Genomic DNA, 72,089 nt, shown 5'->3' on the forward strand with positions numbered 1-72,089 from the left:
CTGTAGTACATTTTATCTTATCTCTAGGATCCAAATTTACATCCTTTACTCTGAAATATGAATTCTTATTGTGCTGGCTAAAGGAGATATTTTGGCACGATTATTTTACTTCAAGGAACAAGGTTTTATGAAAATAAGAAAACAACCATCAAGAGAAGCCTCTTAAGGAAAAAAGGAACATACTTTAGGCACTGAAAGATGTGTGGTGTTTTGTAAGCCCCACTGACTCTCACATGTTTTGTTTTGTTTTTCTAACTTATTATTTTAATGTATTTTTTGAAGATACATAGATCACAAAAAATGTTACATTAAAAAAATATAAGAGACTCCCATATACCCCACACCCCATTTCCCCACTTCTCCCACATCAACAACCTCTTTCGTCATAGTGGCACATTCATTGCATTTGGTGAATACGTTTTGGAGCACTGCTGCACTGCATGCATAATAGTTTACATTGACATTTACACTCTCCCCCAGTGCATTCAGTGGGTTGTGGCATGATATATAATGTCCAGCATCTGTCCCTGCAATATTGTTTAGGACAACTCGAAGACCCCAAAATGCCCTCACATCAATCTGTTCTTCCCTTTCCCTATCCTCAGCAACTACCTTGGCCACTTTTTCCACATCAATGTGACAGTTTCTTCCATTACTAGTCACAATAGTTCTATAGTAAAATACCAGTAAGTCCACTCTAATCCATATATTATTCTTCCATTCTGTGGACCCTGGGATGGTGATGTCCACTCTACCTCTAAATTGAGAGGGGAATTAGATCCCACATAGTTAATGGATGTGATTCTCCTGCTTGCAGTTGTAAGTACTCTCGATTACCTGGTGTGGTGGTTAACCATCTTCACCTCCCTGTTAGCTGACGTGGGTAAGTCCAATGAACAAGAGAATAGGAGTTGCAACTCTGCAGAAGCTCAGGGCCCAGCCCTGAGCTGGTGATGTGGACTGGCACATCACCAGTCCAGAGATTCAAGTCTCCTGAGTATACACCAATCCCAGTGTCAACCACAGGTTCATTAAAAGTGACAGATGAGGCATGTGTAGAAAGGTCACATCTGACTCCAACTCCATAAGAATTAGGAACACAAATTCCAACGTATGGCCCATTGACAAGGCACTGAACTCCAGAGCCATCTGCCATGACCATAGAACCTGTGTGTCACTGTAGCCCTCAGGAGCACCAATACCTGGGGTTGTATCTACTTTGGCTGTCTATGGGATCTTGCTGAGTCATGCATAAGAGTGACCCCTCTGATGACCTCCCAACTCTTTTTTGAAGACTCTTAGCCATATAAACTCATTTTTCTTTACCATTTTCCCTTTCTATTCAAGGCCTTTTCTAGTTGCATCACTAGTTAGTTATTGGTAGTAATCTCTCAGCACCAAGGAGGCTCATCCCCGGGAGTCATGCCCCATGCTGGGGGAAAGGTAATGCATTTACATGCTGAGTTTGGCTTAAAGAGTGACCACATTTGAGTAACATGGAGGCTCTCAGGTGGTAACTCTTAGGCACCCTGCAGCTCTAAGCCTAGTTGAAATTTCAGGCACACAGGCTCATAAGCATAGTCATCAGTATCAAGGGCTCATTGTTGGACCATCCTTCTTTGTTGGTCTTTGCCCTCACACTTGGGGGACTGATTCTGTTCCATTAGGGAATGTTACACAGTCCCCTGTCTAGGAACTCAGCACTCCCTCAGTTGTTGTTTATAACTGTGACTACTATGAAAATACCCAATGAATTTCTGAACATTTTTATATACCCTATATACATGCCCTGGAGAACTCCCATCCAATCATGTGTACCCCATCAATAACACCCCGCAGCAGTATTCCTCCCCTGCCGTAGTTGAACCCCTCTGTGGCCCAAAACTTCTTCAAAATAAAGCATAATGTATTGTCAATGATGGATATAGGCCATGTTAAATTTCACCAGAAATGTGTAAAAGTCTATAAGTTAAAATGTAAATCATAATGTAACTAAAAATTTTGAAAATTGTACAGTCTAATATATATATATATATATTTATATGGTTTATATAATCATAATGTGAACCAAAATGGAACCATCTTTGGTAACTATGTTTTAATATCTGTACATCAGCTACAGCAAATATAACATTAACATATAAAATGATCATTGCTAGGGAAGGGGGAAAAGGGTTTGATGTTGGATATATGGGTGTCCCTTATATTGTATATGTGACTTTACTGGGATCTAAAACTTTTTTGAAGACAAAATTAAAAATTAAAAGAAAAAAAAGGATCTCACATGGTTCTGACTCCTTTGTGGCTTTTGTTTCTTTCAAGCCTTTGACTGTCCCACAGTGTCTATGTTCAGCCTTCTCCCAAGATTTGTGTTGGTTTTCTCCTAACTGCTTAACACTCCTTATGTTACAGATTTAAAAATCTCTTAGAGGCAGTTTAATTGGTTTATTTAATCTCAAGTCTCTCTACCGCTTCTGGAGAAAAAAGAAAGAACATTTATCATTTATGATTTTAATATAAGGATGACATTGATTTATTACTTAAACCTCTGTTAATAGATTAATTGTAAAGAAAGGGATAGTATAAAATGAGCGAATCACCAAGACAGTGACTATGACTTGGTTGCTATGTATTTGAAAAATGCTGAAGGAGGCCAGTGGACTGATAAAGGGCATTCTACCCAGATGTTCACAGAACTTCTTCATCTCAATGCAATGGAAAATGGCCTTGAAGTTAATCAAGACATATACAATTTTTGGAACTTGATCTCATCTAAATTAAAGACCCTGGAGAAAATATAAGTTGTTAGCAAAGCAAAATTAGACTTACAAAAATGTAGTTTTCAAAGGATTTTCATTATAAGACAAAGAATACCAACTTTGTCATTAATTGCACAAGCAGGTATTTACATTGGAAGAACCAAAGCAAGCAGTTAAAGTCTTAAATCCCTGAGGAAATCAGGGTTATCATCTGCTTTTTGGAGCTTGATGTATTCACAACATTGAAAAACCCTGTGTATTCCCAGTGTAGTGTATGTATATTTCAATTATGGCACTGAAAATATTTATTTTCCTACTCATCTTTTAAACCTTACATTCTAACCAAACTGAATTCTTTAAGTGTATTTAATTTGTTCCCACCATGAATTTGACTAAGCTTGTTTTCTCTGCAATGAAAAAGCCCTCCTTCTCCTCAGTCCTTAACAAAAGGCTTTGCAGTTTCCCCACCATTCCTTTCTGCCCCCTTCCTCCTACTCTCCCTCTCGCCACTAGTGCTTTACCTGAGTGTCTCATGCATAATACCAACTTCTCTCCTCCCTTTCCCTCAGGAAGTTCATAGGATCAACTTCATCGGTGTTTTTCTACAGTTTGCAGCACAATGACTATCACACAGGAGGTATTCAATTAGTGTTAGTTAAGTAATAAGTGTCTTCTTTTTATGGTGTTATAGTTACTTGCTATGTTGTGGGTCTGCTATTTTGGAATTATCCAAATTAGGTTTGGCAATGTGGGCTTCATTCTTTTCTTTCTTTATTACCAATAGTTTCTAAGTAAAAAGGAAAAGGTTTTTAATCTGTATTTGGGTTGAGCATAGAGCCAAAGGACTAAAGGCCAAATAGCTTCCAATAGGTCTAGCAGCATACTTTTGTAAAAAATCCCAAGAAATCTAGAAAAAAACACTTAGAACTAATAAATGAGTTCAGCACAGTCTTAGGCTATAAGAGCAGCACACACAAATCAATCACATTTCTCTATAGTAACAACAATGGAAACTAAAGTAAAAAACACAGTGCCATGTACAATTATTCCAAAGGAAATGAAATATTTAGATTTAAATTTAACAGAAAGTGTACAGTATCTGTATGCTGAAAATCATAAAGTGCTGAAGAAAGAAATTAAAGAAGACCTAAATAAAGGGAGAGACGTACCACATTTATAGATTGGAAGATTCAACATATTAAAATATCATTCCAGAACAAAGATATCTATAGGTTTAATGCAGTACTATTAAAATCCTAGCAAAGATTTTTATTTCTTTCAACATGATTTTTTGTAGACATTGACAAGCTTTTCTAAAATTTATATGGGAAGGGATAAGTTGTGAAATGTCTAAAGCAATCTTGTAAAAGAAGATAAAGTGGAAAGAATCACATTACTTGATATTAAGGACTATTATAGAGCTACAATAATCAAGACTGCATGGTATTGGTGGACAGATGGATGCATAGACCTGTGGAACAGAATAGAGAATTCAGAAATAGACCCATAGAAATATACTCAACTGATTTTTGATGAAGGCACAAAGGCAATTCAATGGAGCAAGGTTAATTATTTCAATAAATAGTATTAAGGTAATTGTACAACCATAGGCAAAAAAAACAGAACAAAACAAAACAAAACAAACTTGAAGTAAGTGTCATACTTTATACAAAAATTAACTCTAAATGAATTATAGACTTAAATTTAAAAATACAAATTTTATTTTTAAAAATAGAAAGTCTTTAGTATTTAGGGGTAAGCAAAGAGTTCTTGGGCTTGCCACCAAAACATGATACATAAAAGGAAATATTGATAATGTAAATCTCAACAAAATTAAAATGTTTGCTCTGTGAAGGGGTTGAAAAGACAAGCTACAGACTGGAGAAAATATTTGCAAACTATATATCAATGGCAAAGGACTGATTTCTAGAATATAATTTTTAAAATCTTAAAACTCCAGAGGAAAAAAAGAAAAAAATTCAATTAGAAAATGGAAAAAGACATGAACAGACATTCCTGAAACCGAAATACAGCAAATAACTTATGAAAGGAGGTTGGTGAGGAAAATCAGATTAAAAAATTGAGATATCACTATGCAACTGTAGCAGTTTGATATTATTTATGAATTCCAAAAAAGATATTTAATTTTGTTTGTAAACTGATCTGTTCTTCTGGGTATGATAACCTTTGATTGTATTAAATTTAGCTGAGATCTCTTTGATTAAAATGTTAAGATTAGGGCTTTAATTCAACCATGTCATTAGGGTGTGCAGGGTTCAGTTCCCACCCCCCTTGGTAGGTTGATAAAACAGACTCTCACATGGAAGTAGATTCACAGAGAAATAGATACCTGAGGAAAGAGAGAAGGCTCCATTAGATAGAGGCCCCAGGAGGAGAGATGAGTCTGATAGTCTACTGCTGACCTCGTGAAGAGAACAGAGCAACTGAAACTGGAGAGAAATAAGCCCCAGGGAGAGAGATGAGCCTTCTGCCAGCCTACAGTTGAGATCGGAAGAAGCTGGGACCATGTAGTCTTAAGAAAAACAAGGAAGACTGAACCCTCATAGACATCACCTGCCATCTTGCTTCAACACGTGGCAAATGACTTTGGGTGAACAAGTACTTCTTATGGTACCTTGAGTTGGACTCTCTAGGACCTTGTAACTCTAAGCTTTTACCCCAAATAAATACCCTTTATAAAAGCCAACAGAGTTCTGGTACTTTGTTTCAGCACCCCTTTGGCTGAGTAATACAACAATTATCAGAATGGGAAAAAAAGCAAACAAGCAAAAAACTAGTGACAATACCAATTGCTGGTGAGGATGCAGAGACAATGGCTCACTAATTCCTCACTGGAGGAAACACTAAATGATATAATAACTGGAAATTAAGTTTGTCAGTTTCTTAAAAATCTGAACATTTGACACAGCAATTGTACTCCTGGGCATATATCCCAGAAAATAAAAATTAATTTCATGCAGAAATATGTACACAAATATTCCTAGTAACTTTATTCATAATAGTAAAAAACTGGAAATAATCCAGTTGTCCTTCAACAAGTGAATGGTTAAACAAACTGTGGTGCATCCACACCATAAAATATTACTCATCAATACAAAAGAAAGAACTGTTGATACATGAAACAACTTGGATGCATCTTGAGAAAATTATTCTGAGTGAAAAAAGAAAATCAAAAGAAAGCTTACACACTGTATGATTCCATTTATATAAGATTTTTATGGCAAAATTAGAGAAATGGAGGGAAGATCAATAGACTTGTGTATCTTGAATGTATCAATGTCAGTATTCTAGCTGAGTTATCATACTATAACTTTTGCAAGATATTACCATTTGAGGAAGCTTCATAAAAGATACACAGAATCTCTCTGCATTATTTATTACAATAACATTATAAATCCACAAATATCTAAAATTTAAAGTTTAATTTACTAAATCCATTTATATTAACCATCCGGACAGAGCAGAGGTTAAATGAGGATTTCACAACCTGATACTTGAAAATTCATCCAGAGCTCTGCTCTCCTCCAGCATGCTTGATGTTAGATATTTTACCCTATATGGTGATTTGTATTAGTGAGGTTCTCCCAACAGCCATGGAATCTAACTTGATAAACTTAAAGCAAACTGGAGACAGATCTACTCATGTCATCAGACTAAAAGAAGGACAGAGAGGAAACTTGCCTCAAGGATGACTTGAGTTTGAAACTCCTAGATTCAGGAATTTGAATTTTAGCAGGATTCTCTCTCCCCTGGTCTCTGATAACTGCTTACGTTATACCTCCTCTCACTGCATTCCACTGCATGGCAGGATATAAGACAAGGATTCTAGTATACACTGTAAAAGTCACATAATCAGGGAGGTTGAAACAGCTGTTCCCATAGACAGAACTGGGAAAAAGTCTGGGAAATGATTGTGATTAACCTACATTAGGTCTGCCCATATTTGGACAAATCCTCTGACTAGAGAATTGAGTTAAAGGATTCATCCAGCCTTGGTCACATGTCTATAATATGACTAGGACAGAGAGGAGCTACGATTAGCATCTTTTGGTAGAACAAATCATTGAGGTAGGAGAAGATTAATTCCTCAAAATAAGGAGGATATTTTTCTTATATACTACTTAATGAACAAAATATTCCTCACAATTTTATTAACATATATTAATTACATAACCATCTCTATATTTCCAACACACAATTAGACTAAATTAGACTAAACTAGACTAAATTATCTCTAAGAAGCTTTCTAACTCTAATATCATATTATACATAAAGGTCTTATTATTATTATTTTTTTTGCAATTTTGTTTGGGATGCCTTGTGTTTCACTTATTAAATAAAATTATATACATATATAACTCATGCTGTAAATGTTTCCATGAAATTGGTATATATATATATATATGTGCTGGTTGTAATTTTTACAACGCTTTGGGGAACAGTTCTGTGCAGTGAATCCATTGCTAAGTACCATTGGGAATATACATTTTGGTAATGTATTTGAAGAAAAGAGTCCATTGGTTAAAATTTACATGTACTGAAAGATGTTTATTGTGTCATTGTTTACAATAAAAGAAATTTTAAAATGGTATAAGTGTCTCCTAAATGAAGAATTATTGATTAACTTATGAACATTAATGAAATGTGATGTGTTGCTAAAGAAATAGAATTTAAAAATCTACCTTGCCATCGGGAATATGTATGCCTAATCATAATATTGTAAGTACATAAATTGCAAGTTGCTAAAAATGTAACATTGCATATTAATTTTGGAAGAGTATATATAAAAATTGAACATTGTTATGAAATTTTAGATGTTTGTTCCTTATTTATATATTTGCTGAAACTTTGTATGTACCTATACAGATAGAACTATGTTAATGCCCTTTAGGAAGTATATCTTCCTTTTAAAAAAATCTTTTACACTCCATTTTCAAAAGTGTTTTTTCACATTAAATGAAACCCACTGTCAGAAGTCAATTAGTACAATTAAGGCCCTCTTAGCATGAAAATTTTGATACAAGATGATGAGAAGATAATGAGTTTTTTAGTGCTACAATGTCTCCCAGAAAAATTCTTCTGGGACCAATTTGAGATGATACCTTGCTGATGTTTCTAGCTTTCTGATTTTTGCTACAGTACCTTCTGTTCAAGTTAGATCCACATTTCTTTCACTTACAGCTTCTGCATGCCCCTCAAAGCACCTATGGCATCTAGATCGTTGGTTCAGCATTTATCCACAATCTTCCTTTAGTTTCTGTCTTGGGCTTGCTCTTCCTGGAATCTAACAGACTGAGGTACCTCCAATCACCTACTTCCAGTTGTAGCCCTTTAGTAATGTAGGACTTTCTCTACTGATCTTAAAAATCAGACTGTATTTGAAGTGCATAAAGATGACAGTCTAGAAATTTGCCGAATTATGGGATGATAACCAGTATGTGAGCCAAGGTCAAGTTTCCAGAGATGAGAGCTAAAAGTTAGTAGAAGCGATTAACTGGTTAGCTACCAGAATTTAAGAAACTAAAAGAGAGAGTAATGGAGGCATTAGCAAAGAGTCCACAGCTAGGAATAAAATGATAAAAAGAGAAGATAGTTTTGAACTAAGGCACTGAGTGTTTATTCTTCTCCAGAGAATTCACATTCTTGATCTATAAGTCCTAACACAAATTACAAAGCTGGAGGGAGTATTCTAAAATGTCTTAAAGCAGGCAAATGATGCCACTGCAATGAAGCCTGGTACCCTAGGAAGTAGACTCTCTGCCAACATTATGAGATAGTAAAAGACATACAGACCTCCCATAATTTCCATGGCTAAACACAATCATCCATGTAACATTGTATCTCAAATCAAATTCATTCTCCAGAAAACAAAGCTTAACAGATTGAAAATGTATTAGCATCTGCTATGTTGTGATTATGGCTTTTACAATGATTCACATCACATGTGTAAAATGCACAAATACATTTTACCATTGCAAAATGCATGGCATTTTGGCCGTACATAATGAAAGATTTTATCGAACACAGGACGCTGCCTTTTTTATTGCTCCCTGCCAAGAGAATGCTTGGAATGCTTTTATTGGTTTAATATAATAATAAAATGATATTGTACCCAATACGAAAGCCAGAAGGACACCCATATTGAAGAAGGTGGCTTAATTGATTTCTCCGGGGACATAAACTACCCTTTTGTCAATTTAACTTTGAGAAAGAACGTTGTTTGAGTAATTGCATTTTGACGTGTCTGCTCTCCAAATACAGTTTTATTGTTATAAATAAAAAATACTCTTTTTCCCCAAGAAACTTTCCATTGAGCCTACAGGACTTCCAAGGCCAAGCACCTCAATAGAGAGGCTACGAGACCTATGAGTAGAAGATTAGAAGATTTCCCATGGGTTTCAATAAATATATGGTTTTCATAAAAGCTAATTCACATTTGTCAGTAAGTCAACTCATAAACGATGCATGTCCAAAGTGATTTAAACAGTTTAATGTTTTGTGTTTCTCTTAGGAAATTATAACATTAAGAATCAATGGCTTTCATTGAAATTAAATTGCTTTTATTTTTTAAAGAGATATCAAGAAGTGAGGAAAGGAATGCAAGTGATGTTGCAGTACATGGTAAGTCTTCAACACATTGTTGCCAAGGAAATAGATGAATAAATGAATGATGTGCAAAATAGGGATAAAAGTGAATGAGGATTGATTCTGCTGCTGTACAGGACAAATTTCCTACTCCTTAAGTAGAGATTCAAAGCAAGATAACATAATGACTAAAAGCATGATCTCTGAAGGCAGTTGGCAGGGATTCAGATAACAGCTCTGCTTCTTAATAATTGCATGTCCTTAAGCAAGATATTTAATGTCTCTGTGCCTCTCTTATTTGTAAAATAGGACATATTAATAATTTCTACTATATATTACTTGTGATCTTTATATCAGTTTATATGCTAGGTGCTTTAAATAATGTTTGGGTAAAGTAAGCGCCATACCAATGCTAGTTATTATTGTATGGAAATGTTAGAACTGCCACTTCAAGTTGGATCTATTTCTTGAATGCTTTCTCAATCACCAATCACATAAACTATACCTAAAGATTTATAGTAGGTGTCTTCACAAGCTTGAATGTGTTGATTTCTACCATTTTTCAGTTATTTTTCTTTAACTGGAGACGTTGTAGGTGTACAGAAAAATCAAGACAGCTTTCTCATATACACCCCTCATTATTAACACTTTGCATCAGTGTGGTACCTTTGTTACAGTAGATGAAAATATATTATAGTTGTACTATTAAATATAGACAATAGTTTACAATAAGAGTGTATTTTTTCCTATAACACCCTATTATTAATACTTTGCATTAGTGTGGTACATTTGTTATAACTCATGTAAAAACATTTTTGTAATTATGCTATTAACTGTAATCCATGTTTACAGTAGGATGCACGGTGTTGTACATCCTATGTTTTTTAAAATTTTTATTCTGGTAACATATAACCAAATAAAATCTACCCTTTTTACCACATTCATATATATATTTCAGTGCTATTAATTACACTCACAATGTTGTGCTACCATCACCACCATACATTTCCAAACTTTTACCATCAGCCTAATAAAAACTCCAAAAACTCAAGCATTGACTCCTCATTCCCTACCCTCAATATAGCCCCTGGTAAATTATATTCTAGATTCTAACTCTATGAGTTTGTTTATTCTAGTTATTTCATATGAGTAAGATAAAAAATATTTGACCTTTTGTGTTTGGTTCATTTCACTCAATATAATGTCTTCAGGGTTCATCCATGTTGTCCTTTGAACCAGCATTCCTTTTTAATACTGAATAATATTCCACTGTATGTATTTTCCACATTTTGTTTCCAGTTCATCAGCTGATGGACACTTGGGTTGGTTCCATTGTTTGGTAATTGTGAATAATGCCACTATGAACATTACTATGCAAATATCTGTTCAAATTCCTAGTAAAGGAGTTGCTGCATCATACGGTGACTTCTGAGGAACTGCCAAACTGTCTTCCATAGCTACTGGACCATTTTACATTCCCACCATCAAAGAATGAGTGTTCCTATTTCTCCACATCCTTTCCAACACTTGCAATTTTATGTTTGTTCTTTTTAATAGTAGACATTCTAGTGGGTGTGAAATGGTATCTCATTCTGGTTTTGATTTGCATCTCCCTAATAGTTAATTATGTTGATCATCTTTTCATGTGTTTTTTATACATTTATATACCTTTTTTGGAGAAATGGCCATTCAAGTATTTTGCCCATTTTAAGTTGGGTTGTTTTTCCTTTTATTGTTGAATTGGAGAATTTATTTATTCTGGATATTAAATCCTTATCAAATATGGGGTTTCCAAATATTTTTTCTGACTGAATAGGTTTCTTTTCACTTTCATGATAAAGTCCTTTGAAACCAAAGTTTTAAATTTTGATGAGGTCCTATTTATCTGTTTTCTCTTTTGTTGCTTGTGCTTTAGCAGTGAAGTCTAAGAAACCATTGCCTAACACAAGGTCCTGAAGATACATTTTTTCTAGGAGGTTTATAGTGCTGTTCTTGTATTTATATCTTTGATCCATTTTGAGTTAATTTTTCTATGCGCTGTGAGCTAAAGATCCTCCTTTATTCTTTTACCTATGGATATCTAGTTCTCCCAGAATGATTTGATGAAGAGACTATTCTTTCCTAATTGAGTGAACTTGGCAGTCTTGTCAAAAATCAATTGGCCATAGATGTGAGGGTCAATTTCTGAATTCTCAATTCAATTCCATCGGTCAATATATGAATCTTTGTGCCAGTATCATGATGTTTTGACCACTGTAATGTAAAAAGTTTTAAAGTCAGGAAGTTTGGGTCCTCCAACTTTGTTCTACTTTTTCAAGATGATTTTGGCCATTTGGAAACTCTAACCCTTCCAAATAAAAGTGATAATTGGCTTTTCCATTTATGCAAAGTAAGGTAGTGGAATTTTGATTAGGATTGCATTAATTCTGTAAATCATTTTGGGTAGAATTGACATCTTAAACATATTCATTCTTCTAATCCATGAGCATGGAACATCCTTCCATTGATTTTTTTTTTTTTTTTGAAGAGAAACTACCAGAGATTGGAACTGGGGCCTCCTACATGGGAAGCAGGTGCTTAACCACTGAGCTACACCTGCTTCCCTTCCATTGATTTAGATCTTCTTTGATTTTCTTTAACAAAATTTTCTAGTTTTCCATGTATAACTCCTTTACATTTTTGACTAAATATATTGCTATATATTTGATTCATTTAGTTGCTATTTTAAGTGGAATTATTTTTCTCGATTTCCTCTTCAGATTACTCATTACTAGTGCATAGAAAAACTACTGATTTTTACATGTTTATCTTGTTCCCTGCCATGTCGCTGAATTTTATATATAGGATCATGTCATCTGCAAATAGAGAACGTTTTACTTCCTCCTTTCCAATTTGGATGTCTTCTATTTCTTGCCTAACTTCTCTGGCTAGAACTTCCAGAATTTTCTCATCACTCCAATGATTTGTTTAAATTGTCTCCCCTACCCAGTGCCTCCTATCCCTACAATTTTCAGTTCTGGGACTCATCCAGTCTTACAGAAGTTCAGTTCTCCTTTGTGTGTGTGTTTGTGTGTGTGTGTGTGTGTGTGTGAGAGAGAGAGAGAGAGAGAGAGAGAGAAAGGCTTTTCTGTATCTGGTTTCTTCACCATGAGGATGTCCTGTCCCAGGGATACAGATGGGGCCATCCAGAAGTTGGGTTAATCCAGAAAGGTCCATTTTGCATTTAGGTGGTTCAGCGAAGAGAGGCTGGACTGAGTGTGTGCACCTCTTGACAAGAATTCTGCTGGTCTTGCTCTCTCTATTTTACCCCTGGAGCTCTTTCTTATGTGGCACTTCTGAGGGCTTGATGCCCTTTGCCTGGATATGCATGGGTCCTAACTTACTGCCATGAGTGGCTCAATAGTCTGCATCTGCAGTAGAAGGGATATGGGTGGTTCTGCCTATGTCGGACTCCCAAGCTACATGGGACTGAGTGTGGAGGAAGAGTCCAGATTGGTAGGTTCAGGAAAGAAATCTTGTACCTGATCTTAGAGATTTTTTTTTTCAATTCAGAGTTTGTGGAGTCTTTCTCCAGTCTCTGTCATCCTCTGGGGTTCCAAGGAAGTGGGATTTGTCTTTTTTTTAAATATAGTTCAAAAAAAATTTTTTAAAAGATACTTGGATCAGATAAATGTTACATAAAATATATAAGGAATTCCCATATGCCCTGCTCCCAACCCCTTCCACATTTTTGCATATTAACAACATCCTTCATTATTGTGTTATATTTGTTACAATTGGTGAGCACATTTTGTTTACACTCTTTCCCACACAATTTTGTAAGTTATGACCAGATATATAATCGCTTGTATCTGTCATTGTAATGTCATTCAGGACAATTTCCAAGTCGCAAAAATGTCCCCGTATTACACCTGTTTTTCCTTCTCTCTTCCCTCAGAACCTCCAGTGGCCACCATTGATTTTGAAGGAAGACCTTTTCCAGGGGATTCCTTACATGCATGTTTTTGACATCACCCTGATTTCCACCTTTTTAAAAGTGGTGTCTTAGTAGGAAGGGAGCACTGAATAATTCAGTGATTTCCAAACTTCCAAAAGTAGCACACACAAAAAAAGATTTTTGATGAAGTTTTATGTAGAAACTAATATTAAGCACATTAAAGTTGGACCATCCTACATTAAGTGGAAGTAAAGTAAAGGGCAAGGAGTTCTATTGCGATTGCTCTCCTCTTTGTTCATTGGTAAACTTGAGGCATCTTCTATAGAAACTTGCATGGGCCTTTCCAGCTATAAAATTAGCAAAACACCCTAATTGTTCCACTGAGGATCTTGATGTAAATGGAAAAACAAAGTCTTATCCCAAACTGAGAACTACAAAATGAAAAATTAATGAAAAACTATGGCTCACAATTTAATACCATTGTACTCAGATGTGCTTTACATATGAAATTTGTGGACTATGTTAAAAGTAGTGATTCATAGTAGGAATTAAAAGTATTTTCCTGATGTATAGAAGTAGTATTTTATTTTTTAAGTTAAAAAATAAACCAATATCCTAATTACATTGGATATTTGCACAGACATTCATCTTCTACTTATCTTCTTGAATTAGCACCCTGCCTGACCCTTATCAGCTTCTCCACCTTTTGTTCACCAAACTAGAGGTTTCTTTGGGTTCTTTAATCTACTAATTTATGTCCCTGAAATTACATATGTAGGTGCCTTCTTGGTTATATGGTTTTTTTCCTATGAGACACCTCTTCTTTATGTTCTGTCAGCACATGGAATCTGCTGTAGTCAACCTAGAGTGACAACCATTTAGAACCTTTCTTATACTTGTCTCCCTAGATACTTTGTTAACTGGAAATATTGGCCCCCTGCTGCCCTATGAAGTCATGTTTATTCCCTCACAGACTGCCTTCCACATTAGCTCAGTCCAATCCCAGGTCAGATTTTTTGCCTAATGGTCCCTGCTGCTAGATATGAAAGGTCTAAGCCATACCTGAAATGTTCAGAAACCAGAAGAGCTGGAGCCATATCCTGAAAATCTTTTCTCATTGCCCAATGAGGCCAAAGCTCATTGAGTAATTAACCTTCAGTTTTTTAATAATTAAATATTCATAGGTGAACTTTCAGTACATTTAAAGGGTATCATTCTGAGTGATACCTTAGTGTCATTTCAGTCTCTGGAGTAGTCCAGGTAGAGGGCTCATTGGGAAAACAAGCTAGGCTTGTTTCTATATCTCAGTCTGTTCAGCCTGTGCCTAGGAATTTAATCTTCTCAACATTTCATCAGAGCCAGCAAAGTAAGTTCAGTGATGGAGAAATATAAAGGACCACCCCAGACAGATGGAGAATCAAATTGTATTGAACAAAACTACTTTTCATTGCACTGCACACAGTTCAGTTGGCAGTACAGCATTTGCACTGTGTTTCCTGTTTTTTTTGGTCTCATTTAAGGGAAATGTGCGATTGCCCCCAGAGACCTGTGGAGGGTATCTGTTGCCACTGCCCAAAGAGTCTGATTAAACAGACACATACTCACACAATTTTTGCCCATTTTACTTTACAAATTCAGAGTAGAGCTCCAAATTATAAAATTTAAACTCTTACAGCTCAACTGTTAACTTATTATTTATTATTCATAGGGGACTAAAGGATATCAAAATAGAATCGAGTGGGTCAGACAAGATGAACAAGGATGGCAGTGAATTCCTTTTCTTTCTTGTTCAATGCAGTCCTTTGAGAATAAGGTAGGTCTGTGAATGCCTATTTGCATGAGCTCAAAACACATACTTGAATGTATTCTTTCCAATAACAGATATTTACTGAGCACCTTTTACATGCCAGTCACTATGCGTGACATTAGACATACAATAAAGGAGAAATCCTGCTTTCATAAGGCTTGCAATCCGTGAAGTCCCTAAGTATTAGCTACTCAGTTATGTTTTTGTGGTAATCTTTCAAATTTGGATGCAGGCATCAACCTCCTAGGACTTCTGAGACTTAGGGAAATAGGAAGGGCAGAGAGAGTAGGAATAGTCTACTCTACTCCAGTACATGTTTTATTTTAAGAAATAATTGGATGGAGATATACAAGTGTCTCATTAAACCCTATGTGTCTTCTATCATAGCCCTTAGCACACTCCATTACAATTACTTATTTAATTGCATTCTTCCCCACTAAACTGCGAGGGTCATGATTGTAGGAATAATGTCTATTACATTCACTGCTTTGGCAGATGCAGTGTCTGGCATAGTATCTAGCAAGAAGCAGATAATAAATATTTAAATTTCAATTTTTAATAAATTTTGATTGTACAGTTGAAAGAATAAGAGCATAAAATGAAGGTGAGCTCTGGATTTTATATGTAATAGGAAGCTATGAGAATCATCAAGTGAATTGGGCAACAGTAAAAAACAAATAATAAATAGCACCATTTCTAGAATTCTTACAATGTCCGAGACTCTGTAGTAAGTACTTCAGGAATTTTATATCCTAACAATGCTAAAGGACAGATTTTCACCCCTACATTTTAGAGGCAAAAGAAAGAAACAAAAAACACAGCTCAGGGAAGCAGCTGTGGCTCAATCAATTGGACTCCCGTCTACCATATGGGAGGCCCTGGGTTTGCATCCCTGGGCCTCCTTGTGAAGGCAGGCTCACCCACACACTGTGGAGCGCTGCCCAGTCCTCAAAGTGCCGCAGAATGCAGCCTGCCTGCAGATGCTGAGGAGAGCTGACTCAGCAAAGTGACACAACAACAACCAAAAAGAGACAAGCAAAAACACAGAAGAGCACACAGCAAATGGACATGGAGAGCAGACAGCAAGCAAAAAGCCACAAGGTGTGTGTGTGGGGGGGATAAAAAAATAAAAAAAAAACAAAGCTCAAAGATTTCAGGTAGCTTTCCATGGTCATACAACTACAATAGCTACTATTTAAAAGTCAGGATTCAAACTCAGATTTACTTTACTCCAAATTCTGTGTGTTTTATAACTACACTGAATATTCTTAACTATATAGAAAGACCTACTGTAACAAGATTAAAGAGAAAAAGTAGTTTGGGTGCATGTTTTAATCCTACAAAAATTAAAAACAGAAAAAAAGTGTTGACAGCAAATCCTATAGGAAAAAAGAAAATGAATTTTGTCAAAAGTAAGCTGAATTTGAATCATCCAGCACAATATACCTGCAAAAAAGTCCTGCAGTAATCAAAATAATTAACTAACTGATTAATTAACTGAGAACATTAGCAATTTTATTCTTTTTTAAAACAAATCAATTTTACTGATACATATTAATAAGGCATACAGTTCATCCAAATTGTACAATCAATGATATTTGGTATAATCACATAGCTGTGTAGTCATCACTTCAATCATTAATTAGCGCATTTTCATTATTTCAATAATAATAATAAACAAAAAAACAGACAAAGAAACAAGGAAATTCCTCACCTATTCTTTTTTTTTAATTATTTATTTATTTTTAAAATTACATTAAAAAAATATGAGGTCCCATTCAATCCCACCGCCCCCAACCCCCACTCCCCCCACAGCAACACTCTCTCCCATCATCGTGACACATCCATTTCACCTGGTAAGTACATCTCTGAGCATCACTGCACCCCATAGTCAATGGTCCACATCATAGCCCACACTCTCCCACGTTCCATCCAGGGCCCTGGGGGGATCTACAATGTCCTGTAATTGTCCGTGAAGCACCACCCAGGACAACTCCACGTCCCGAAAACGCCTCCACATCTCATCTCTTCCTCCCATTCCCCAAACCCAGCAGCCACCATGGCTACCCTTCCCACACCCATTCCACATTTTCTCTGTGGACATTGGATTGGTTGTGTCCATTGCACATCTATGTCAAGAGGGGGCTTAGATTCCACATGGATACTGGATGCACTCCTCCTACTTTCAGTTGTAGGCACTCTCGGCTCCATGGTGTGGTGGTTGACCTTCTTCAACTCCATGTTAGCTGAGTGGGGTAAGTCCAATAAATCAAAGTGTAGGAGCTGAAGTCTGTTGAGGCTCTGGGCCTGGGTGTCATATTATCAGTCCAGAGATTCAAATCCCCTAAATAGATCTTAAACCCCAGCACCAACTACAATTCCAATAAAGTAGCATGCAAGTCTTGTGAAAAGAGATCCCCTCTGAGTCCAATTCCATCACGCAGAAACACCAGCTCCAAAGAAGGGCCATCTGCCAAGGCAGTGAACCCCATCTGCCATGACCATAGAACCCGTGGGTCTCTTTATCCCTCAAAAGAACCAATACCTGGGGTTGTATCTACTTTATCTGTCTCTTAGACTCTGCTCAGTTGTGCATAAGGGCATTCCTTCTGACAGCCTCCAGACTCTTTTTTAGAGACTCATAGTCTTATAATCTCATTTCTCCTTTCCATTTCCCCCTTACTTGAGGTCAAACAGCATTTTGAAGTCATGTTATTATATGTAGACAGGGATATTCTGCTGATCCATATTGAACCTTTAATTCAAGGTCATTTTCTAGTTGCATCTTCAGCTGGTATGTGGTAGTGATCCCTCGGTGCCAGGGAGGCTCATCCCCGGGTGTCATGTCCCACGCTGGGGGGAATGCACTGCATCTACATGCTGAGTTTGGCTGTGAGAGTGGCCACATTTGAGTAACATGAAGGCTGTCAGGAGGAAACTCCCAGGCACAGTGCTACTCTAGGCCTTGTTCTTATTGCAGGTGTATAGGCTCAAAAGCATAGCCATTAGTATCAGGAGCCCACTGTTGGGCCCTCCTTCCTTCCTGGTTCTTGCCGTTGTACCTGGGGGACTGCCACTGCTCCCCCAGGGTCCACGACAGTGACCCCCCGGCCAGGAGCCCAGTACCCCCCCAGCTGTTATTTTTAATTGTTTCCACTATGAGTATATCTAGACATTACTATATACCCTGGGCATATGCCTTGTATAACTCCCTGTCAACCATATATATCCTGTCAATAACATCCTATATCAGTATTTCTCCGCTGCCATTGTTGAACCACTCTGTGATCCAAAACTTCCTGTAAAGTGAATCCCAACATAATGTCAGCTTCACAAGAGTCTTAGATCACCGAAATTCATATATAAAATATACAGTACTTCCCCAGATCCACCATAAAACCTTTTCCCTTCCACAGCGATAATCTTTTAACTTATTCATATCATATTTCCTGAAACTGATGTACAGATTCCGAAACAATAGCTTTCAAACAAAGTGACATCTGTGCTTACTATGTGGTCCATACTTTAGGTTGTACAGTTTTCTAAATTTTTTAGTTATCCTATGTTTTGCCTTATGGTTTACATTATTAGTCTGTCATCCCCTATATGTTTTTGGTGTAATATTACATGTTTTATATTCATCCTCGTGTACTCTCACAAAACTCCTCTCTTGCCCCATATTTACTTTGGTTCCATCCATTCCACATCCATTCCCCCCCGCCCCTTGGGGCCCACAACGCCAGCCAATCTCCATTTCCCAAGAAGCCATGTCCAGAGATACTTGCAGCAGTATTCAGGGCCTGACTTTCTCAACTGCCCTAATGCCCTGGGAGCCATCCTTTCTCACAAGAGATACAGTTCTCTCTATTTGACGGCATTAGTCCTCCCCAGGATGTGGGTCCACCCCAACTCTCACTTCTTGGGTCTCTTCCCAATGGTACAACCCACCTTGGCAAAATGAGCCTTCAGCTATTCCCCCGGAGTCTGTCCCGCATCAGACCATACCCCCTGAGCATCCTAAACAGGTAACCCTCCTACTTATACTTTGATACAATTTTCTCAACATTTTGTTCTCAATGAACACCTGACACTCTCCCATGTTCGTATGTTCCCCTCCCTCCCCCCAATTTTTGGACAATATTACCCCTCTGCCCATCCCCAGCCCCCCTCAAACCCACAAAGCCCCACCCGAAGGCAACCCCTTGCCCCCATTTTGTCCCTTCTTTGTGCTCATACTTACCGCCATCTCATCACAGATTCCACCCCTGCAGACGTTAACTCACATCCTTCCTCCACCCCCCGATTTCCTGTAAGCCTCTTTTCCAGACTCTAGCTCTCCGAGCAGTTTAATTATTTCATATCATTGACGTCATGTAGTATTTGTCCTTCAATGCCTGGGTTGCTTCACTCAACATAAGATTCTCAAGGTTCATCCATGTTATCACGTGTGATTGTAGTGTATTTGTTCTTACAGCCGACTAGTATTCCATTGTGTGTATATACCACATTTTATTGATCCACTCGTCTGTTGATGGACATTTGGATTGATTCCAACTTTTGGCGATAGTGAACAATGCTGCTATGAACATTGGTGTACATATTTCGGTTTGTGTCCTTGTTTTCAGTTCTGGTGGGTATATACCCAGCAGTGGTATTGCTGGGTCATATGGCAATCTATGGCTAGTTTTTTGAGAAACCGCCAAACTGTCCTCCAGAATGGTTGGATCCTTCTGCATTCCCACCAGCAGTGGATGAGTGTTCCCCTTTCTTCACATCCTCTCCAGCATTTGTATTCTTCTCTTTTTTTCATTGCTGCCAATCTTGTGGGAGTAAGATGGTATCTCATTGTAGTTTTGATTTTCATTTCCCTGATAGCTAGAGATTTGGAGCATTTTTTCATGTGCTTTTTAGCCATTTGTATTTCTTCTTTGGAGAAGTGTCTGTTTAAGTCTTTTTCCCATTTTTTAAATGGGTTGTTTATCTTTTTGTTTTCAAGATATATGAGTTCTTTATATATGCAAGTTATAAGTCTCTTATCAGATATATGGTTGCCAAATATTTTCTCCCATTGTGTGGGTTCCCTTTTTACTTTCTTGACAAACTCCTTTGAGGTGCAGAAGGCTTTAATATTGAGGAAGTCCAATTTATCAATTTGTTCTTTTGCTGCTCGTGCTTTTGGTGTGATATTCATGAAGCCATTTCCTATTACAAGGTCCTGTAGATGTTTCCCTACACTGCTTTCCAAGATCTTTATGGTCTTGGCTCTTATATTTAGGTCTTTGATCCATCTTGAGTTGATCTTTGTATAAGGTGTGAAATGGTAATCCTCTTTCATTCTTCTACATATGGCTATCCAGTTCTCCAGGCACCATTTGTTGAATAGGCCATTCTCTCCCAGTTGAGAGGGTTTGGTGGCTTTACCGAATATTATATGGCTATATACATGTGGTTCTATATCTGAACTTTCAATTCGATTCCATTGGTCTGTGTGTCTCTCCTTATGCCAATAACATGCTGTTTTCACTACTGTAGCTTTGTAGTATGTTTTGAAGTCAGGAAGTGTGATTCCTCCTATTTCGTTTTTCTTTTTCAATATGTCTTTGGCTATTCAGGGCCTCTTTTCTTTCCAAATAAATTTCATAGTTAGTTTTTCTAGTTCCTTAAAGAAGGCTGTGCTGATTTTTATTGGGATTGCATTGAATGTGTAGATCAGTTTTGGTAGGATAGACATCTTAATAATATTCAGTCTTCCTATCCATGAACAAGGAATATTCTTCCATTTATTTAGGTCTTCTTTGATTTCCTTGAACAGTCTTGTATAGTTCTCAGTGTATAAGTTTTTTACCTCTTTAGTTAAATTTATTCCTAATTTTTTTATTTACTATTTTTTATTTACTATTTGATTTTTTTATTTACTATTGTGAATGGTATTTGTTTCTTGATTTCCTCCTGATCTTGCTCATTATTGGTGTACAGAAATGCTACTGATTTTTGCGCATTGATCTTATAACCTGCGACTTTGCTGAACTCATTTATGAGTTCTAGAAGCTTTGTTGTAGATCTCTCAGGGTTTTCTATGTATAGGATCATGTCATCTGCAAATAATGAAATTTTGACTTCTTCCCTTTCAATTTGAATGCCTTTTTTATCTGGTTCTTGCCTCAGTGCTTGCGCAAGTACTTCCAAGACAATGTTAAATAGGAGCAGAGACAACAGACATCCTTGTCTTGTTCCTGAGTTTAGAGGGAAGGATTTCAGGATTTTGCCATTGTAAACAATGTTGGCTGTAGGTGTTTCATATATACTCTTTATCATGTTCAAAAAGTTTCCCTGTATTCTGATCTTTTGGAGTGTTTTTATCAAGAAGGTGTGCTGTATTTTGTCAAATGCCTTTTCTGCATCTATAGATATAATCATGTGATTTTTTTCCTTCAATCTGTTTATATGGTGTATCACATTGATTGATTTTCTTATCTTGAACCATCCTTGCATACCTGGAATAAATCCCACTTGGTCATGGTGTATAATTCATTTAATGTGTTGTTGAATACGATTAGCAAGTATTTTGTTAAGTATTTTTGTGTCTGGGTTCATTAGAGAAATTGTTCTGTAATTTTCCTTTCTTGTGGTGTTTTTGTTTGGCTTTGGTACTAGGATAATGTTGGCATCATAGAAGGAGATTGGCAATGTTCCTTCTGTTTTGATTTTTTGGAATAGTTTCAACAAGATTGTTGTTAGTTCTTTCCGGAATGTTTTGTAGAATTCACCTGTGAAGCCGTCTGGCCCTGGGCTCTTCTTAGTTGGGAGATTTTTAATGACTGATTCTATCTCTTTGCTTGTGATTGGTTTGTTAAGATCATCAATTTCTTCTTTTGTCAATATGGGTTGCTTATGTGTTTCTAGGAATTTGTCCATTTCTGCTAAATTGTCATTTTTTTTAAATATAGTTTTTCAAAGTATCTTCTTATGATAGTCTTTATTTCTGTGGGGTCAGTGGTGATATCACCTTTCTCATTTCTTATTTTGTGTATTTGCATCTTTTCTCTTTTTTTCTTTGTTTGTCTCGCTAAAAGTTTGTCAATTTTGTTGATCTTCTCAAAAAACCAGCTCTTGGTCTTGTTTATTTTTTCAAGTGCTTTCTTATTTTCTATTTCATTTAGTTCTGCTCTTATCTTTGTTATTTCCTTCCTTCTTCTTCCTGTTGGGTTACTTTGTTGTTGTTTTTCTAATTCCGTCAAAAGTGCCGTTAGTTCTTCAATTTTTGCTCTTTCTTCTTTTTTGATATGTGAATTTATGGCTATAAATTTCCCTCTCAGTACTGCTTTTGCTGCATCCCATAAATTTTGGTATGTTGTGTTATCATTATCATTTGTTTCAAGGTAGTCATTGGTTTCTTTTGAGATTTCCTCTTTGACCCACTGTTTTTCTAAGAGTGTGCTGTTTAATTTCCAAATTGTGGTGTGAAGTCTGGGCCTCCGTCCCTTGCAAATTTCCAGCTTCACTCCACTGTGGTCAGAGATATTGTTTTGTATGATTTCGATCTTTCTGAATTCATTAAGCCTTTCTTTGTGGCCTAGCATATGGTCTATCTTGGAGAATGTTCCATGTGCGCTTGAGAAAAATGTATATCCTGCTGTGTTTGCGTGTAATGATCTATATATGTCTATTAGATCCAGCTCTTCTAATATACTGTTCAAATGTTTTGTTTCTTTAGTGGTTCTCTTTTGAGATGTTCTGTCCAAAGTTGATAGTGGTGTATTAAAATCCCCCACTATAATTGTAGATGCATCTATTTTTTCACTTAGTTTTTCCAGCGTTTGTCTCATGTATTTAGAGGCACCCTTGTTAGGAGCATAAATATTTATGATCATTCGATCTTCTTGACAGATTGTCCCTTTCACTAAAATATAGTATCCTTCTTTGTCTCTCACAATTGTTTCACATTTAAAGTCTATTTCATCTGATATTAATATAGCTACTCCTGCCTTTTTTTGGTTGTTGTTTGCTTGTATGATTGTTTTCCAGCCATTCACTTTCAACCTCCATGAGTCTCTGGGTCTAAGATGTGTCCCTTGTAGACAGCATATAGATGGGTCATATTTCCTTATCCAGTGTCCCAGTCTGAATCTTTTGATAGGTGAGTTTAATCCGTTGATATTCAGTGTTATTACGTTCAGAGAATTATTTTTGGTAGCCATATTTTGGTTGGATTTGTGTTTGTTATATTTTGTTTGTATTATTTTATTTTCCCCTTCTATTTTTGTCTTTTTTGTTGCTCTTACACTCTCCTCCATCTCTGACTGTTCTGTTTTTTCCTTTCTTCCTGCAGAACTCCCTTAAGAATTTCTTGAAGGGGAGGTTTCTTGTTGATATACTCTTTCAGTTTCTGTTTATCTGTGAATATTTTGAACTCTCCATCATTTTTGAATGCTATTTTAGCTGGATAGAGTATTCTTGGTTGGAAATTTTTTTCCTTTAGTACCTTGACTATATCATACCACTGCCTTCTTGCCTCCATCATTTCAGATGAGAAATCAGCACTTAATCTTATGGAGCTTCCCTTGTATGTGATGGTTTTCTTTTCTCTTGCTGCTTTTAGAATTTTCTCTTTGTCTTGAGCATTGGATAATTTGACAAGTATATGTCTTGGGGTGGGCCTCTTGGGGTTTATGACCAGTGGAGTGTGCTGTGCTTCTTGGATATGTACATCTGTCTCTTTCAGTAGATTTGGGAAGTTTTCAGTCATTATTTCCTGCAGCACTCCTTCTGACCCCTTTCTCTTCTCTTCTCCTTCTGGATTGCCTATAATACGTATGTTTGCACGTTTTGCATTATCATTCAGGTCCCTAAGTCCTATCTGGATTTTTTCTACCTTTTTATTGACCACTTCTAGTATCTGTTTGATTTCCAATGCACTGTCTTCCACATCACTAATTCTCTGCTCTGCCTCTTCTAGTCTGCTGATATTTGCTGCAAGTGTATTTTTGATTTCTTGAATTGTGGTGTTCATTTCCATTATATCTGTTATTTTTTTGTGCATGTCTGATATTTCCCCTCCAAGTGTTGTCTTCATGTTGTAACCTCTTTCATTACTTCATCAAATTTGTCGGTGATAAATGTTCTGAGATCTTTCATTGCTTGTGCGAAGTTCTGCTCCCCTTCCTGATTTTTAGTTTGTTGATTAGATTCAGCCATGTTTTCCTGATTACTGGTTTGGTTTGTAGATTTTTGTTGCTGTCTGGTCATCATTTTTTCTTGACGGGTTTAATCAGTTCCTTAGCTTCTTTGTCTAGTCTTGGAGATTAATGTTGTTTTTGCATAAGTGTTATATCTTCTCTTTGTCACTTTGTTCTTCTTATTCCAATTTCTTATTGCTGGTTAAGTTCACTTTAAAGGAAAGTATTAGTGCTGGGGAAAGGCAATTGTGTAAGGAAGGAAAAAGTGTAAAGTAGTATTGGTGATATATGTTAACAAAGCAACAATATGAGTTCTGGGAGGATGGAGGTTAGATCATGTAAATTGTGTAGAGTTATAGTAGTAGGAAAGTACCTATAATGAGGTAGACGACTGAATATGGGAGGAATATGGTACATACTAAGAAGCTATTGTTTTCGTGAGAGAGGGAAAGAGAAAAGAAAGGTAATAGTTTCAAGGGCGGATACCAGATGGAAAACTAAACAAAGGTATTAGAAATTAAGAGTTAGACACTTTGTGGACCAAAGAAAGGGAGGTAGAATATAGGAGAGATAGCAGATGGAGGAGGATATCAAGTTGTAGGGGAAAGGGGATAGTGTAGATAGCCTAAATCTATTCACAGAAAAATGAGGCAGTGGAGGTTGAGGAAACCCAGCAAATATGAGGTGTTTCCTGCAGGACCTATTGTATTGTTAAGATAAAATAGAATAAGAAGAAGATCGGGGACAAGAAAGAGAGGATTAAAAAAAAAAAAAAAGAAAAGAAAAGAAAAAGAGACTTTGGGGGATACGGTGGGGAAAAGACTAGGGGATAATGCAATGCCAGGAATCAGAACATTAAAAAACTAGAATAAAAAATAGAAATAGAATAAAAATAAAAACAAAACAGAATAAAACAAAGAAGAAAAAATGCAAATGTTGAGGGCAGGACATTCAAGGGCCTCAGATGAACCTCAGGGCATGGTGGATTCAGGGATGGACAGTCTGAGGTATTGAGGCCTCAAGAGGTGTGAGTCTCTGGCGTGTGGGCCGCCAGAGTCCAGGGAACTCAGACCTGGCAACCTCGAGTCCAGTTAACAGGAAGCCTGGGAGCACTACAGTGCATCACAGGCTTCAGGGATCCCCGCAGCTGGGTGCCAGCCCTATGGGTGAGGTCTCATCCACAAGCTCTATCCTGTGTTCTGTGTCCTACAATTCACTCACTTACCAGGGTCTATTGTGTGGATATATCACCAATTGACTTCAGGAACCCTCCCACCCTGTGGTCGCCGGGAACATCCACCTGGGGGCTCCTCTAGGCTGCAGCCAATTTAATGACTCAGATCAATATCCAGGTCCAGGGGAGGGGCTCCAGCCAGAAACGCTAATAACAGAGTCCAAACCCGAAATTCCCACGCTTCGCAAAATATTCCCCTAATCAGCTTCCAAATGTCTGCCACCCCGTGAGACCCTGGTAGCGTCTCTTTGTTGCTATCACTTTGAGACTGCTGTATGTCAGCAGCCGGGCTTGGGGGCGGGCGCATGGCTCTAGGCGGAAATGCTATTGTTTGTGTCCGCAATCAAAAATTCCCCCTGCTTTGCCCTAAAACCCCCGTCTGTCTGCCCAAATGGGTCTGCAAGCACCTCCCTTCCCACCAACCCCCCAATAGGCCGCCCAGGGCCCACGAACTCCCCAGTACTGCAGAGCCTCCAAAAAAAAAACAAAGAACAGAAACCCCATCACCGGGCTCGGCTTGGCTCCCCCTGCCGCTGTGGTGCTAGATGCCTCGGTTCCGCCTACCCAAGGAGGGAATCCTTCACACGTAGCTGGGATCTCCGTGTATATTTCACAGACGGATCCTCTCTGTTACCTTCCCTCCAAATCGATGTCCAGACACCTCCGGACCAGCAAAAATCCCGAAACAGCCCAGTCCCAAAGAGTCTCCAACGCTACCCAGCCGACTCCCTGCAGGAGATACTAACAGGGAAGTTCACTCAGCCACCATCTTGCCCCTCGCCGACCTATTCCTTTTTAAGGTGTTTAGACCAGAGTTGAAGAATTATGTTTAGTTTTGGGCTGATCACTTGTAAAGGAATGTCACCAAATTGAAGCAGGTCTAGAGGAAAATGACCACCATTGGGAAGGGGTCAATGACTTGCCATTAAAAGAATGGGACCGTTTATCCTGTAGTAGAGAAAACACGGGGTGGGGAGGAATTATCACAGCCTTAAAATAGCTGGAGGGCCACCATGGGCACAACGTGCAGACATGTTTTGCCTGGTCCTTCAGAGGAAAAATAGTTTGACTGCATGGAATCCTCAGAAAGGTAGTTTTAGTTCAAATAAGAAAGAACTTTAGGAAGATGGAAGTGCTCCTAGAACACTGGGAGAACCCTATATAGGGACATTTATAAAGGGAATTGAAGTTATATAGTTGGACCACTGTGGGGTCATCAGATACATGGTATATACTGATCGGAGTTAGCCTATGAAGTGGAAACACCATTACTCTGCCCAGTTTAGGTATTTATTGTATAAAAAAAAAAAAGGGCTCAACACTGGGTGCCTATCAGAATCAGCTGTGGATATTTTGGGGCTTTTAAAAATTGCAGATCCCCAGGTGCCATCTCCAGCTCTCCTGAGAAAGAATACTAGATTCTGAACCCAGGAATCTGTACGTAAAAGCTATACCCATATGACTCAGATGCACCAAACATAGTACAGATTTGAGTAACCACTAATGAACGATTTGTTCAAAACTTTTGGGTCTGTGTTTTTGTATGAAATCAAATCATTAAGAAGAAAATTGTTTGTGTGCCCATGAACACATAAGCTAAGTTTATTTTTGTTTATGAGTGCATTTATTATCTCTACATGCAATAGTCATGTCTTCCATGTTTATCTCTATGTATGAAATTTTTGTGTATGCTATCTCAAAATACAGATTTATTTTTATGTCATTCTCCTGACTTATATGAACTGGATGAATCACACTACCTGTTAAAGTATAAAAGAGCAAACATTAGTAAAACTGATAATATGCCTTGTGGTGGTGACTCAACCAAAACAAGCACATCTGTCACAGAGGAGCAGCCTGCCAGCTTTACACCAGGGGAAATGAGATTGAATAATAATGCACCAGACATAAAGCTACTTCGATAATGTTTTCTGCCAAGTCAAATCCCCTTAAGTTGGTAATGTTTGCATTTACTGGGTAAATGCACAGTTACATAGTATCAGCAGGCCGAAGATTTGCATTTAGAATATAGCATCTTAAACACATAGACTTATTCAACCAGTGTCAAGCAGTATGCTCAGAACTGGGAACACAATGGTGATGTACTTCTTGTACTGTTGGGTCTTCAAGCCGAGTAGTGAGAGCACTTAGTAGTATGCTTGAAAGTAAGAGTTAAAGCTAGGAAGGAGGTAATGGTGAACTCATGTAGAAACTTGTAAGACAAGACATATTAAAGAGTTTGAGACCTTTTACATAGGGGTCGGAAGAGTGGCAATCCCGGAAGGGTTTTATTTATTTATTTTTAGTAACACTTTTTAAATTAAAGTTAATAGATCACATAGAACATTACATTAAAAAAACATAAGAGGTTCCCATATAACCCACACCCCACATCCCACATCATTTTTGTGAATTATATTTTTGAAGATACATACATCACAGAAAAGGTTACATTATAAAAAACATAAAAGGTTCCGGTATACCCCTTATTTCCCCACCCTACTCCTCCCCCACCAACAACCTCCTCCATCATTGTGGCACACTCATCGCCCTCGGTGAACATATTTTGGGGCACTGCTGCACCACGTGGATAATAGTTTACTCTGTAGTTGTCTCCATGAAGGGTTTTAAACCAAATTATGATAATAAGAGCACTTGGACTCAGTTTGGAGCCAAGACTGGAGAAAGTTACATCCATTAGAAGACTGTATGGCAGTGGTGTATTGGGGCCAGCTTCCTGGCTCAAATATGATGCTTGTGAGCTACTATATTGAATTGCAAGTTCAGTGGCTTCAAGTTGTTACATTGAAATGGGAGTATTTACACCATGGAAACTGGAAAATATTACAAATAGGGAAAAGCTTCACTACCCACCTCCCTGAGAGTTGGTTGTTAAACATTTACTAGCATGCTGTGTCCATGTCAGGCATATGTTTTGCATTTATATACAGTATGAATTTAAGAATAAACACTTTAAGAATAAAGTCTTAAGTCCAAGGACATTCACTGTGAATATTCTACAGGGGGAGAGAGTTTGTTGATGAGAATACCTATGACTCATAAGGGCTTTACCATTAGCAGAGTACTCTTACATTTATTCATCTATTTACCTTTCTTCTTTTGTGAAATGAAGAAAAATGTTAGCCTTATATTACCAATAAAAATAAAATAAAATAAAAACTTAACAGAGATAATAGAATTTTTAAAGGTTTAGATAAAAACATTCATGCAAAATACTAAATAGAAAGTCAGGCAAATAATAAGTGTTTGATAAATTCCAGTTATTGTTGTTATTATTAGCAACAGTTCTTTTGGGATCAAAACAATCCTGTACCTAGGTTGTGGTATATAGGATTAGCCTTATTTTCAGAATGATGATGGGATTTGGACTCAGAGAACTGAAATAAAGTGATTGAAATCTAGATTAGAAGTGACAAAAAAGTGACTTAGAAATATAAGTCCTTTTGACTCCTGGTCAAATATTATACCCCTAGTGCATGTTACATTCATTCACTTATTTCTTTAATTCATTAATCCATTCTTTCTTTCAACAGCTATATACTGGATAACGAGTAAATGCAAGTATAGTTGTAGAGTAGCAAATATATAACGCCAAAATACCTTCACTCTTATGGAGCAAGCCTTCTAGTGGTGAATGACAGAATTAGTGCATTACAAATAAACAACCAAATAAAATAAATGCCAGGTGGCAATAAGCACTGTGAAGAATAATAAATTACCTTTGTGAAAGAGAAAATGAAGAGGAATGGTGTTTTAGGTAGGTGGTCTCTGAAAGTCTCTCTTTGGAGGTGCCATCAGAACAGCTATGACTGTGACTCAATGAAGGGAGAGGGTATCTTGAGAAAAGCATTTCAGAGAGAAGGCACGGTAAATACAAAGATCCTAAGGTGGAAAATTGCTTGAAATGCTTGGGAAAAGCAAAGAGATCCTAGTAATTGGAGAAAGTAAGCTTGGGAGGGGAGAGTGAGGGTAAATAAAACTGGAGAAAGAGAAGCCAGATCATAAAAGACTTTATAGATCAAGGCAAGGTCTTTGGTGTCCTCTGTTGAATTGTGTCCATTGGGATGACTGTAGGTTATTTAGAGTGGAAGGTGGAAGATCTTAAGTAAACCTTCTAGAAACCGAATCTTCCCTGAGAAGGTAAAAGCTAGTTCTCTCTGGACACCTTCAGCTCTAATTTATGCTGGGTACATGTGTCATTCATTTATTTTGTCATTTATGATTTATGACACCACTACTATGCACCATACATTGTGCTAGACCCTAGAACAAAGCAGCAGCTTTCCTTGCTCCCAAGATGATGGCATTTCAATAGGACATGAAAACATATTACAGGAATCAAAGTGCAGAGTGACAAGAATTATATACACAAAAATATTCAGAGATGCATGTGCCCCTATACCCGCACAATCCACATTCATAGGTTGCCTGTTATAGGATGCTTTGAATGCAGTTCTGATCTCTGCAAGGATGATAGAACCAGTGAATACAGAGCACAGTCTTCTTTGCCAAGCCTGGAGAAATTAGCAATAAATGCAGGAAAACATTATTTTGTTGTTTTTAACTAAACTGTGTAACTGGAATAATATTACCTTGTAATGAGGCTGGGGAACTTCCTCTGAGGAGTCTAAAGCCCTTTACTGATGCTATTCCATTAATTCTCCTTGTGCCTGGAAGTTGGCACCTGAAGCACAATGTATTATGCAAAACCAAGCACACTTTGCATAGAGAAAAGATTGTGTTTAGATGTTTCCCTAGTGCTCAACTACAAAATGCTGGAAGATCTGCCATCAGGATATGTGTCTTATATCCATGCTCTTGATGCTAAAATCACCCCAGATGTCAGATATTATACACATAGAGAAAGAAAGAGAGGGAGGGAGAAAGAGACAAATTTAGGGAGTGGGGGTAAGCAGGTAAATGGCACATGTGGGCAAAATTCTACCTCAAATTCTTTAGTGGATTAAGGATAGGATTGTTAGAAGCAGCCAATGAGATAGCATAATTTGTGAAAATCTTTTTAAGTGTCATGCAAATTTTGAGTGCTAAAATGTTAGATAGATAAATGCATGATCAAGTATGTTGGTATACTGTCCATGTGCACAGTCTGGTGTTAGACAATTTGGAAAAGGAAATCAAGAGCAAAAGAAGAACTCTGTTTCAGGCTGTGAGAAATGACTGTCTTATAAAAAGCAGTTAATTTACAATGCAAAATTATAAGAAGTGCTAGATTGGGCGGGTTCTTCACTAAGTGCTTCTTGGAGTTCAAAGAAGGAAGAAATCAATGTCAACTGGAAGAGCAAATCTTTATGATGAGCAAGAGATTTGAACTGACCTTTGAAAACTAGAGACAATTCAGAAAGGCGCTTTTGCAATGCAGTTCCAGGGATGGAGTGGCAACCTGTCATCCAAATATTCCCAAATCTAACAGCAATCTAAGATCACCCATTCTTTACTGGTGGATGGTGTATATGTGTGGGGTAGCACCACATGAGATAATTTCTGGGAGCTCAGCATTCTTCTCACACTTTTAAGTATTTCCTGAATGGTGGTGGTGGTGATGTTTAAATGATCAGGTTGGCTGCTTATCACCTTCCCATCCAAACTCCTTTTCCTAGCTTTTCCTTGGTCTGCTCTGGACCCTCCACCACTTCCAACTCACCATCATGCTTATAACAGTTTTCTTTCCTCACTCAGCTTCTTTTCTCTTCTCTTTTGACCCAGCTTCAGTCCAAGCATAGGCTTCAATCACCAATGCCTCATGCCAAACACCTCGAACCCAATGCTTTTGGAGGCAGTATACTTTTTGTTTTCCTGAAAGATTAGGAACAATGGAGGGAAAGGAAGCACCAAGAAAACAGTACTGGACATCAGAAATTACCCTACTGCTGAAAGTCATTGCTTATTCCCCTTCCTCTCCATAAGGAATTCATGTTTGGTTTCTGGTTCTGTAAGTCCTGGCCTTTGACCCATCCTTACAGTCTGTAACACATAAGGTATTTGCCACTGCCTGGAGCCAGGCTACTTGGATTGTATCTCAGGGCCAACACTTTAACTATGAAACTTGAGTAGGTTTCTTCATCTGTAAAATGGGGTAATCATGGCTACCACAAGAATTAAATGATTTCATATACTTAAAACACTCAGTGCCTGAGACATTTTGAAAATTGTCAGAAGTCTATTAGCTATTGCCACTATATCACCTTCACCTAATTTCTGATTCCTGATATATATTTCCTAGGAAACCAAGAGTAACCAAAACTCCCTGTTGTTTTGGTACTCAGAGTAATTTAGCTCCCTCAATTTCAACATCTCCAGATCAGCTGGTATCAGTCCTTCCTTTTTTATTACCTTTGATAAGATCTACTTAAGCATTTCTGAAAAGAAAGCATTTTGTTCCTTAAAAAAATGAAAACAGCAACAACAGTTATCTTCAGTGCTTTTTTCCTTGCAGTGTTTTTCTTCCTGCCAGAGTTGCATAGTGACATATAATCATAGATCCGAAATGGTCCTTAGAGATCCATGAATGCCACGTGCTTTGTTTTACAGATGAGGAAACTGAGACCCAGAAAGGTGAACTGAATTTTCCAAGGTTACCCACATCGTTAATAGCAAAGGTAGAGCTATAAACTAGATTTCTTCCTTTTTAGTCCTGCTTAATGTCTCTAATGTCCTTACTAAACCCTTCTATAAGATGAAAATAACATGTCTCTACTTCTTTTGAAACCAAAGCCAGCAAGAATCTGAGCATGTGTCCAATGCCTTGAATTATTATTATTTTTTAACATTTTTGAAGTCCAAGGAGTCCAGAACAAAGGGTTGCTTCAGCTCAGCTTCCTCTTTTGTTTGGGAAAGCACATGCAAGTTAATTGGAAGCAGCCCAAATATTGCTGGATCATTTGCATTTAAATTGCCCAAATAGCATTTGGTAAGAGCTATTTGATGTCCAAGGAGGCTTTGGAGGCTTTTAAACTTCAAAACAGAAGGTCAGAATTGATCAGCAGGAAAAGAAACTCAGGGCTAAGTGGTAGGGTTGAGGTCCAAGCTTCTGACATGGGAAACTGGTTTCAGCTTGATGTCTGGAGGGGGGACTGTGACCCTGCCGGCTCACTCCAGGAAAGATGGGCAGGATTGGACTGGGTGGGGATGTTTTGGGGTCTGACTTTATAGTATGTTATAGTGCAGTCTCCTCTGCTACATGATCTTCTGGGAAAAATCAAAAAACAAAGGATTACACAGAGATCCTCTAACTCTCCCTTTTCTAGAAAATTATGCAACTAAAACTGCTCATATTTACCAACCTCAAACACATCATGTGCTTTCAGAAAGATTTCATGTAATTTAATTATCATTTTTCTTTTGATTTATAAAATACAGATACTAATTTTTCTTATCTCATAAGCTTTCCTAAAGAATAACAACAATGATGATGATAATAATGTAATGATGGTGATGATGTCCATAATGATGTAAAATGCCAGGCACTCTTCTTAGTATTTTGCATCTAGCAATTAAATTAATCTTCCCAGCAACCACATGCATTACAGTTTATCATTCCCATTTTACTAAGAACAGAAATACAGGGAGGTTACGTAACTTGACAAGGTCACACAGCACACATTGGCTCCAGAGAATTAACAATACATGTAAAACATTTATCTAGCTATTTTGCCCATAAGAGGCACTCAGGAAATAGTAATGTCATTATCATTAAAAATTAAAAATTTCCACTGCACTCTTATCAGTACAACTTTCCAAACCAAACTCTGTCTTCAACTTCTAACTTCCTACCCAGCTTTTGGTCATGTTAACTCTCCTGCTACCATTCTCTATTAATGATCTCTAATCAAGTCTAGATCTAGGTAAGACTTTTCTATTGTCACTATTCTATTGTCACAAGTTTGACCCTGCTCTCCAGTTCAAATCATGCCTTTGTTTCTGACCAACCTATATGGGAGAAAATCAAACAAACAAAATAAACGAAAGTAACAAATTGGGGAAGTGGTAATCAAGAGGAAATAGGAAATGAATAAAATGTTCACCCTTGGTGCTTGATGACATGGAAGATGTTAGAGGCAGAAGGAATGGCATGAGGAAGGTTTGGGGACATGGCAAAACTGAGGTTTAATTGGTATGTGAGGCACTGCAGACTAAAGACTGCAGAATATTCAGGCATTGGTCTCTCAAATACAAGACACTACATAGATCACCATCACTGATGGTGGGCGGGGGGGAGGGTTTGAATTCCCAGGTTCCATTCTAACCTGGCACATCATTAACTTCCCTAAGCTTCTGAGATACACAGTGAATTTATTTGCATTTACAATTTATCTTGCCTTGTTTCATAGAATAACAGTGCTAAAGCAGTCCTTAGAAATCATCCAATTCAGTTTCTTCATTTAACTAGTAAACACAAGTTGGTTTAAAGAAGGAAAGTGAGGAATTTCACCAAGGTCACATAGTTCAGTAATAGTGGATCAGGGCTATTAACAGGTTTAAGTTCCTTGAGGAATGGGGATAATGAACACCATGAAATTGTTTGGATTGCATTTTAGGAACATGCTTTATTATTATTTTTCAATGAAAGCCATGTATCGAAAATTGTAAGAACTGAAGCTCTGAGGTTTTTCTAAGAAAAGCTCAAGAAGTACAAATAAATTACATTTAGATATCATTGCTTTTCATTGGCTCCTTTAAAAGTCATAATAAGATAAAAAAATTGGGAAACAAACAAACTAAAATCAAATAAATAACCCTTCTATACTTCCTTCAGCTTACTGACTAAGAAGAATATATTTCCCAGAAATACTACAATAAGGCCAAAAGCTACATAGACAAATCCACAGAAAATAGAAGGATTGTTACTGATGCTGTGGTTAATTGCAAATGATCCCACATCTCCTCCTCTGAGGCTTAAACAGCTGGAAAGACTGGTATCAGACCTGTCACACACTGGTTTGCATGTGTCACAGAAAACAAAGGCTTTACCTTTTCCAAAAAGTATTTCAACATTAACACAAAAGAAAATGGCACCTGCAAAAAACGATGGCCATAACAATGACGGTGCAAATGATTGCTGAATGCTTTTCAAACCCTACTCCCAAAGGGAAGGAGATGAGGAAAACTTATCTCAAGTTTAGTCAGAAAACAGACATAATAATAATAATGAAATGCCTACAGGTAGATCCCCTGCAAGGATGTAAAGAAATGAAAGAAGAAACTGCTCATTGATTTACATATGAAAATGCAAAGATGAGAATTATGGTATAGGAAACTAATTTCAAAGTTTTTTAACGTACTTTATATATGGATGTATTTGTATTCATTCATTTCCTTAATCAAGAAAAAAAATTCTAGAATCCTAACTTCCTATCAAGTGGATCTTTGACATATGTTAACTTTGTAGATGATCCTAAATCCACATATGGACAGGAGGCACTTAATGTCAGAGTTCAGGGAAAGAAAGCCCTTAGAATATTTAGCTATGCTAATGGAGTAACAATGGGCAAAATGAATACTAATACAGGTATTTTCTAGGTAAGTTTTGATTGCTTCCGTTTTACAGATGAAGAAATAGAGATTCTGAGAGACGTTAAACCTGAAGTCACATGACCAGTACCCTCAGAGTCAGGATTTGAAGCCATGTTTCCACAAAATCCAAGTATATCCATTGTCACATAATAACCTCTTAACATCAAAAAAATAAATAAACAAAAATACCTACATTTTTGATTGTCTGCTTGCTTTTGTTTATATATTTCCCTCTGTCTAAAATACATTTCCCCATCCATTTTAATTTCCTAACCACTTTTCATCCTTTGAGAATTAGTTCGAAGTGCTTCCTTTCTGTCGAGATTTACCCAAATATCCCTGGTTAGAAGCAGTGTCTTCTAACTTTGATGCCTAATGTAATTTTATACCTACATTTCTTAAAATTGTTCTTGCTTTCTACTTAGTACCACAGCTAATTAAATAAATGTCAATCTCTTCCTGGGGAATGAAAATTCTTATTTTTCTCACCAACCTCACTGTATCTTAATCTGAAACTTTACAGAGCCGATTGTGTGGTGCATAAGCAAGACTTTTGTGCTTTGTGTCAAGTACCACACCTTTCAGATGTAGCAGTGTGTAAGTCAATTAATATCTATGAACCTCTTATTTCTAATCCTTATAACAAAGATAAAACAAAAAATGTCTTCTCTAATCATTTGTATGAGAATCAAACCAGTTATGAATAGGGAAATACTATATATTTATTAGATGTGAATGAGTGCATTAGCTAACCTAAATGCTGGCTGAAGGAAAGAGAGACACTAAAATAAATGGAGGATAGGCAAGTTTATTTCTCTCTCACATAATTTTTTGGGGTGATCATTTCATGGTGAGAGTGGCTCTATCCCATGCAGTCGTGCAGCAATCCAGATTCCTTCCATCTTCTTGGTCCTCCACTATTGCCACCCTTTTCTCTATCAACAACTACCTCTGTCCTTGTCCTGTGAACTAGGTCACAGGCTCATCCACGTCCCAGCTTGCATGAAAGGGAAGAAACGATGCTAGGATAAAATATTTTCTTTCAAGTTAAGTGAGCCAGGAGTTGTACACATCACTTCTGTCCACATACCATTAGCCATAGCTTAGTTTCCACGGCCACACCCAGCTACAAGTCACTAGAAAATGGTGCCTCTAGCTGCGTGGCCATGGGCCTAATTTGAACTCCATTATTATAATGAAGGAGAGAAAGGATTTTGATGAACAACTAGCAGTTTCTACCATAGGAAGTAATGGAAAATTAAAATATCATTGTGAGCATATTAATCATCAAGGCATAAAGACTAAGTATGGGTCTGACTGAAAGGTTTGATATAGGCAAAAGGATGTGGCAAACTCTTGTCAGTACCATTCAATATTCATAATGAAGTTAAATTATTTGGAGAGATGATCAGGTTATTTGGATATGAAAGTTGTGGGTACCCATGAATGGACTTTAGCTATATTCTCAGCAAACAAGAAGAACTGTGGCTTACAGTATAAAATCAATGCAAATGATGTCGAACAATTTTAAATAGTCTTTTCTATTGTTGTCGTTAATCTTTAGTAATCGCAATGGGTAAAGCACTTCCAATATCGTATGATTCCATACCTAAGTGACCAGTGCTACCCACCTACCACATGAAATTGCAGTTCAAATAGGAAGAAAAATTAAAAAGCATTTCAGCTAGAGATTAAGAAGAGATTTCTAATTAAAAGGGAATGAGAGGTACTATCACTTCCTTATTGAAAGGTATATAATGTCCTCCAGTTAGAAAAAGGAAGTTTGATGAGGCAACTTCATGATAACCTCATATATAAAAAGAGTTCAAAATAATAAGGATGGAAATGGGGCTGATAGGATGGAAGCATGGATGTCTCTTCTAATAAGTCTTATAAGCATGATGAGATAGACATGGAGATGACAGCAATTCTCTATCCTACAGTGGTAAAAATATTGTTATTTCTTGTTTATTTCTAATTAAAGAAATTCTTTTTGGAAACTGCTTGATAAATTTTAATTATTAACAGAAGTCATAAAAATATTTATAAGAAAAAAACTGTAAAGTAAATGAAGGAATGCAGAGATGAATTCATATTTAATTACCAAACATTAGAAGAGGCAGCTTAACACAGTACTGAGATTGAACAAGTGGGTGGCGGCAGAATCCCAGGACCTGATATGATTATATCCATGGATGGGTGTTTCCCACATGGGGCTGTCTTGGGATTCACTCCTATAAATAATAAAGAAGGACATACTATTAATTTTCAGGCAAATTTGGTGTCTAAGCTATGGTTTATCAATTAGGATCACCTTTATCTCATGGTGTCTTTTGTGAAAAAGTTTAATAACCTTCCAATCACTTATTCCATGATTTTGGGTAAGTCTCTGAGTTTTCATAGTGTAAAATGGGTAGAAGGTGGTAGTGTAGGAGGTAAGGGAAGGAATAAACCTAGATACTTTCAAATATATTGAGTTCCTAGTACTCTGAGTCTACAATCTGTTCATTCTTGAATGTTCATCATGAGTAAATCAACTGGCTTTTAAAGACTGATCGAAAAGAGCTGATAAAACCACTGATGTTCTGGGCTCTCAGGGCAGTTCAGATTGAGATAATTAGAAGAACTTGTCTACCAGTGGGATGTGGTCAGATTTCCTTGGAGGCAGCTCTGAGGAGGTAGCATTTGTTTCCATGGCACCATGGCAGTTAACAGCCATGACTCTGCAGTCAGTTGCCTTCTTCAAAACTTGGCACCACAAATTAGTTGAGGGTCTTTGGGTAGGTCATTAACCTCTCTCTGACTCAGCTTTCTCATCCATAAAATGGATATAATGATAGTAATTCACGGTAATTTTGTAATGGCTATTTAAATTGTTTAGTATATCACCTTGTTCCTAATAAGTACTGTGTAATGTTTCTTAAGATCATTCCAATTTTCATTGACCATGACTCAAATCTAAAGACAACTTAGAAAACATATGGAGCCCAGGGAAGTCCTTTTTTAAGAAGTCAGGAATGCAGTCAACATCACTATAATTTCATGGCCTTAGCACAGGCCCTGTATAAAAATGTACACTTTTGCTGGGTGTCTGACCAGCTCACAATAAGCATACCATCTCTGGCATTTGGCTTTTTCTCCAACTCATGGGGCTGGGCAAGTAATAGCTCTATTTGTACAATTACCCTACTGACAATCTCAGAGTTTGTCTCTGGAATAACTATTAGATCTATGAGAGGCCAATGCAATCTCTTGTCATTGGAATGTAAAATTGGGACTCAGAGTGTCCTTGTAGTTGAACTTATGACATGAAAAGTTGGGAGCTTTGATGTGGCTGTATTTTCTACCATGTGGACCAAGATGCTGATAAGTCTTTTCAGAAACAGAAAGAAATGAAGCATAAATCTGCTGATGAAATAAGAAATAAGAGTCCTGAAGATTTCAGTTTCTACTTGTAACCCAGAGGTTTCCAAATGTATGCGCTAGAGAATCACCAAGGGTCCCTTTCAAAACTCCAAAGTGTGGCCCCATAGATTGTGTCTATGGGGGTGTGGTAAAGGTATCTATATGTATATTTTTTGTATCTCTAGGCGTTTACAAAGTACAATTATATTTCTGAGCCACTATTCTAATATATTCTGAGAATCCATCAATAGAACTACCTAAAGTAGGACTTGAGAATTACATGTTTACCAAGACCCTTTATACAAATTAGAATACAAAGTGGAGATTTATTTATTCAGTTCTTCTTTTATACCCTATAACTGGAATAAAACCTTAAGGTTGCATTAAAAGATATATAAGCATTACAATATAGTATTTACAATTAAATGAGTCAAAAATGACAATAAGAATTAGACTGTAATAAACCATGCATTTCTTAATAATGATCCATGAATTTCCTTCTAAGTTTTCTGTAACCAACTATTTCAGACATCTAATTCAATTTTCCATGTGACAAAAACCAACCAATTACCTAGAAGCACAAAGGCTTTTAGCATAAAAGACAGATATGAATTTCTTCCTTGGGTCCTTGTGATGAAAAGACAATGATGTTGGGATGTGGTAAGGGAAACATAACAGAAGACCAAATATGATAGCTGAGATGCAACTATTAGGCCCCAATAGTTCCAGAAGGAGGAATATGCTGAATCAAATCATATGGGTATGGAGTCTCTTTAAATTACCCCCTTTTCACAGGGCACACGTAGGACAGACTTCTAAGGAGTGTACAAGTGATCATTTTGTCATAGTATATGGTATCAGAAGGTAAAGAACTACATACTGAGCAAGAATATGTTGGACTCCCATCTTGGGGAGGCCCACTATGTTCTCAAACAGAGGGGCAGGAGTCTCACAAGAGAATGGGTGGTGCATAATAGGGGAGGAGAGATTAGTGTGTTAAACCCTCAGTGTTGTTGCAAGTAACTATGAATCTTGTCCTTCAGGTAGTGAAGTGTGATGGTCATCTTGGGCCCAAAGGGGGCAAAGAAAGAAGGAGCAAAATAGAAGGAACAGGGAGGATTTGGGAGCAATGGAAGTGTTCTACATGAACTTGCAATGATGGATACAGGCCATGTTAAATATCATTAAAAATTTATAAAAGTGTATGGTCCAAAATGTAAACCATAATGTAAACCATTGGCCATGGTTAGTAGCTATGTTTCAATATTTGTACATCAGTTGTAACAAATGTATCATCCACAAATAAAAAGGTTATTAATATGGGAAGGGGAAAAAGGGAAGGATGTTGGGTATATGGGGGGTATATGGGAGTCCCCTGTATTCTGATGTGACTTTACTGTGACCTCAAACTTGTTTGAAGACAAAAATGGAAGAGTAAGACGTGGAGGAATAAATGGGAGAAAATAATGTTACTGTACATACAGAACAATGGATCTTACATTGAAAGGCAAAATGTCAAAAAATTTTTAAAGATTTTTTCATTATCTTTAAATATCCAAACTTTTAAATTTAATTTAATTTTTAGTTTTTAAAAAATATTTCTGAATTTTATTTCTTATGCTTAAAGCTATCATTATTAATTCATTTTCCTATTAATTGTATTTGGCTATTTTATTGGCTTCATTTTTTAAGATGTTTTGGATCACACAAGGGTTACAACTGTGGCAGGGAAGGATCATTAGTTTAGGGTGTCAGTAATGGGGAATACATGGAAGGAAGTTCACCTGGGCTTACATATAAGGCATATGTATGTGTTAAAATGTTCATGGGGTATTAGCCCTGTGGATGAATATTCTCACAATAACCAAAAGAATATCAAATTCCCATCCTGGGGAGCTCTGCCACATCCTTGAATAGAACAACAAGAATCCCCCAATTATAGGAGCAATGACTAGTGAAGGAGGAGGGTCCATTGATGGGCCCTTGATATTGATGCCTATGCTTATTAACCTTTGCTCTTGAAATTGAAACTTAGCCTAGTGTTGTAGGGTGCCTAAGAGTTACCTAATGGGAACTTCCCTGTTGCTCACATGTGGCCTGAATTCAGCATATAAATGCCATAACTTTTCCCCAGAGTGGGAAATGACTACCAGGGATGAGCCTCCCTGGCAGCGAGGGATAGCTACCAAGTATCAACAAGTGATGCAACTTGAAAAAAAAAGAAAAGACCTTGACCAAAATGGGGAAAAGGAAAAGACAAATGAGTTTATATGGCTAAGAGACTTCAAAGTGAGTTGGGAGGTCATTCCAGAGGTAATGTTCATGCACATGAGATCAGTAGGATCTCATTGACAACCAAAGTAGATACTAGCCCAAATAGAGGGTCTCTTGAGAGCTATGGAGACAATCAAACATTATAGTCAGGGCAGATGGCTCAGAAGTTTTGTCACTTGCCGGTGGGCCCTACTTAGGAATTTATGCTTCCCAGTGTGACAGAGTTGGATTCAGCTATGGTTTCCCTACCCATGGCTCTTTTGTCCTTCTATATAAACATATAATTGGTACTAGAGTTGGTAGGTGTATGTCCAAGAGACTTAAATCTTGATGCTGTCCATGTGCCAGATAGGTCCTGAATCTCAACTGAGTTGTAACACCTACTCTCCAGTTTGTTGGACTCACCCAGGGCAACTAACAAGGAGGAGATGATGTACAAACAACATACCAAGGAACCAAGAGTGTCTACAGCTTCAAGCAAGGGAGTCCCATCCATTGGTTGCATGGGGTTAAAGGCCCCCCTCAATTAAAGGTGGAGTGGGCATCACCATCACAGAGTCCTCAGGACTGATGAATGAACTATGGACTAAAGTAGACTTACTAGTATTCTACTATAGACTTATTGTGATTCTAGCAATGGAAGAAAGGTCATTGATGTGAAGGCAGTGGCCATTGGAGATTCTGGGGATAGGGAAAAGGGAAAAACAGGTGTAATAAGGGAGCACTTTTGGGACTTGTGAACTAGCCAGAATGACATTACAACAGATCAGGCCTTTATATATCCTGCCATAACCTTTAGATTTGAGTGGGAGAGAGTGTAAACTACAATGTAAATTATAATCCATGCTTAGAGATAATACGTCAAAATTTGTTTATCAATTGCAATGAATGTACCACACTAAGGAAAGATGTTGTCAATGTGGGAGGTATGGGGACTGGGGCTTATGGGAATCCCCTATATATTCTATGTAACATTTATGTAATCTAAATATATTTTAAGAAATAAAAAATTATTTAAAAAAAGAAGATACATGGGAAAAATAAATAAATTACCCCCTTTTCTACGAAGAGTACTGGTCCATCCTTGTGCCAGATCCAATCTTTCTCCAGCATTTAGAAGGAAACAGTAGATCCAAGCAAGGATCCAAACAAGTCCTGAGACCTGCTCATGTAAAGAGCATGCTGCACTAGATGTTTCTCATCACCTGGGACTGCCTACCAAGGTCAATGTAGGTAGAATTTCAGGTTGCAATCTCTGGTATTTTAGCTGAACTAGTCACTATCTAATCAATTCCAGCTCCCTTAGAATTTCCTGGCTATTCAATTAACTTTTTAGGATCTCCCTGGCCTATTTATAATACTTGATGAAAAGATTGCAGCTTTGCCAATAGACTTCCCAAAGACTCTTCATTCAAGTGTGGATAAGCATCACGTGGGACAGCATATTTAAATGAATTGCTGTGTTCCACCCAAAGGAACTTCATTTAGTTTGTTAGCAATGGGTCATAAGAACCTTCATTTTAACAAGCACCCCAAGTAACATTGATTCAGATGGAACCTGTGGTAGACTTGAAGAATCCTTTACTACCAAATTCCTTCTCCATTATTCTCATTTTCAGGCCATATTTGCTGAGCATTCTTGACATTACACTACATCCTTTACTATAAATAATTGAAATACATTTTTATAAAAACATCTTGAGGTAAATATTATTTCTCCTATTTTACAGGAGAGGGAATCAAAATTCAGGGATCTTAAAACCATAAATGAATGATTCAAATCCACAGAAAAGAACAGGAGTTATAAAGAAGAAGAAAAAAAACACTTCTATTTAAAAGTAAGGAGACAGTTTAGCTATAATAGGAATTCTGTTAGCATGGAACTGTACATAAGACAGTCAATAGGTCATGCCTCAGTTTCTCCACTGTCAAATTAAAAATGGCATTGCTTTTAAATGAAGTTAGAGGACTTCTGGGGAAACATGGTTTCCAGGCGCAAAATGAGATTAGCATGACAAGAAGCATAATAAATTGATCAAACTGCTGGTTAGACACCCAGAGTTCTCACAAAACATCATCTTGCTGCACTGAATGCCAATCAATAAGGATTAAGTGGATTGAATTTTCCTTGAAGAAATGTGAGTTTTTAAAATGAAAAGGGAAATAGCTTGGATTAATAGCTACTAAGGATTTTTCAAACATACTACTAAGAAAACCAGTCATTTTATAAACCTTACTTTGGCAGGAAAAACATATCATTCAGAATCATGGAAGTGTTGATTATAAAGGCTGGAAGGGATTTAGTATGTGAAATGTCAGGATAACTAAGACAAAATCCTCAGTGTGTCTTAGATATATGAAGACAAAAATTAATGAGATTATTTCCCTAAAATGTATATAAAATATAGTGTAATAAAATAAAATATAATAGAATTAATATGATATAATAGTAAATTATTTTCTTTGTCTTTTTTTGTCTCATGATGTAAATGCAAATTAAATGCTATGATTAATAGTGGAGGATAAAATTGATGATACTTTCAAAGATTTATTTCAAATTTGAAACAGGTATTGATATTAATTTGGTAGGCATCAGCTCTCTGGCAAGAGAAGGGAAACCCCCCCTTTTTATTATAATTCAAGGCCAGCATATTGCACTCAGTCATCTTCAGGCTATTGAATCTCAAAAAGCAGATCACACAAGGACAGAGTTAAGGCCAATTGTTGAGGCCAATTGGACTCTGGCTGTAGAGTCATTGATTTATCTTCATCACACAGTCCCTGAACAAAGGCCTTACAAGTTAACATCAGATATCAGAAGGGGCCTTTGAACCACCCTGGGAAACAGTTAGCTTTCACGAACCAATAAAAGCAGTTCCAGATAATAAAGATACAGTGTGGTAGAATTAGTCAGAAATGAGTTTTGGCTGTTTCTTGTAGTGATTGTTCTATTAGCTTCCTGTCTATACTGTTCCTTAGCTTAAAGTCCCACTTTCACAGAGAACTTTTGTTAGTTCCCTATTTGTCTTATAGAAAACTTCTTTTGATGGGTTGGTTTCAGCTGGCTGCTGTCAACACCTGGTTTTTCATATCATGGTCTGCAACTACCAGATGTTCCCATCTTGTTTCAAACATAACTATCTCTGTCTCAACTTTTCTTAGGCTTCATGGTGCTGAATATAACAAATAACTGATTAATTCACTCTCCAAAATATGCATATTTGTTGAATATTCAGGGATTTTAGGGGGCACTCTGGATACCACTGTGAGCAAGACAAGGTCATCATAGTTTCTGTCCTTATAAAACTAACAGTCTAATTGGAAAGACAGAAAATGAAACAACTCATTCCCATTAGTGTGGTAAGCAACAGAGTGGGGTATGCTCTAGTGGGATCATAGAAGAATTCCTGAGGAAAGTGTATTTAATCTAAGACTGGAGGACAGAGGGGACTAGGAAGATCAGATATAAGCTCTAAGGTAGAGAAAACTGCATATTAAGGCTTATAGTTAAAAGGAACCAGTGCTTTAAAGGCAAAGAAGGAAACTGTGTATGGCTTGGGCAAAGTTTCAACTAGAGAACTGGCAGAGAAGGATGCTAGAGGTATGAGCAGTGAGCAGATCTAGAGGGCGCCTAAAATCCATGCTAAGTACCTTAAACTTTGTCTTGGGAGCAATGAGGTTAGGTAAAGAATTTTAAGCAGAGTAAGGTAAGATGGTGAGAAAAATCATTTGAAAATCATTCTTATAGTATCCAGGGGGGGAAAAAAGACTTCCTCCTCTCAAATCCTGCAATTAGCAATATTGAAATAGCTTCAAACTAGTGTAACTATGGAAGGGGCTGATCCATATTGAAGGCTGTCCCACTCTTCCTTCTTGGATCCTATTAAAGAAGAGTGGATCTGGGCCCAGTAGAGCTTTTCTGATACTTTCCAGGTGACAAGACTTGGAAGACTAAGTTAGCAACATTAATACACCATCACTTACATAAGCAAGCAAGAAAAGATGGAAACAGGAAACACAAACAGACGTTTTGTATATCATGCCAAAGACTGCTGAGCATAAGTAAAAATCTAAGAAATGCCATCCATCATGCATTCAGGCAATTGTGTGCTCTGGCAGCTGATGCAGGGACCAAGGACATAATGCTAGCTAGTTTGGAGGAATGGGAAGGCATTCTGTGTCTGTATCCTCAAAGGTGAGCTATAGACTGGGAATAGTCTTCAATTTCTCTTCTCCAAGAATCCGTTCATTTGCTAATCATGTAAGAGTCTTCTTAACCAATTTATATTTTTACTGTTCATTGAAAATATCATGGAAACTAACATGAATTAGCCTAGTAGCTCTCAAATAGAGATTTTTAGGCCCCAGCTTTAGCAATTTTTTAAATACCAGAGATTCAAGACTTGCTTCCACAAAAACAATTCTATTATTTCAGTTTACATATTGGGATTCAGAAGTATATTTCATTAAAGGATGAGTTCAGATTCTGTTGGCTCTTTGACTAATACTTTTTTCTTTTCACCGAAAGATCACAAAAGCTGCTAACATTTGAGTTTTACTTGTCACCGAAGGACATCAGAGGCGTTAGAAGACATTTGATGGTCCTTGACTAGGAGCATTAAGATGCTAAATTACACCGATGTGGTCCATAAATCACCAAATGAGTGTGATCCAGACAGTAGGGCAGTTGGAACAGGACACATCAAGAATGACAGACACAAGATCAAGTTCAGATTTGCAGGTTACAGATAAGGGGTACATGCTAAACATGCAAGTTTGTCCCTCCTTGTTTGTATATTGATCAGGAATAAAGAGTATGGGAGACTGTCCTTTCCTAAATCATGATAAGGACTGTTTTAAAACTAGTTTGACCCTGGTGTCAAAGTCCCTAGCTTCCAATCCAGGCTTTGCCAGGTGTTTTGTGACTTAGTATACATTACTTTTTAAAATTTATTTTGTAGGGTGAGATAACATGTAAAGTACTAAACTTGGTACTTAGTATGACAGTGTTCAAGAGATATGAAGTATATAATTCTAATTACAATAGTTTTATTCATACCTTGATTGGGCTCATTTCAGTTTACAACAATGTACCAGAGTTGGGGGTGGTGATAAGGGAAGGATCCCAAAGAGAGAACTATTTTATTGCCAACATTGTTTTAAATTCCCTTGAAGGGTGGTAAATAAAAAGCATACAAAATTTTATTGGTTCTAATATTGTTTCTAAATTATCTGCAGACATGGCACCAGCTTATTGCCTGTACCTGGGACAGACCACTCCCAACCACCCTTGGTCCCCTACTGGAATATTCTTTCACCAACATTAATACAATTGCTCTTTATGTCAAACTTGCTGATTAGGCAGCATTATCTGCATTCTAATTATTAAAACTGAAGTCTTAAAAGAGAGTAGTGATAATGGTTATATTATCAGTAGTAATGTAGTAGCCGAGAAGTCAGGTGTATGCAGTATTGAAGACCAGGACACGAGAACTCTAAGAAGGAGATGGTTTATTTCAACTGGCCAGACTCAGTGGACTCCTGTCCTAATAAAAACCAAGCTCTGAATAGAATTTTTGGGTCCCTTTTATACAAAGGAAAGAAAAGTGGGGAGACAAATGGTGTGTGTATGCAAAAAGACTTTTTGTTAGTTCCTTCAAGTGTTTTATCTGAGTATTAGATAGGTTATTTCCTCCAGGTAAGCTTGATTTAACACATATTCCCCACATTCCAAGTCAGCTTTTAGCATGGACTCCCCACATTCCAGGTAGGCTTTTAGCACATTTGGTTTACATCCTCCCTGAAAATCCAAAGCCTATAGAGTTTATACTTCTCAGTTGGCTTTATAGGCATATTTGGATATAAAATAAGTTTGGATTTATGCACAGGCTATATTATTTCCCCCCTTTGATGCATGCTTAAAGTTATTAAGCTTCAGCATCACTATTGTCAGAGTCTCTCTGAACTGACTGGTATGTATATAGAGCCATGAGGTGGACAGCTGTCTGCCTTTTTACTATATCATTTATTAGGGTGCGCATTCCATTTACAATGAAAAGGAGGAGGCAAGGAAGTATGGTGCATCCTCCTATAAGGAAGTCACTTATTCCCAGTAGAAGCTTGAAATTGTTTACTATTGACTGCCAGCTTCTAAAGGGATTACTTAAATTCCAACCATTCCAGGTTTGCATGGGAACATGAGCAATTTTTACCATTTTACTTGTAATTTTATCAATAACCTTTCCAGTGCTGTCTAACTCAAGGCAGCACTTAGAGAGATTGAATTTTTCACAAACTCCCCCTTCAGCTGTCAGGAGATAGTCTAGGGTGAGACGGTTTTGATAGACAGCGTTCCTGAATTTAGTTTGCTGTTGGGCTAGTAAGTTTAGTGCATGGGCAGTTACATTAATTATTATCTTTACCACAGCTTGTAGGCAGATGATTTGATTTAGAATATAGATAGGGGTTCAATAACCCTACATGCCATCTTCTGCCCAGGTTGCTGGCCCATAGTACTGGATTATACACTCAGGAGACCATTCTTCACTTCCCCAGGTAATGACAGCCCTTTCTTCTCTTATATTTTGATATACTGGCTGGCTTAGCTCTTTTCCTTCTGTTAAGGGAGTGAGCAAGAAGGAGGGTTTGATTGTACCAAGCATACAAGTACCACACCAGTTTCGGGGAAGTTCTTGGAATGCAACTTTCCCACAAATACAGTACATACCATTTGGGGCAGTAAAGGAGCCTTTTGCGGTAGAGTTCCACACTGTGATTAATTTGGAGAAAGTACGGTTTATGAGAAAGAGGTCAGATTCATTCCATGTTCCCCCAGGCTCTTTTGTATTGGTGTTATAATTTTGGAATATTCCCCTTGTACATGTTAGGTTTCCAACAGATATAGAGAAGTTTAGGCAGGCCCTTGACACACAGTATTTTCCTATGACAGAAGTTTGCAAGGGCCACATACTATCTCGGGGGACAGCGGGGAGGCCAGTTTCATTATATGGTTAGCTGTAATTGTATTCTCTAGTTTCCCAGGGCCATTGGTCTCCCATATTAGTACCTCCACATACATAGCACGAGGAGACATTTAAGTCTGCCCGTACTACTTCAGCTAGGTTTATGAAGAGGCTTTTTGCTGCTTGTGGAATGGAAAAGGACTTTTCCATTTCTTCATAGAAGGAATGGAACACAAAGTGGGCTTTATGAATGAGTGGGTGTTCCCGATACCCAACACAAATGTAGGCTCTGGGTCTATTCCTCTACCATCAATGCAGAGGCCCATTTGGACTCCCTGAGTCTGCCAGGATTCAGGTTTAAGGATGGTGAGGTTTAAGGGGTTACAGTGACCATGTGGACAATTAGCTGGGGCCATTCCTTTGGTGAGTCTGGCTGTTTGTTTAGTTGTATCTGTGTTCCAGGTGGCCCAGGTGACACAGGACCAGTAGGGGCAGTAGTATATACCTATGTATTTGCTACACCCCACCCCCCAACCCCCCTGCCTTGGGCTGCACTTCTTTTTCTGGAGCACACATATACTTATTGTTATGAGTATATTTCTGCTCCCAGCTGAACCCTCCACAATTGGTGTTCCATGGTATCCTGGAGTCTATAACTGGACATGCATCAAATAGGAGGAACCCTCATTGGTTCTGGCTAGTGACTGGGGTAGAGCTAAGTAGCTCCCCATTTTGATTAATCATCCTTATATCCCATTTTTGGGAGACTATTGGCCGTTTGGGGTCATAGCAAGTTATTTGGCCAGATGTGTTACAGACACTATAGGAGATTCCCTGAAACTGGCAGATGGTTATCTGGCCCTTGCAGGTGTAATGGCTATGATATATTAGTGTGATATTGGCATGGGCCCCCATTCATACCTTTTGGATACATGGCTCACACTAAGTGGTGCCAGCCTGGGACCAGGGGAGGATCTGGGCTAGGAGTAGGGAGAATAACTGAAGGGGCAGTGTAAACTGGGATTAAACTGGATTCCTGTTCTTTGTGCGTCAACCAATCAGCTTCCAGGGTGTGATTGGAGCAGAGCGTAGTGTTCCATCCTCAACATTCAGACATATTGGTCACTGTCCAAAGTTCCCTCAGGTGGGTGTTCTTTAAGACAGGTTAAAGCTCCCTGTGTGACATGCATTCTTTCTTCAAAGTTTAATAAAGTCATTATAAATTGTTTACAATCAGCCCAGGTGGGTTTGTGGGTCTGTATGATGGATTGGAAAAGGTCCATCATGGCTTGAGGCTTCTCCGAGTATGGTGGGGTATGGTTTTTCCAGTTAAAGAGGCCCATTGTGGTAAAGGGCTGATAGATGAATGTCCGGTTCCCCCCCCAAACCTGGCCATCTGCATCGTAATAAATTGGGGCCCGGACTTCACGGTGAGGTAACTGGAAGGCCGTCTTTTTCTTTGCTCCCTCTGCCCCAGGGATCCCCATAGTTTGAGTTGCCGCCTCTCAGGATCTCCCTCCTGTCTGACCAGAGGTGCTGCAGAGGAGTTGCCAGGGGTAACTGACTATAAAAGCAGCTGGTCTGCATTTTCCATTGTGGAAGTTGCTAAAGACTGCTGCGGGATGGCATAGGGCTCTCTGGTGCAGATGGCATTAAGGCAACTGCAGGGATAGCAGAGGTGCCTTCTCTGATGGCCATGAAAGCAGCAGCAGGGATGGTGTGGGCGTCATGCTTCCCTGTGGGGATGACAACAACGGGGCACTAAGGGAGTCTAGATCATTTTCATTCCTTAGTACTGCCGGGGTAGGAGCAATCACATAAGGCGGCGATAAGTCATTTTCCTGTGACCCTTCTAAAATGGGTGGGTTGGCACTAGACTTGGGGTGCACTTTCTCTGGGCCCTTTACATGGTGATTACTTGGTCTGGTCCCTGGGACGGCACCCCTCAGTTTTTGTATTAGGCAAATCCTGGCTTCCTTAGTCACGCACTTCCCTAACCAGGGTGGACTTTGACTCACAGTGTTTTCCCAAGTATCAATGTAGGGGAACTGGTCTAGGTGTCCTGGGTTTCCAGTTACTGCATCATGGACTTTACAGATGATCCTGGGATCTAAAGTGCCCTCCTGGGGCTAACCTATGCTGAAAGTTGACCATTCTAATCCACAAAGCATCCTAAGCTTTCCTGGCTAGAACCTTGTGCTGTACACATCTTCACGGAATGCACGGAGGAAGTTTTTCAGCATACAACCTAACAAGGTCCTACTGTGTATGTTTCCCACAGTTCCACCCTTTGCTGATGGTGCACAACACTCATTCAAGCCTTATGCTTCGTCCGTCTCTGGCCATGCCTTCGCGGAAGCTTTTGGAGCCTCTTAACCTTAGCAGGTCGTTATAAGCCCCAAACTCAGAAAAGGGTCCCTTTGCAGGGACCCCCCAGACTACCCTTGATCATATAAGGTCACCAGGGCACCATGGATCAGGACTCTGCACTCACCCCACAGAAGTGATTCTTTATGTCTCATTCAGGCATCATATACACACACCACCCCCCTTTCCCTTTCTCAGACCTGGAGAGGAGGCGGCTTCCTCCTGTATTCTCAGGAGTACTGGGGTCTCCCCTTTTAGAGAGCAGATTGGGCTCCCTCCTAATTTTAGAATTAGGTTTTTCCTGAACTATGCCCCCAGGGGTAAGACCCGTCTGACTTGCGGAGCTCCTTGCTTCTTTCTCAGGGTCCCTCAAACCCCCCAGTGCTCCGGTTCTTCTGGGATGGCTCCAGCAAAGTCCACAACCTTTTTCTGGACCAAAAAGGAAGTCCAGGGGACCCAGGGCTGGGTTTTGCCCAGGCCCTCTTGCCTCCTTGGAGACGTCTGCGAGGGAAAAACAACTGTTGCTGCCTCTGACCTTCTCAGTGCAATCCCGGACAAGCCCCCAGAAATATAGCAGCAAAGAAGTTGGGTGTATACACTATCGAAGGCCAGGACATGAGAACACTGAGAAGGAAAATGGTTTATTTTGACCGGCCAAACTCAATGGACTCCTGTCATACTAAAAACCAAGCCCTGAATAGAATTTTTGGGTCCCTTTTATATAGAGGAAATAAGAGTGGAGAGACAAACAGTGCTTGTATGAAAAAAAGACTTTTTGTTAGTTACTTCAAGTGTTTTATCTGAGTATTAGATAGGTTATTTCTTCTAGGTAAGCTTGATTTAACACATATTCCCCACATTCCAAGTCAGCTTTTAGCATGAGTCCCCCACATTTCAGGTAGGCTTTTAGCACATTTGGTTTTCCTCCTCCCTGAATATCCAAAGCCTATAGAGTTTATGCTTCTCAGTTGGCTTTCTAGGCATATTTGGATATAAAATGAGTTTGGCTTTATGCACAGGCTATATTAGTAATAGTAGATACAATTTAGTAATTTTATTTCATGTTCTGCTAAATACATAAAATGTATTTTTATAATGAGCACTCACACAATGCTAGGGAGTAGGATGTATGTTCCTTCTTCTGCAAATGAGGGGACTAAAGTTCCCAGGATTAGGCACTTTGCCAATGATAAGGGTGAAGTTGGAAGCCAGAAGTCAGTCTGTCTGATTATAAAACTGGAGTCATAGTGATATAGACTGTGAGTTTAAACAAGCTTCAATCTTGCATAGTTTATTGAAAACCAATTAAGTGATACAGGCTCTGACTGAATTCAGGAAGGATGTGGGCAGATGTGGGTGATATGTATATTAAAGCTTACCTGGGGTGCCGCAACCCCTAGGTCCGAAGAAACTGAAACCTGATCTAACAAAGAAAGTTCCTTTTCACGTCAAAGGCAACCTTTGACCTCGCTCCTAAACCCTCTGCATAACAGGGACCTAAAAGCGCAGCTGGGGGCTCTGTTTTTTAGACAGAAATCCCCATGGCCCAGCCGGTCATAATAAAGCTTCCTTCTCAGAGAATTCCTGCATCCTAACCTTCAATATGCAAACACCCCAATCCTCCCAACTTCCATTATAATAGCTTCCCATTCCTAAGAAATCTTTTCCAAGTTTACTCAGCAACATAGTAGCAATGCCACATTAGGAATCTAGACACCCCAATTCTTCCTCCTTCAATACTGTAGGAGTCTCTGAGCCTTGACTTTTATCAGTCTCTGTTCACCGTAGTCTCTCTGCCAAAAGAAATGGTCCAGTTACTGCAAATAACCCAAATTTTATAAATGCATCAGTTGTGACCCAAAACAAAGGACATTGTCAACTCATTTAAAAGAAGATGTGGTCTTGGTCTTGAATGGAAGATGTTTAGAAAGGACTGAATAGTAAGTAAGACCCTGAAATTTTTAAAAATTGAGCTATATAATCAATCACTAATTATAAGTGATTTTATATATCTTATCTTAGTTAACCTTTGCAATAATGCTATGAGATAATTCCTGTGATACTATGCTGTGAATGCATGAAAGTGGTCAAAATTAATATGCCTTTAAATATTTGTCTTTGGTATGGCATGACTTTTGTTAATCAAGCATTTCTTCAGCACCTGTGATGCATCTGGCACTGTGCTAGGTACAGAGGGTAGGTGAGTACTTTTGAACATGGAATATTTCAAAAGGATTCAGGGGCAGGGCTACAAGGAGCCCCGTTTCTAAAAAAGGACCCCCCAGTGTTCATGAATGCCTGCATTGTACTAGGAACATGTGTAGAGTGTGTTGGGCAATGGATGAATTAACCTCATTCTTTTTTGTGTAATGACTACTGATTTTTTACAATACCCCATGAATTGAGACAAATGAGTTTGCATATCTATCCCTTGGCACTTGGAAGAAAGGTTTTTAGGAGTCATTGTCCTCTAAGCCTTTGCACCCCATATACCATTGTTAATTTGCATTGTTTCAAGCTATGGCTTTATGTAACCTAGCTCCAAGGTCAGTTATTGTGATTGAATTAAGCTGATGGTAGGATTCCATTTTTCTTTTCTATATTTAACTACTGACATTGATTGCCTCCTCAACTCACAGGGTAGTAGAGTTGGGACAGGAGCAGATGAGTATGATGTGTCTTGGAGAGCCCACAAGTTTAGGGAGGCCATGGCATCAAGTCCATGAAGCTCAGCTCACTTGGAGGGAACAGGCAATGTCCAGATGACAGAGGTCAGAGTCAGTGAGACTAGCTTGGTGTACAAATTTGGTGATCTTTCAATCTTAGAAAACTCAAACAGGAATAATACACTGTATTCTGTATTTAGGGTTCCTGTCTTTAAAAAAGAAAAGTTCTGAAACTTTTCAAAATTCTTAATCACATATTTCTGTTGGTGGGCTCTAAATTAGAAAGTTATTTTTGTTTGCTAGGCTGCTGAAATGCAATATAGCAGAAATGGCTTGGTTTTTACAATGAGGATTCATTTGCTTGCAAGCTTACAGTTCTGAGACCATGAAAATGTCCAAATCAAGACATCATTGTTGGGCAATGCTTTCTCCTGGAAGACTGGCTGCCAGGGATCTTGGACTCCTCTGTCTTATGGCAAGGCACACAGCCACACCTGCAGTTCTCTCCCTTTTCTTCCACGTTTCCTTGCTTCAGCTTTTAGCTTCCTTTGGCTTTTTCTCTCAGCTTCTGTGAGTTTCTCTCTCTTCTTCAGGATTTCATTCTCTTATAAAAGGACTCTGGCAAGAGGTTTAAGACCCACCTGTGCCATGCACTACTGAAGCAACCTAACAAACTTATGTAATCTAATCAAAAGCCCCACCTAAAATAGGTCCACACCCACAGGAATGGATTAATTTTAAGAACATGATGTTCTGAAATCCATGCAGCTTCAAACTTTCACAGCAGTCTTTAATATAATACATGAATGGTGTTGAACTTGAAGATTGTTAGCTTACCCCCTCATCTCTTTTTAACATACCTATAGCCTGCGTACTTTAAAATGAATCCTGGAAAATGTCTGTGGCTCAATCAGTTGGGCTGCTGTCTACCATTTGGGAGGCCCTGAGTTCACGTCCCAGGGCCTCCTTGTGCAGGCAGGCTCTCCTGCATGCCACAGAGAGCCACCGGCCCACAGGCACCCTGGAGTGCTGCTGGCCTGCAAGCCCTGCAGAAAGCTGACTCAGCAAGGTGATGCAATGAAAAGGGAGACAAGTAAAAAAAAAGGAACACAGAAAAGTGCGCAGGGAATGGATACAGAGAGCAGAAAACAAGCTGAAAGGTGGGGGGATAAATAAAACTAAATGCCGACACACAGAAGAACGCACAGTGTATGCATACAGAGAAGAGAGCAAGCAAGCCGCAAGGAGGGGGCGGGGATAAAAAAAACTAATCCTATATTTCCAGTTGTTAAGTACTGTGTTATTTACTTAAATTCTTAAAGTTTTCTCTGTTGAAGTGTTACTTATGGCCAGGCTCATACAAACATTGAACTTGGAAAGCTTTGTAGGTCAACCAGTATGAAATGCTCTGTGATTTTCCTTAATATTGAATGTTTTCAATTCAAGACAAATTTGTCTTTCAAATTGGTCAAGGTTGCTTGCAATTCTAATCTGACTTCCCAAGACTACAGCAGTAGTTTTCTACATTCTCTGCCTCAAATAGTGTCTTATTAAAAAAATAAAAAAAAAAAAAAAAATATATATATATATATATATATATATATATGGGCAAGCCTCATTAAGAATAGAATGAATAGATTCTTGCTGAAGAGGTAAGTCACTCCTGTGGGAAAGAAGCATTTACGATCTGGCATATGGTGAACATTCTCTTCACCACTGGTGATAGTATTTGCTTGCTGGATGTAATTCACAATTAATTATGCCCAACAGTTCAATAATAATTCAGATGGAAACAGAAACACAAAAGGATTCTTCGTTTCTGGGGCTGTATTCTTGGCAACAAATTACCAGAAACTGAGTTTTGCTTTTGGGAATTGCACAGTACTTTTGTTTCTCCTCCTTTTTTTACCTCCCGCTCCCCATCCTTGGCTTTTCACTATCTTTCTGTCTCTTTTCTTTTTCTTTTCAATCAGTCTCAGATTCTCCCTGTTGCCCTTCAGTCCCTTTCTTCATCTTACAGGCCACTGAACTCTCTCTGACATGAAGATTTCTCAATCTCGAAAGGCAGAGCAACAATTGTAGCTAGAGATGTCTCAGTATGAGATAAGAGGGACTTGGGGAAAATGAGGTTATTTTCTGACTGCATAAATAAGAAATACACACACAATTGCTTATTTAATGATAATTCTCCCCATCTTCCCATTTCTAAATATCCAAAGTAAGAAAGTTAGGAATAGTTGAAAGGGAATGATTTTTCTAAGAGGTGATAGGCAACCAACAGACATCATTTACATTGTCTACAATCTGTTATGGGGAGAAGAGCAAATTCAGCAGTTTTTGCAAAATTACCAACACAGCAAGACAGGCAGGAAAATAGATTGCTCAGATGGACTGACTTTTAATAACTTGATCTATCAAGTTCCAGATTTGCTGCTTGCTGGGAGACTTCAAAGTGGGTCTGCTTTTAAATATTTGATTTCCTCAAATTAGGGACAACCCTCTGAAACATTTAGTACTGTGAACCACACTTTGAGAGACATAAGGAGGCTACCTTTGATGTCATCTTCTGTAGCATGACTTTACAACTTCTCCAACGTCTTGTGTCATCATCTTGACTTTTTTTTTTTTAACCTATTTATGAACTGGGGTGCTTGCCAACTTGCCCACTGTTTGTATCTACAGACCTGCTGCCTTTCCTTCTCTGCTCTGTGCCCCAGGAGACTGACCATCATTAACTGCCTCAACGAGTTCCCTTGTCCTATGGCTTTTGATAGGTACAGCCAATTAGAGTTATTGGCAACAGATCTGGAGAGAAGGAGAAAATTGGTGTTGGACATTTATTCCCCAGGTCTTTTCCTGCTGGGTCACTGTGGGTTAGCTTGATTTCTCTACAGAATTCACTGATCCTACTTGATGGTCATCTCTTATTTCTATATTCTTCAAGTTCCTGTAACGGCTTTATTCTATTGTCTCTTCAGACTTAAGAGTGGAAATATCATCCTGTTGCTGCAAAGACTGGGGTATTTTCTTCTTCCCTTTGATATCCTTTAACCTTTTCCTTCTAAAGGATCTGTATTCTGCATCTAAGTTTTTTCCCCCATGGACTAATAGTCCAATTGTCCTAAAGATGGAAATAACTATATATTCTATAGTTATCTTGGGAAGTTGAAAAAACATTAGCAATCTACCAGCTCTGAGAAATCTTGTAGTAAAGAAACCAGTTAAATTCTGTTTTGTTTTTAAACTAGAATTTAATACATATATTTCACTGCAAAGCCTTTGTTCTTTCTCATAACAACCATGTGTATTTCTGGAAAGTAATGGTCTGTGGAATTCAGGTTGTATTTTTCTGCTTCCCTAAGCATACTCACAAAGAGGATCCCTCCAGTAACCCAGAGTTTCTGCCTCCTCCTTTCAACCTCCCAGTCTGAGATGAGTTTCAGTCAAGGTCCAGGAACAGAGAGGGGCATCTTGTTCAAGCCTAGCTTGGGTTAGGTGCAATCTAGTGTGCCCATGTTGGTGGAGTCATATGGTTGAAACATAACTTGGATTCAGCCCTTGGGGTGAGGAAAGTGCTCAGCAACAGAAGCTCACTTTGGCCTTGGCACATGCCCCCTCCTAAATACCTCTTTATCATTATTTTCAGAAGGCATAGGCTGATGACTCATGTAGCCCAAGAGACAACTTCTTGTTTTGATTTTTGGATATTTTCTTTCTCCAACAATAAAGTCAACACACACTTAAACCTAAATGTTTCATTGGAAAACAGATAATTATTTTTTTCTTCCATGCTACAGTCAAATTATTGTCTCTCAATAATGCGCACACCTACATGCGTGTACACACACATCAACACAGAAGCAGGGCTATGCTCAGTACCCCTTAGACACTGCTCTTCATTTCCTCCTGGCCCATAACGTCACTTAGCTTTACTTAATACAGTTTCTGTTTTACTCATCACAACTCAAGGTGGGGGAAAAGAAGGGAACTAACATGTATTGAATATCTATATGTGACAGCTTCTTTGTATTTCATTTCTAAGACTTATTCTCTTTGAGGAAGACTGAGGTTTGGCACTTTTATGTCAATTGTTCAAGGTAGTAAAGCTAATGTGAGTTGAAAACCACTGCCTGCCTTACCAAAACTCATTCCTTCATTCTACGGACATTGTTATAGGCACTGGTGGTACAGAGATACTAAAAAAAAAAGAGAAAAGCAACGAAAATGACTTAGATACAGTTTTCCCTTAACAATCCCCATCTAGTTCCCCCCACTCTCCAAATTAAGCTGTTTTCAAATAAGTTGGCAGGGTAATAAAATTGGTTGCTTTAGGACCACTAATAAGTTGATTTTCTTTGCTCAAGCTCCCCAAAGGGGTTGTAAACTTGCATGTTTAGCTCTGTTCCCACCTCGGGCTGTTGAGCTCTCTCAGGGCCTCTTATTCAGAAAGAACTTGTGCAGTTACACTTTTGTGTGTTAATTAATAATACTTACATTTTAGTAATACTTCTTTTTATATTCTATTCAAACTGGTTACATTGTAAACGAGAATGAGAAAAGAGAGCAGTGCTGAACGATTGTAACTGGATGTTTCCCTCTAAAAGAAGGTAAATTGAAAGCTGCTTCAAAACCTTGTGAGAAAATTTAATTTTGGGTTCAGATTTCCATCATACAAACCATAGAGGACATTTTCTTATGAAGCCTCATATCATTTCCAAACCTCAAAAAATAGAATTTAGGGGGAAAAAACACTGTTGTTAATATGTCTCAATTTTACCTTTGTTTTTTTCATTTATTCATTCACTGGTTAATATCCATCCAGTACATAAAGAATGTTTACTATGTATGACACATAGCACTAAACACCATTATCAACCCCCTAGACAGTATTTCTCTAGAGATAAATCAGATGTGAATGTTGCCTTTCGGAATTGCTATTCTATACTGTAAGTTCTCTGAAGGCAGGTAGTATTTCTGTTTTGTCCACTATTAAATCTCGAGGGCTGACACGTAGGGAATGTTTGGGATTTAGATGGTGTTTGGTGATTCTACCAATCACCTTTCCTTTGCCAGAGGCAGGATAAAATCTCTTCCGGGTCCCGTCTGAGATAGCAATACATGTGAAAAAAACCCAGCAAAATACTAGCAGAATGCTTTGATTAATACTCAGGGAGGCCTAAGTCAGCGCTCAGCGCAGAGGTTTGACATAAGTTGTGTGGAAAAATGTGAATTCCCTTCCCTTACCCTGAACTTAAGATGACCTCTGTGGGTAACAGTCCAGCCCAGCATAGCAGCTCAGCTAGAATTTTTTTTTGAATGGTGGTGGAAATTTTTTAAATCATAAGATGATATTAGTGTAGCCATATTGACAAGCCACAGGTACTTATTTATATTCCTTGGCTATCCTTAATGCTTCACTTTTTAAAAATTATAAATTTTTATTTACAAATGTTCTCTATACACCAAACAAAACCTTCCTCTTCCCTTGCCCCAACCCCTGGTTTCTGTCATCTACTTTCACCTTTGCAGATTTGCTATTTCTAGATATCCCGTATGTTTTTGTTTCCTAAGCTGTTCAAGCAAATACCATGAAATAAGTTGGAATAAACAATGAGAATTTATTAGCTTATGGTTTTGAGGCTAAAAGAAAGTCCAAATCAAGGTGATGCTTTCTTTCTAAGACTGTGGCATTCTGCGACTGGCTGCAGATGATTCTTAGCTTATTCCAGGGCATTCATATGGCCATTTCTCTTGGTCTCTCCCTTCTCTTCCAGGTTCTGTCAATGTCCAGCTTCTTGCTTTCTGTGACTTTCTCTCTTTTTTTGTCTGAAGTCACTCCAGTTATAAACTATTCCAGTAGTAAGATTAAGACTCATACTGATTGAGGTGGACCACGCCTTCTTAACTGAAGTAACCTCATCAAAAAGTCCTACATATAATGTTTCCACACCCACAGATGTTTTTCTGAGGTACATATACCTTTATACCACCAAACCATATAGGTGGCATCATGTAATATTTGCCCTTACGTACCTTACCAAATTATTTTGCCATATTACCAGCATGGAGAGGAATAGGACTTGGAGAAGGCAAGGGTGTCTAGAAACACTTTGCAAACATTTACCTGCATTTACTAGAACAAGTGCAGGAGTGACTAAACACTGGACATTAATCTTTTAACTCACAGAACCCTGTCCACAGGTAAATGAGAGCCTAATGAATACCTTAGATATTGCCCATTCTGATAAGTAACTCTTCCTTTTTGAAGGACTTTGGCTAACTGGTTTTAAAAAGTTTGAATTTTATACTGCAGGCAAAGAAGAGTTAAACTCCAACTCTGGTAACCACAGTAAAAGAACAGAGATAAAGGAGTTCCTATGTGTTAATGGAATATAGGTATTAGTGTACCTTGATTCTGGTCTTGGTTACACGACTCTACATACAGTATACATTTGCAAACTACAAACACACACATGCATGCATACACACATGCACACAAGTGAGTAAAAATTGGTGAAAACTGAGTATGGTCTATAGTCTAGCTAATAGGATTTTATCACTGGTGATTTCCTGGCTTTCCTGTAAGACTAGATTTTATATGATGTCACCATTGTGGGCAGCTGGGTAAAGATTCTTGAGACTTTATGTACTACTTTTACAACTTCCTGAGGATCTATAATTATTTGAAAATAAAAAAGTTGAGAGAGAGCATGCCATCCTCTACAATTAAATACTAAAAGCTATGCTTCAGGAAGCTCAGGCTTTCAGCAGTGAGATGAATTGGGATGGGGAAAGACTGGGGGCTAAGTGTCCATATGGAATCGCATGCCTTTTTTCTTCGGTTAACGTATTAGCAAAATTCCATTTTCCTAATTTAAAAATTTGACTCTGGGGAGAGAAAAGCAAACATATCACAGACAGAAAATGATTCAAATGTAAAAATAATTATTTTAATCATGTCTTCAAGTTTGGTGAACACACCACAGGAGAGTAGCCTGAAGCCAGGAGGAATCTGCACATGGCAAGGCGGCTGCATTTTAAAAATTTAGAATGAATTCCTTTGAAATTTAAGGATGAAGGGGAGGCAATTGTCAATTTCTCTGCACTTCGGTCATTACTGTTCTTCAAAGGAACACCACCTTTAGTTAAATGTTTTATAGTCCAGAACAAAATATGATCAAGGAAAGAAACAGTTCAGAATCACAGGAGTTTTTCAAAATTTTAACTTACTGCCACACATATTTTACCACTTTCCAATAATTTACAATAATTATTTGAGGGAAATAAATTGGTTCTTTAATAGCTTAATTTTTCTCATAAAGAAAGTGAGGCCCAGAGTCCTTACTAATCCAGAGCAGCACTGAGATTCGGACCCAGCTCACTGCCAGAAGCGTGACCTTGATTATTATTTTCTGTGACCAGGCTGGACTCCGGTTTCCAGGAAGCATCAGAACATACACATTATACCTACTGATACATGGAAAAAATGAGCCTAACCGATGTGCTCCCATGAAAATGTGAATATGTTTATTTTTCACACATTTGGCCAATGAAATTGCAGCATTTGCATGGAGGTTTAAACAAATCTCATTCCAGGAATGTTAAAATAATAGACGTTGTAACTGTCTATAATTGTTTTCAAAACCAGTGTTCAGGACTTGTTGCAAAGTGAGGACTTTCCTGGGGAAATGAACAGCAAAAATACCATCATCACCCCTTCCCAGAGACTCCATTTCCTCAAACCTCAAAAAAATGGTGATTTTTACACAAAATTTTAGAATAGGATCCCACACATATATGATCATCTAACTTATAATATCAATGACGTTGCAGTGCTGGGGAGGAGAATGTGATCATGCCAATAAAGAGTATAAGGAAAATCTATATCATCATGGAAATAAATATTTCTTGAGCCCCTATCTCATACTATATGCAAAAATAACCTGCAAATGGCTTGTTGATCTAAAAGTGAAAAGGAAATCAATAAATTTTAGAACAAATTATAGAAGAACATATTTTTTTAAACTTTGGAGTAGGCAAACATATTTAAACATAAAGTAAAAGAAAAATACAGAGTGAACTATAACAAAACTAAGCACTTTTGTTCACCAAAAGATTTCATTAATAAAGTAAAAATTCAGTGCTGGGATGAGAGAAGTTATTTGTTCTATTTATATCCATAAAGAACGCTCTACAAGAGCCCTACAAATACATAAGTAAACCTCTAAATAAATAAGAAAAAGACTGATTACAAATATATAACTAGGAAAAATACTTGAATTAATCCTTTACAAAAGAAAATATTCATACACCAATAAGCAAAGAAAGTTGATTAACTTCATTAGTAATCAGGAAATTAATATTAAAACCACATTGTATCATTACTACTGGAAGAGTAAAAAATTTGCAAACCCAGCAAATATCAAGTTGGGGAGGATAAAGAACAATAAAACACTCACACACTACTAATGGGAGTATAAAATTAGAGCAGCCTCTTTAGGAAACTGCCATTATTTACTAAAGCTGAATATTTGTTGGTATGGTTCAGTAACCGAACTCTTGAATACATACTGAACAGAAATACATTAATAAATTTAACCAAATGACATGCCTAGAATGTTCATCACAGTATTATTAATTACTGTCCCAATCTGGAAATAACTCAAGAAACTATCAAAAGAATAAATAAACTGTGGTATATTCATGAAAACAGAGTGCTATACAGAAATGATAATGAAAAGTCTACAACTCCATCCAGATTTGGATGAATCCCATGAACATAATATTGAGTAAATGAAGCAAATACAAATGAGTTCATACATATATGCCTACATTTTTTTTTTTAAAGATTTATTTATTTATTATTTAATTTCCCCCCCTCCCCTGGTTGTCTGTTCTTGATGTCTATTTGCTGCGTCTTGTTTTTCTGTCCGCTTCTGTTGTCGTCAGCGGCACGGGAAGTGTGGGCGGCGCCATTCCTGGGCAGGCTGCTCTTTCTTTTCACGCTGGGCGGCTTTCCTCACGGGCGCACTCCTTGCGCGTGGGGCTCCCCCACGCGGGGGACACCCTTGCGTGGCACGGCACTCCTTGCGCGTGTCAGCGCTGCGCATGGCCAGCTCCACACGGGTCAGGGAGGCCCGGGGTTTGAACCGCGGACCTCCCATGTGGTAGACGGACGCCCTAACCACTGGGCCAAAGTCCGTTTCCATATATGCCTACATTTATATAAATTACAAACACATCCACATTGAATCCATGCTATTAGAAGTCAGGATAGTGGCTTCCTTGTGAAATGGTAGAGGTAGAGAACACAAGCAGATATTCAGTGGTAGAGATATTCCTCAGTTTCTTGATCTGGGAGATAGTAATATAGGTCTATCAGTTTGGGAAAATTCATGGAGCTATTTATCTATGATATGTAACATTTCTGGGGGCATAATATACTTCAATTTTAAAAGTTTAAGATGATGGTCATTTTATTCTCTGGACATTTTTCAGATTTGTCATCCTTCCTTCCTTCCTTCCCTCCCTCCCTCCCTCCTTCCCTCTTTTCCTCCTTCCCTCCTTCCTTCCTTCTTTCCTTCCTTCCTTCCTTTTGAAAACCTACCATGTGCTTGGCACATTTCCAGGCAATGGTGTTACTGCCATGAACAAACTTGAGGTTTACTTATAAGACCTCTTCTTTAGCTCACATTTTCAGTGTCTTTTCACTGGGTTATTGTCCAGCTTTCTCATTGTCTCCTTGTTGCCAGTATGACCCTCTCAAATCCATTCTCTGCCTAATAGGCAAAGAGATCTTTCTACAACACAATATACTTCATGTCACACTTGGCACACAAGAGAGTATTTTTACTTCCTGCTTAATAATAAAAATTATAACATAGCTCACACTTATTGAACTACTATTGTGTACCAGTGACTATATTATATTCATTGTTTTATGGTTTAAGCATGGAAAATACTCTTCTGGAGTCTAAATAATTGATCTCATTTTACAGATAAGGACACTAAGGCTATAGAGAGTATATCCCACTTGTCTAAGGTCACGCAGCAAGTAAGGGAGAGAATGAAGATTCAAGTTGAGTGAGATCTGTCTGTGGAGTTCATGCTTGCAATCTAACCTTACTACTGGACACTTCATGAAGTGTCCTTACCTAACTTTCATGCTTGGCCCCCTCCAGTCCTATCTTGAGAAGATTCTGATATAGAAATTTTACCATGCCCATAGCGTCCTGATTTTTTTCAGCTGTTCCATGTCTCTGTGCTTTTCTGTTCCTGCTCACTCTCTTCTTCATTCCCTGGTCAACCTATATTGATCCAGTCTGTTTTTCTCAAGCCTTTTCTGCTGCCATAATCATCTTCCCCAGCATAGCTACTCATGCCATGTGCTTGATCCAAAGTTCTCTATCATATTTCTTGCCAACAGTTTAAAGGCCAAAATTTCCACCTAAATTTACTGGCCCTTCAAATTGGGGCCCAACCCTATCTTTCTATACATGTTCCTCATTACTCCTGTCCAGCCATAATACTCTTCTGTCAAATTATTTCCTTTTCATTTTCCAGACCTTTGATCCTATAGTGCCATGTCTTTGTAATCTCCTTTCTCCATGTCTAAACGTCCAAAATCCTACTACTTCTCAAGACCTACTGAAATACCACTCTCTTCAATTGGATCTTCCCTTTTTCTAGAAGTCTTCCATTCTTATCAAGTTGGATTAGGTGCCTCTCCTCTGATTTCCCACTGCACTTTATGTTTCTATCTGCATAACAATACTACAATTATTTTTTCAGACTAGTATAGGGTCTTAACAACATGCCAGCCACTTACCTCCTGCACACTCACCCCACACCCACAATTACCTTTAGTGCATAGAACATCAAAAGTGCTCAGTTAAGGTATGTTAAGCTAAACTGAAATGAAGTGCTGTAGGAACCCAGTTTCAGTATCTAATAAGCAAAAACAGGCAGATATATTTATACCATGTTTTATGGTTATGAAATCATCTTTTCATTTTTTTATTGTGCAGCTGAGGCTTGCACAAATAAATACTAAACCAAACCAAAGAAATGCCAAAACTGCTAAAAGAAAACCAGGTATACCCAGGTAGTATACTTTTTTCTAAAGCCTACTCTTTTGGTAGAAACATGAACAAAAAAAATTAAAAGGACATATATTTGTTTCTAAAAGGCTTTTCTTGAGTTTAGTTCACTATCAGATCATTCAGGTCCTTGTTCTACCAGCTTACAGGTAAAAAGTTACTCTTATCAAAATTAAGTTTCTGGTGTTTCTTTTTATTTCTTATTTTCCCTTCCTTTTTAAGTTCCAGAGAAAATTCCCTGGAGCTGATAGGGCTCAAAAGATGTTATTTCACCATTGCCAAAAGATGAACAAATTGGAAGCAGGGGATTGTGGGGGTCTTTCAGGCAAGTCTTCCTTCTTCATATCCCTTCTTCCTGCTTTGCTGCAGTATGTCAGGTCTCTCTTGAGTTCCAGAAAAGGAAGGAGCAAATCAAAAAACCTGGTGGAGCTTATATGATGCTGAAAACTATTGGCTCAATATCAGCCCCCTACAGCAGTTAGGAGAGTGCTAAAAAAAATATACTTGTTACATACACTGTGTTTATATTCATTTATTTAATAACCATTAAGAACCAGGGTTTGTGCTGGGTATAGGGATAAGAACAGATTCAGTTCTTGCCAACATGGAGCATAAAGCTATGTTAATAGCAAAAATGCAAGTGGAATAAACAACACAAATATATCATAAAACAGAATATGACTGTAACCAAAGAACTGCTCTCTCATTTATTCCTGAGAAATGAAAACTTTTGTTTAGACAAAAACTTTTACATACACATTCACAGCAGCCTTACTTTTTACTCACCAAAAATTGGAAACAGTCCAGATGTATTTCAATGGGTGAATGACTAAACAAACTGTAGTACACCCATATAATGGAAGACTACTCTGCAATAAAAAAGGAATAAATTATTGATATACAGAACTTGGATGAATCGTAAGGGAATTATGATGAATGAAGGAAGTCAATCTTGAAAGTTACATATTGTATGATTCCATTTATATAACATTTTTGAAATTGCAAAACTATAGAAATGGAGAAGTTAGTGGTTGCTAGGGAGTATGGACAGTGCGTGCTCAAGGGTATGTGGGAGGAAAGGGAGGTGAATAAGGTTATAAATGGGCAACATGAGGTACTCTTGCTGTAATGGTACCTTGATTGTGGCAGTGAATACATGAAACTTCAAAGGTGATAAAAGTACACAGAATTAAAAACACCCATGTACACATACAAATGTGTATAAGTACAACTGGAGAAATAGGAATCAAATTGGTTGGAGTGCTGCACCGCCAATATACTTGTTGTGTTACTATGCTACAGTTTTGCCAGACTGACCACTGGGGGAATCTGGCTAAAGGATGCATGAGATCTCTCTGTAATATTTCTTATAACTGCATATGAATTTACAATTATCTCAAATTTATAAAAAATGCAATATGAGCTATAAAAATATATTTGATAAGATGAAGATTTATTACAAAGGTTTTAACCTGCCTGGGAAAACTGGGAATGTCTCTCCTGCAAAAGGGGCATTTAATTTAAAGCCTGAATAATGGGTATCCCGGCAAATACTGAAGGGTATCTATGTATGACATATGATGTGTACTAAGAACTTAAAGTAACTTAACATGGCAAGAACACAAAAGTGCACATGATTAGCTAAATAAGTTAAATAGGATCCCCTATCATTCTGGTCATTAAAAGCCATTCTAAGAAATGGCTTTTCATTCTGTGTATTCATAAAATGCTAATTATACACAAAGCATGTCCTAGGTTACCTTAGGTGACTCAGAGAAACAAACTACTAGAATCCAAGGGGGGATGATTTTTACTAGAACTTTCTAAAAACCAAACTCTCTAAACAGTTTTCCATATAGGGCTGTGATATAAAACAGTGAATTTTCCATCTCTGGAAACATTCAATCAAAGGCTGGTTGACCATTGTAATATCAGACATACATAACAATTAGAAAAATGATTGAAATAGATGATTTCTAAATTTCTTTTCCATTTGATTTCTAAATTTCTATTCCATTTCTATGAGATTCTATCTAATTGTTCATTTTGCACAGAATTAAAGAGAAAAAGGTCAGATAGAATTTGGGAGAAATATTTAGAAACTGACTGTAGAATCTTGTGTTGATTTAGGGAATTGTTTTAATGAGTTGTAGTCAGACCACATAACCCTGAAAGTGTGATGAGTGGTAAAAAGCACCATAAGAGAAGATTTTAAACATAGGTGGGTCCCTGAGCCCTGGTGCCTGGGGTCATCTCTTCCTCTAGGTGCATTGCAAGCTACTTATTCCGGGCTGGGTTATAAACACAAGTCCTCCTATTAATTCCAAATGATGCATTTCTATCTCTGACTATGAATAAAACAGATCAATGCCACCCGCATGTTTTATTGGGCCTCCTGTGAAATGAATCTGTAGGAAGACAGCCAGCAGGATGGAGTTGACATGCAGATGAGATTTGTAAGTGAGGACATATTGATTATTTCCATCTCAGTTCAGGCAGTAATTCCACCCAACGCTGCTTCCCCTGTTTGAGCCCATTATTTATGCCATAAAAACACTATCTCAATGATAATAACAGGCTTCATTTACAAGCCAGAACATAAAGCATCAGCGCTTAGGATTTCAGGAGGTAGAAGAAGAAAGCGAGAGAAATTTAACAAGTCTTATAGAGGTACAAAACTGCCAGGGCTCATTTTGCTTCTTTCATTTTCTCAAAAAGCAAAGTTGAAAGCAGGTCCTAGATTACCAGGCTCTTTGTTAAGAACCCCAGACTTGAACAAGAGTTGGGTTGTTGGGGCACTCAGAACTTCCTCTTAGTGAACACTTCCTTATCGACACCTGACTTTTACTATGTCATGCAACAGCCTCTGTTCAAGATATGGGAAATCCTTTATTTTAGCATGCCCTCTAGGTCTTGTATTTGACATTCTTTACATACTCACCCAAGTCTTCACTCAAGTGGAATCACATTCAGAAACTGAACATTCTTCAAGTACAGTTTTATTGTTGTTTTTGCTATTGTTTTACAAATGGGTTATTCTGATGCCTAACATGGTCCCTATGGTCTATGGTTTTGTCATCAGTACTTTCGCAACTCATTCTGAAGGCAAACACAATCAAGGCGATTCAAGTCTACCAGCAGCTATTTTGCACCCATGATTTTTGCACTGCTCTTTCTGTTAGGGTTTCCCAGTTGGTTAGGACATAACCCCTGCCATCAGTTAGTTTACAACAGAGTGCAGGAATCACACACGTAGTAAGTGGGTCAAAACACACGTGGAGGGAAAGTCTGGTAAAGTAGAGAAATAAACAGAAAAACATAGAAAGAATTCCTGGAATGAATGATCTATATCTTTTCCTTCTACAAACTTTTTTTACAAAAATCGATGTATATTTTACACAGTGTTTTGTACTTATGTGTTGTTGGTTTTCCACTTAAGGATGTGGTGAAACATCTTTTCAGGTCATTATATTTTCCTCTACATTCTTCTTAACAGCTGCAAGTTTTCCTTTGAGGGGGTGTCCCATTCTTTATTTAGCCAATTTCCTAATACTCAACTGGGATATTTAATATTAACAATGCCATTGTAATTGAAAGCAATATTCCAGTGCATATTCTAGAAATTAAGTCTTTACTCACCTCCATGAGGATTGGTTTAGGATATATTCCTAAAACTGGAAGAGGCAGGTTAAAAGTCATTTTTAAAGTTGTTGATAGATTTGCTATGCCATCTTTGAGAAGCGGCCTGTCAATTTTCTTGCCCAATAGCGGCATATGAGTATGATTTCTTAAACAGTTTTTTTGGTAATATGTTTATTGTTGAAAAATGTTTATTACAAATAAGTAAAAAAAAATTCATAATCACTCAACTTTGAGATAATTGTATATATATCATAAAAATAGAAGCATACTACTTAGAAAATGTGCTTTTTAAAGTTAACAATAGGTTGTGAACATGATTTCCCATGTTACATATTCTTTCATGATGTTATTTTTAGTGGCAGAATAATATTTCATTGTATAGATGTATCAAAATTTATTTAACCGATTCTATATTAATGGACATTTAGATTATTCCAATTTTTCCTATTATCACTTCTGTGATGAACAACCTTATAGAGAAAATTTTGGCACTCTATAATAATTCTTCTAGGGGAAATTACTAAGTATAGAATTACTAGGTTAAAAGATAAGAACATGGTGAAGCTATTTATATGTAAAACCAAATTACTCTGCAGCAAGTTTGCAATAATTTACACTCTCAACAGCAGTGGATAAAACTGTCCATTTCCCAATTCACTGCAGTGACTTTTTGAAGGCAGAGTGATTGAAAATATTATTCAAAGCTCTTATTTAGAAACCAGCCCATTAATCACAGTTTATTTATCCATATGGATTCAATTCCACATTTATTGAGCAGCTACCCTGTGCTAAGCAATATAGATAGAACCAACACAGTTAATTAGTCTAATGTTTTAATCAATTAGGCCAAAATACGCACACTGGTTGATACAGAAACACCCTCAAAAATATTTTCAAATTATTTTAGGGTTAAATGTTCCAGTTTGAAATTTGCCTTCAGTTGTCTCTGATGTTCATTCTACATCTTCCTAACTAAGAATTAATGACGGAGAATTCACGACAGGACCAATCTATGACCAAGCTAAGGGTCTTAGCTAGGAAAGACAGCTTTACTATAGTGAATCCAAAACTTCTCCCTATAACTACTACATACTGATTCTTTTATTACCAAAGGAAAACTCTATTTCTTTTTCAAATATGTTATGTCACCAAGAGAAACAGTCCCAAACATTCCACATTTCCTCATATAAAACTATTTCCAAGACTCTTCACCATCTTGGATACATTCTTATGAATATGTCCTTGTGTTTGCAAGTTTTGAGCCTTTAATGCAACGAATTACTGAATATATGTTTAGGCTATGTACTCCTAAATTATCCAGGAGGAAGCAGAGGCTATTAGGTTCTTAGAAACAGATTATATTTTTTTATTTTTTAAGATTTTATTTTGTTAATGTCCCCACCAGTTCCCTGAGACTACAAATATAAAATCTTTGACTCCTTCCTTGCACTAACCACTCACATTTAGTTGGCAATAAAACCTTGCTGAATTCTTTTGGTTATTTTTTTACAAGAGGGTTTTATTGCTTGTTTTATTTATTTTTACTTTTATGAACAGTACACCTTTCCCCCTTCCTTTGTCCCTCTTTCTTTCCCTAGTAACCACTCATCTGCTTTCTATCTCAGCAAATTTGCTTTTTTCTATTTATCTCTTATAAATGATATCACACAATTTTTGTTCCTCTGTGTCTTGCATGTTTCACTGCGCACAGTTTCCAAGGTTCATCTGTGTTGCAGCATTTCACATAACTTCATTTATTCTTATGGCCAAATAATATTCCATTGTGTGTGTATATCACATTTTGTTGGCCAATCAGTTTGTTGATGGACATGGGTTATTTCCAGGTTTGGTCTATTTTGAATAATGCTGCTATAAATATTGATGTACAAGTATCTGTTTGAGACCTTGTTTCATTCTCTTTAGGTATATACCAAGAAGTGGGATTGATGGATCAAAAGTCAAATCTGTATTTAATTTTTAAGGAACCACAATATCACTTTCCATAATGACGCCCCATTTTATATTCCCACCAACAATGCTCAAGAATTTCAGTTTCTCCACAACCTCTCCAATACTTGTTATTCTTAAAAAAGAACCATCTTTATAAGTGTGAAGTGGTATCTCATTGTGGTCTTAATTTTCGTTTCCCAAATGGCTAATGATTTTGAGCGTCTTTTCATGTGTTTATGGGCAATTTCTTTATCTTCTTTGTATAAATGTCTATTCAAATTCTTTGACCATTTTTTCGTATTTTAAATCTTTATTGCCTTTTTTAACAAATCAATTTTATTGATACTATTAGTAAAGCATAAATCCATCCAAAGTGTACAATCAATGGTATACGGTGTAATCAGGTATTTGGTCATTCATCACTTCAACCATTCTTACAGCACTTTTCATTATTCCAATAATAATAATAACAATAAACAAAAAAATAAACAAAACTCATCACCTTTCAGTCTCTCTATGCTTTCCCTGCCATACATAGTGGCTATTCTTTTTCCTTCTCTCTCATATAATTTTATTTATATTTGGTAAAAACAGTCTTACAGATGCAATATCACTCATATTCATGTTTTATGTGAGGTTTTACTATCTTATACAGTCCCATATTACAGATTTCAGTTTTCCTTCTAGTAATATATGTCACTTTAGACTTTCCCATTCAACCACTGTCATACCTATATACTATCTCTGGTAGTTACAAACACCATGATATGCTTTCACCATTTTTATTCATTTCCAAAGATTTACAAACAAATTTTACCTGTTCGGCACAGATTAACACTCAGCTTTCCATTCTCTACCCTCCTTCTGCTTTCTGTTGACCTATATTCTAATTATTAACTCCGTGAGTTTACACAATATGTTTACTTCGTAATAGCACAATCATACAGTATTTGTCCATTTATATGTGGCTGTGTCACTCAACATAATGTCCTCCAGGTTCATCCATGTTGTCATATGCTTCACAATTTCATTTATTCTCTCCACCACATGATATTCCATTGTGTGGATACAGCACAATGTGTTTATCCATTCGTCAGTTGATGGACACCTGGGTTGTTTCCAACTTTTGGCAATCATGAGTAGTACCACTATGAACATTGGTGTGCAAATGTCTGTTCATATCTCTGTTCTCAGTTCTTCTGGGTATATACCTAGCAAAAGTATTGCCATGTTACATATCAAGTCCATATTCAATTTCCTTAGGAACTGCCAAACAGTTCTCCACAGTGGCTGTACCATGCTACATTCTTACCAACAGTGAATAAGCATTCCTATTTCTTCACATCCTCTCCAACATTTACAGTTTTCTGAATTTTTAATAGTGTCTTTGCACATTTTTAAATGGCTTGTTTTTCTTTTTGATGTTGATTTTTGGACATTCTTTCTATATTCTAGTGTATGTTTTGAAACTATTCTGTAGGTTGTCTTTTCACTTTCATGATAATTTTTTTCTATGCACAAAAGTTATATATTTTGATAAAATCAAATTTATCTATTGTTTCTTTCATTGCTCATGCTTTCGGTCTCATATCTAAGAATACAGGCCATAGTGATTTGTCCCCATATTATCTTCACATATTTTTCTAGGTTTAGTGCTTATATTTAGTTCCTTATCCATTTTGCGTTGATTTTCATATATGATGTGAGGTAGGGGTTTAACATTATTTTTCTGCACATGGATATTCTGTTTTCCCAACACCATTTGTTGAAGATACAATTCTTTCCCCATTGCATGAATTTAGTACCCTTGTCAAAAGTCAATTGACCATAGACATGTGGGTCTATTTCTGGACTTTCAGTTCTGCTCCACTGATCAATCTGTCTGTCTTTGTGCCATTACTACACAGTTTTGTTTACTGTTACTTGCAATACAATTTGAAATTTTGAGCTATATATCTTGTGTTTCTCTTTTTCAAGATTATTTTTGCTGTTTGGGGCCTTACAATTTCATATGAGTTTGAACATCAGTTTTTCCATTTCTGAAAAAAAAAAATTGCTAAATTCATCACCTCTTGCTGAATTCATTACCTCTTATTTACCTCTTTTTATCTTGTGGATGCCTTTAAGCTTTCAATATATAAGATCACATTGTCTGCAAATAGAGATAGTCTTATTTTTTCTTTTCAAATTTGGATTCACTTTATTTTTATTGCCTAATTACTCTGACAAAAGTTCTGGTACAATATTGAATAGGACTGGTGAAAATCTGTATCCTTGTCTCATTCCTGATCTTAAGGGGGAAGGTACATGTCTTTTACTACTGAGTATGATTTTAGTTGTGTATTTTTCATAAAAGGCCTTACAATGTTGAGAAAATTGCTTTCTATTCCTATTTTTCTGAATGTTTTCATCAAGAAATGGTGCTGGATTTCATCAAAGGCCTTTTTTGCAACTATTGAGATAATTATGTGTTGTTGTTTTTCTTTCATTTTCTGTAGTATGTTACATTGATTTTTGAATGTTGAACTACCCTTCCAGTCCAGGGATGAATTTCACTCAGTCATGGTGTGCAATCTTTTTAATATGCCATTGGATTTAGCTTACTAGTATTTTGTTAAGGATTTTTTCATCTCTATTCAAAAGCAAAACTCTT

This window comes from Dasypus novemcinctus, chromosome 8 (genome assembly GCF_030445035.2).
Source record: "Dasypus novemcinctus isolate mDasNov1 chromosome 8, mDasNov1.1.hap2, whole genome shotgun sequence".
In the NCBI taxonomy this organism is placed as follows: domain Eukaryota; kingdom Metazoa; phylum Chordata; class Mammalia; order Cingulata; family Dasypodidae; genus Dasypus; species Dasypus novemcinctus.